This window comes from Orbicella faveolata, unplaced genomic scaffold, assembly GCF_042242905.1.
Source record: "Orbicella faveolata isolate gen_17 unplaced genomic scaffold, um_ofav_v1 contig_1, whole genome shotgun sequence".
Lineage (NCBI taxonomy): Eukaryota > Metazoa > Cnidaria > Anthozoa > Scleractinia > Merulinidae > Orbicella > Orbicella faveolata.
The window spans coordinates 37,233,617-37,303,762 of NW_028301536.1; the positions used below are offsets into that span (position 1 = coordinate 37,233,617).

Genomic DNA, 70,146 nt, shown 5'->3' on the forward strand with positions numbered 1-70,146 from the left:
TCAAACTGAACAGAAAACTAGCGACACTGCAAGAATCTCTCCTGTTTGAAGTCTGAGCACATATTCTCTTTTTTCAGAATACACTAGAAACACCAAAAGCGAGGTGAGAGACAGTGTAATACCTAACATAAAGCTGTCATCTTTATCTTTTTTTTTTTCATTTGAACTTTTCAACCCTAACTTTTCTACTTCTAAAGTACCTCACGGAAAAGAACAGCAGCGATCAGAATGAAGGTTTTACATTTTCAAGTACCTTGCCATCTGGGCTGGCCAGACGTTGACCCTTGGAGCAGTCAGGCGTTGCTCCTCTAGATGATCCCAAATGGAAAGACGGCGAAGGACTGCGACTGAGTCTCACAAGGGGACTGGGACCTCGCCGCTGATATCGACCGAAGCCTACGTCAGCATTGATGATCTCGTGAAGATGATTTGGTGTAGAACCAAGCGCTACAAAGAAATGAAAACGTCATTCAAAAGGAATTTAAATGTGATCCGTAATTATAAATGACAGGTTCCATTTCAGCTGAAACCGTGGACCTCGCTGGATCCCTCCAACAGAGAAAGACCTAACGCCGGGGGAATGCGCAAAATTTGTTACGATTAGCAATGAAAACTGGTCTATAGTTGGCCTGATTTGCATCATTATTACTAATATTTAGATCGATTAAAAAAACAGTACAATCAGCATGGCTTACAGACTTTTTTCATTTTCCCAAAAAAAAAACAAAAAAAAAAAAAAACACAGGAAACCACAAAGAAGTTTTTCGATTGCGAGGGCTGTTTCCGAATCGTTTTTCGCGCAATTCTTTAGCCAATCAGGAGCAAAACGCTCATTGATCTAAACGCCATGCGCCTGTTTCTCGCGTTTGGCACTGCCCCCTTTATTTCTTGGTTTTGGCTTTGGGACAAGAGTCGTTCGAGTAACTTTTAAATATTTTAAATGTTACTCCGAACGAAAATGTTCTACTTGTCGTAACCGATCTTAAACATCAAAGCTCAACACATCAATGGACGAATCTACTCAGAATTAATTACAAGGGTACTGCAGTATGAGCAAACGTTATCAGAAAAGACACGTACAGGGGATACGGGGAACTTTTGGACTGACCTCTAGGGAGTGGGGCTGGTTTGGCACTGGTAATCCTGGGATTAGCTCTTGGTGACTCCAGGGTGGGTGGGATGGGTGCTGTTTTAGGTCTTGAGTCGGCAACCTCGTAGAAAGTAGATCCATATCTGAGATTCGACATGAATGGAATAGATGATGAAAACAAGTTGGTGTGACCGGGTTGCATTCTTGGTGTTCTAGGTGATGAAAACGAAGAGAACTCGTCTAAAGTTTCACACCTGTGGACAGAAAGAAAAAGAAAGCCAAGAGAGATTCGGTAATCAGTCCTGAATGTAAGTAAGACTCAGCTAAGTGGAAATAAGTGAGGTTTAAAACTTTTCTTAACGGCTCTATCATTTGTCTTTGAACGTTAGATTAAGATTACTAGCTTGTTTTTACTTTGTCTTCTTTCTCCCTTTGTGTTGCAAATTGAATTGGGAAAGGAAGGGAAGATAAAGACAATGAATACTTTGAAATTGAATAACAGAAAATTAACAAATGGTTACCTAATTTCAAAGACAATGTAAAAAACAGAGTCTACCCTAGTCTTAAACACAACAGTATGCTTTCAAAAGAGCACTTCCCAAAGAATTTGATCATTAGCCCATATTTGCTCTCTGTCCAAAACGACCGGAAAAAAAGGAAAAAAAATGGACCGTGACCCACCACAGAATTTTTAAGATTAATTGGAACTGCTAACCTCTGTCGGGAACATCCCTGCTCAGGGGTGGATTTAGGGGAGGGAGGCGGGGAGCGGGGGACCACAGCCCCTCTTTGTTCTTGTGTTGTCAAAAAAAAAGACCAACCATCTTTAGAGCGGATATTGCATTCAGTTTTGGGGGTACGTGGTCTGCACTCTGCCACAGTTTCTTTGGTCCCCCTATCTGAATTTTCTGGATCCATCCCTGCAAAGACAGGGTTCGTACTCTTTAAAACTCTTCAATTCCATGACTTTCCATGACCTTTTCCATGACTTTTTCTTGCTTTCCACGACCTTTTTTCCACTTTCGAAAATTCTCAAAACTCTCCTTGTCAAAGGAGTCAAATTTGTATTTTTTGTAAATTATCTCTGGCATTTGCCAAAATGTGTTTAGTTCAAACTGCCCTGAGAGCATCGGTGTGGGAGGCTAATTGCTTGGTAGCTCGCCTTTATTTTATTCTGTGCAGTGATGAACATACCAGACTTAACTATTATTTTCCATGACTTGCATGACCAACTTTTAAATTCCACGACTTTCCAGGCCTGGAAAATGAAATTCTTGATTTCCATGACTCCCCAGGTTTTCAATGAAGAACAGGATTCTGTTTGGTGTACTTACCCTTCAACACCAATATCTGGCATGTGGTCTGATGACATGACTCTGTGCTCAAGATGTTCGTTATTTTTGCTCCTTCCTGATCTGCCATACTTTATGTAATCTTGTATGATGCCAGTTATTTCCTCATCATCTTCCAGGAATTGGGAGTAATGGGATGCAGTGTTGGTGGAATGAGAAGTTTTAGTGGAAAACGGAGTCTGTGATCTGAACCTCCTGTGGGAATTATGACCACTGGAAAGAAAATGACTGATATTAAAACATTATTTTCAGATCAAAGGATTTCTTTGAAGCTTCAGGGTACATTGTATTGGATTTTGCAAGAGCAAGAGTGATCTAAAAATAACTTGAGTGAGTATGACAAACTCTCTCACCCTTCATCCTCTCTTGGTAGCATACATTTTACTCTTAATCACCAGGGACTGGCTTTTGTTCAACAGTGTTATTCCAAATTTTCATATTACTGTGATTCTTAAATGGTAAGGATAAAATCTACATACATGTACAAGTCAAGTGGCCCATCAGGCCGGCACGTATCTCCAGTTTCTCTACCTCCTGGATGGGATGCTAGTCCATTGCAGGGTTACCCCCAAGCATTAACTTCACTGGTACCCATTTATACACCTGGGTGAAGAGAGGCTCTGTGAGAAAAAGTGTCTTGCCCAAGAACACAACACAATGTCCCTGGCTAGGGTTTGAACCTGGACCATTCAATCCAGAGGAGAGTGGCACTGTGCTTCAGATTCTTAAATGCCTTTAACTAAAACTCTCACCTAGATTTTTTAAGCTCCTCAAGGTAGTAATCAGGATCAGCTCCTGGCTGAACATGTTTATCAGCTGTCAGGTTTTCTGAGTCAAGGTAATGAAGAAATCTCAAAAATGTCTTGTCCCTCTTTTGAGGGTTTTCTCTCCCTGATGTTTCATTTGGATAGTTCGTTCCTTCCCAGGTTTCCTCATCCTACATAAAGCAATATAAAAACAAGTAATTAATTTTAATTTTGTCATTTAGCAAACACAGTCAAGGCTCTCATTAAGTATCGAGTCACCTGTAGCTTCACACCAGTAACAAACATGTTACCTTTTGAGTGAATTGCATCAACTACAGGCAATTTCACCCGTAAAATCAAGACCAATCAAGGACCCATCAAACATACTCAGCCATGGCAGGTGCTAAAGGTTTTGGCCCTTAATAATGACAGCCCTGACATCTTCCAAAACAGTTGTTTTAATAAGCTGAGGTCTTGCTGTACAAGCTTTTCCTCTAAAGTCATTAGTATTGGGCTAATGGCATTGAATATATCATATCAGGTTAAAGTTATTCTTCCCTCTAAACACTGAGTAGTTCATATTTCCTGGCCACTTGATCAAGTTGATATATTCAATAAATAGCGAACATTGTATACAGTGGAATCCTGATTTCTCAAACCTCTGAGTGAAAAGTAAATTGGTTTGAAAAATCCAGTAGTGTGGGAAATTGGGGGTGAAATTACAGTGTTCAACTGAAGAGAGTGAAATGACTTTTGGTTCCATATTGGGAGATTTGAAAAATTGAAGGCTTGAAAAATTGGAATTCCACTGTGCTTTGGACAGTTCCTTTTCATTAATTAAGTAACACAGAATACACAGAACAAAAGCACAATAATCGTACCTCTTTTCCAAACTCAAGCACTGAGTTGGTCAAATTCCCCAATGTTCTTAGCTTGAGGCCTGCCTCATAAACGTTTTCCTTGTTAATGTGGGTCTCTCCACTTCCATGGTGACAAAGATCCTCACTTGGGGTGAAAAGTATAATTGCACCTTTGCGAGTGACAAACGTCTTTGGGAGAGCAAGTTGTCCGTCTTCCACTGAAAAACTGCCAGCTGATTGGGCAGACTTGTTAAGAGAGGACGTCTGATTAAGTAACTGGGGTAACAGAGGTTCTATAGGGGACTGGAAAAGACAAAAAGAACCATAATTTAGCCTACTTGAATTGGTTAGTAACAGGCCAGTAACTTATCATTATCAGTGACTGACCTAGGCAAGGGGAGAGGGCTCCCTTATCACTATGGTCCCTCCCACTTTTTGAGTGAGACCAACTTGATTTTACCCCCTCCCCTGTCCTGTTGAGCGCTCTGAAGAATCAGGTCCAAAACAGGGGTGAGGGGTGAGAGGTGCGGGATAAGCCAGAATATCACTTTGATTAGCCCAGCCACCTGATCAGCATGACAACCACTCCGGTTAGCCTGAATAATGCTCACTTTATCTCGCACCTCACAGCCCTTACCAATATTTTAGACCTGCCATTCTAAAGAACTCAATTGTTAACTGTAAATCTACTGTTTTCCCTTTTAAATCATTAATTTTGCTGTAAAATGGTTTGACTGCTCATTTGAGATTAATGACGTTGCAACATAGTTAGCTGATTGCAAATCTGATACCTTGATGCTTACAACTTTAGAAAGCCTTTTCGCGATGCACTTTCCCGACACTTCATTAATTTTACGACAGAGAAAAACTAATTGCAGTCGCGTTTGTATTTATTATCCATTATATATGTCTGTACGTCAAGCTTGTTCAAACAGCATTAATTACATCAGACCTTGAAGCCATTAATTAAAAGGGCTATTGGAAAATTGACACGGGTAACAATGTTCCATCTTTGAACAAAGCTTGCCATCGCTTTATCCTAAATTTACTGTGGTTTCTTTCGGTTTTATCCTTTGTGCAAGGTTTCACGATAAACTGCTTGCATGTCGGTCCTGATAAGCTTCCATTAGATATTAATTTTGTTGCACGCAAAAGGTCGCATATAAGTAACTCTGACGATGCGGAGGGGATAGAATCGCAGCCCGAGAAGCGAAAAATAAGTTTATATCGGCAGCTAGAAAAAAATTCGAAAATCAGATTCTTTGAAGCGAGTTCTGTAAATCATGCAACATGCCTTTGTAAGATCTTGTAAGTCTTTTCTTCACTGGCCATTGTAATTTGTGCTGAACCACAAATGAATTCATGAAAAACAAAAGATGAATCAACCTTCCGAAAAATAGACCAGAGAGTCGTAACATTTCCAGGATGGATAGAATTATCGATAAACCAGGCAAGATCGACTTTTGTTAGTTCTTGTTTACAGCAACTCAAGACTGTTTGGAAAGTTCTAACAGCGCGCCGGTCAAAACATGTTGTCGTCATGCATGACCCGTGCCCAAAAGGAAAAGAGCAATTTGTGCCTCACCTTCTGATATGAGTACTCTTCACACTGTAAATCACCATCCCAACCAGCTTTTCCGCGAGCTAGCGGCGAAAACATCTAACACAGGGGAGTGAATTCTGATTTACGCGTCCTCAACACCATCGCCGCACCGCATCACGCCATCTTTGACTCTGGCTATCATATTCCCGAAACAAAGATCTTGGTCACCATGCCAACATGTTAATTTAAACAATAGCCGGTTATTACAAAATTTCATAGGAGTCCATTACCCTCCTCAATGCATCTCTAAAAGCCCTGAAAGCAGTAAGTTGGGCAATAGGCAAGCTTTCAGCTGAATGCACTGTCTAGCCAACATATTACGTGGCGTCAGACATGATGTTCGCGCCCCGAGCCGTATTGTCCCAGGAGTCAGTTAATAAGAAAATTCATATTTTTTTCAGTTCGACTTCAAAACAGTGAGCCTCTGCTCAACGAACCATGCCAAAAAAAACCACCTGTGGTGAAATTTGTTGATTACTTTCCTTTATTAAAAAATTTTCATCTTGGCAAAGCTTCCAAATTTTGAAATAAGAAGTTTTAAAAATATCTCTGTCGCAGACCATGAGGTACTAGTACTGAGAAGTAATGGCACGGATTATTTTGGAATATTCTTATGCATTTATTTTTTTTTTCCACTACAGTTGAGACCAACGCCCAAGGGAAAATCATTTCCGTACGTATTTGTTTTAAACTTTTACTATTTACTTACCAAATATTAAAACCGGGCTTCTTCGACTCGAGCCGCCAGCTTTATCAGTACCCGACACATATTCCAAAATGATCCTAACAAATTTTTGGACTTCCCGCCACATCCACTCCTGAGAGCATTGTCATACAAAACAATCTTGCAAAGTGACCTGCGAGTAAGCTTTCTTGGAGTCCAAGAGAGCTTGCTAGCAAACCTCAACATAACAAGTCTCTGACAAGAGAGGATAAAGGATAACAAATCCTCTAGGTCTTATTCATAAGTCAATCCTTCTCAAGTTATTCTTCGACATGGTACTCAATTCTCCCGTGGATAACGCTGGACTGTCCACGTGAGCAAAATCCGCGTTTGAGGACCAGTCGATTGCCTCATATGCTTATTATTAACTAACGAAAAATGGGGAGCTTTCTACTATTCAGCCTCTCTGCGTGACAACTTGTCTTCCCACAAGCGACCACTTCTCCAAAATAGTAAAATTTACTTGACAAATCATTCAGAGTTAGGACCTCTTGAAAGCGACTACCTCTCGCAGCCGATCACGACCACTGTCAGGGCTGATGGTTAGAAATTTTGTTTGTTTTTTTTTACCCTCCAGTAAGCGACCACTGCACATTATTCGTCCTTACTACAGCCGCTAATTGGGTAACAAGACTTCATACAAACTTTATAACACGATGTTTGTTCCTAGTTGAGAACATTTTAGTTCTTACTGTACGATGTAAAGATCGAATGAAGTCGTATTTAAAATTTTCCTTGCATTTGATTTTCGAGTTATCTCTGTAAATTTTCTCAAGATGTAAACCAGGTTCAAGTTCAGTTTCTCGGGAACCGAGCGCGTAAACAAAAATAGGCGTTCATTTTTTGCTAACAGATGCCCGATAACTCTGTTTAAAAAACAAGTTCGTTACAACAATATACATGTTTATTTTACTATACCTTAGTCTGCATGTAATAAAACCCTCTTAAGTATATATCGTATTTTATATTTTACTCATGTCGTTCCTCATTACTAACACTGCCACGTTTATAAATTAAGGAACGAAATAAAAAATCTATAATATGTAGAAATAAACAAAATATCTCTCATAAACTCTCAAACTTAACGTACCTTCAGATTCTAAAATAAAATAAATAAGTTAAAAAAATTATTTAAAAAAACACGTACAACTACATCAACTCTGGAATATATTTAATTTCCAATCATCACTCAATCATGTTTTGGCAAATACCGTTCAAAAGTATTGATTCAAAATTATTAGTTTTTCGTTATTTTATGGGGGAACCGTATTGTGTGACAGGCGGCAGAAACCTATTCAACCTTCCCGCGGCTAAAAAAGGGTCACTTAAGTCACTATTAAATATGTCTTTACACAAATGGTTAGAGGGTGGGTGGCAAAGGGCTAATGCGTGACAGCTGATGGGGGCAAAAATTAGTGTGTGACGCATGAAAAGTTACTTACGGAAAAAAACGCGATGCGAAAATTTCAGTATGAAAAGGACATTGTCAACAGAAGCTAAAAGTATACGGTCGTGAGTTTTATCAAAATTCGTACGTGAAACGTGATCACACCCCCAGCCCTCACCCTTTGCTACCCTCTAGTTAGAGAAGAAAAATGGAGTTATACTGATGTAATGGCGACAAAATAAGCAAACATACCAAAACACCTTTGACGAACTACAAATCTACATTGTCATATGTCTTTTGGCTATCATTAATCAATGTCAAGAGCTTTTGATCTTAACTAGTATGTCTTCGTAAAAGGGTGCAAAGACCGCCATATTGTGGCTGACCACACGTGAAAACCTGCCAGTAATTTCGGAAAGTTCTGTGTTCACACTAGCTAGTCCTTGAGGGATGGTGACGGTTTGTGTAGACTGTCCAGCTTCTCTACTACTCTTTTGAAGCAGCCGACTCTTTATGCTGTTTAACATGAAGTCGTACACGCGAGTCGCTGTCAGAGGAATAATATGTAAACGTATTAGAATCAGAACAATGCGTACCATTAATTCCTACACCCTGCAGCCTATTACGGTCTAACGTCGCTCTTTTCTGTCTATGTTGTGTGGCTAACTGATATTTAGGAGACTAAAACAGCCCTTTATAGTGAACCCAAGAAAAATTGAGAAAAAGTCCCCTCATTTTCTCTAGGTGAAACTTATCCTCCAAAGGGGGAGGGGGTGGGTACTCCCATATCTGGGCTATATAGGTATATGCGGCCTCAAAGGGTATGGTTTTTTTAGCCGTTTTGATAGACGCTTTATCAACTTCGCGTTCTGACTGGTTCGGGGTTTTTATGATCTCGCCAAAATTCCAGGCAGGACTGGGGGCATTCCATATCACTAATCAACCTCAATTACCATAACATCATACGCTCGAATAAAACCCAACTCCACTCACTGATCAAGTTTAACACAGTGTTCTCTGGAGATGCCATTCCTTCAGTTTGTCCTTTAAGCAGGTCCCGTTGTTGTGAAGTCAACTCACTCAATCCCCTGGCTTCTAACAACTTTTCAGTTTCTCGCACAATCTGTTCATAAACTCCAGGCAGAGCAGAAGGGAAGTCACTGCAAAGCAAATACAGTGTGTCGTCTGATCAATGTTAATCAATACTGCAAAAATATGATTTTCGTTCCTCATGAAAAACTTTACAGGATTTCTTAGGACCTTTGCAAATGATCTTTACAGAACTGCTAGAGTTCCTAAAAGATAAGGATCTTATCAAGGACCCCTAAAAAATCTCTAAAAGATCCTACAAAGATCTTGCACATATCTTTGCAACAATCCTTCAGGATCCTCCAGATGTCAGAAGGAAACTGTGCCTTTTAAACTTTTTGAGTATCAAGGAAGAAAGCAAATCAACCTAACCAGCATAAAGAAAGACTTATACCCTGGTTTTGAAAGGCATGACTTCTGGATCAATTTCCCTCTATGACCTTCAAATATACCATGAAAACCTTTAGAGCCTCCAGCCCTACCTACCCTTGTTTCTGACTTTTTTTTTTTGGACAAGTCAACTTGGCTATGCCCACATTGTGAGGAGGAGACAGTGTGGCTGAGGGGTCAACGCGTTGGACTCACAATCCAGTGGTCCCGGATTTGAGAACCGCTCTAACCACCCACTAACCACCCACTGGATTTGTTTCACTGTAGCCCCAAATTCAAATCCTCACCCTTGCTTGTAAATTAAGGCAACTGGTTTGCATTTGGCCAGTTAAGATTCTTAACAATGTCATGTTCAATTTGGATTATTTGTTTCTTTTGTTTGCTTGGCCCTACTAGCCGTTGTGCTGTAAACACTGCCAATGGTAAATAAAGGCTATTATTATTATTCCTACAGCATTTCTTATTCTCTCAGATGTCAATCTAATTTCAAGCTATAGCTATGAAGCATCTCTCCTACTTCTTAATTTGCCGCTTACCCTTCAGGTACACCATCCAAAAGAATATACAGCACCTCCTTGAGAGTAGCCAGATAAGCTGCATCTGAAGCCAGCTGCTGACCCACGGTATTAAGGGTCACCAACAGAACAGAAGCAATAAGAGTGGTGCGGCGAACACTCCATCTCATCTCAGCCAATCGAGATTCATCCATAATCAACGTCTGCAAGCACAATGTTTAAGTTTTACCAGGAAATCTTAGAATTCAGACTCATCAATGAACGTCCATCAGTTTTAATGAAATCATACCTAATTCTCACCATTTTCTGCTTATACTCAATTTAGCACAATAGCAAAGACTAAATTAACAGAGAATGAAAACTGGAAAAATACCCATTTTAAAAAAGGAACCTCTGTGAACATTGCAGTGTCACTTTTCTTTTTCCAACAGGGTTTCAAAGATCATTTTTTCAATTTTGACGGCTCCTTATTTGGCTGATAATCAATTTCATTTTTCTTATCAATCAAAAAACATTGAAAAAATCAGTACTCAGCAAAATAATAATTGAGAAGAATGTAATTAATTATTATCTTGAGATTTAGAGTTTGTAAAATTTTGAAGAATCATCTGTACTGTTTCAGGATATTAGTAATGTAAATTGTTGATTTTGATCTGAAGAACTTGGAAGACCTTGATTTGTTAATTAAAAGTCATCACTTTAGACAATCTCATGTGAGACCTTAATTCCCCTGAGCTTTGCATACAGATCTACCCAAGTTCCCAAGTCTTGCCTAAGAACACATCACAATGACCCTGGCTAGGGCTTGAACCTGGACTGCATGATCCAGAGACCAGTAGGCTAACCATTACACCACTGTACTGTGTACCTAATATTAATAGAGACCAGCATCCATTTTTTTAGAAATATTTATTGTACCTCAGGATAAGGCCAGCCTGGCTCTCCAAAGATTATTCCCAAATATCCATGTACTAAGACATCTGTCAGACTTGCATCTTGTAGTTTCTGTTTGAAATCTGTTGTGTCTGATGACTCAGTAGAAACTTGAGCAGCAGACCTGGAGCCTACTCCTGTTGCTACTTCTGCTCCTCGTTTTAGCCACACTTTAGTTGACATGAGACCAGCTAAATGTGTCATACAAGAATTTGTCAGATGTCAAATTGTAGCATAAAAAAATGATATTCTACGCAAGGTTAGGGTATTTTGAACTTCTTGGACAGAGAATAGGTGTCCTTTAGTACCCAAGAGTGGTAAAGTTCCATTTAACTGGTCACCACTGTCCTTTCATCACAGTGGGATGATGTTAAAGCATATAACATACTGGTGTTCTCATCCATCCTAAGGAGGTACAATAGGGGTGGTGGTGGATAATGGTAAATGCCACACTTTGTGAGACAGCTGGACAAGTGTTCTTCTATGTGACCCCAAGACATTTTGACTTTTTAAATAGCAAGACCGAGACTTCAAAGTGTTTTAAATGTGGGCAAAACATTTAGACTATAAATTATTCAGTTATCATTTATAAAAAACAAACAAACAAAGCAAGAATTCTAGACAACTAAATTGTGAAAAAGTGAGACTGCGAGATGCATATAACAGCTAAAAAAAACAAGACCAGCAAATTCGACAAAACTTTGCAAAGCACAGGGTTTTAGAAGGACCATTTGCCACCCCTTACAAGTGATTTATGTGCTGTGTTGAATGGTTTCATTAACGCACTATGTATAGACATGCATCAAGTAAACAGCAAAAACACACATGAAATCAGACTCACAACAAGGGAATTTGGCAGGGACTAGCTGTTATTGTTTTTTTGTGTATTCATTCACATACAACTATTCAGAATGTTCAATGTTCAAAATGAAGAATATTAGTACCTGGATTAGTTTCAAGATAATCTTTGAACTTCTTTCTTTCAAATTCCACTGATTGCTGCACAAGATGAGGCTTGATGGTCTGCAACTGAAAGTTTGCCATGTCAACCTTCATTGCATCCATCAAGCTAAACACCTCCCTGAAAGAAATAAAATCAATATTAATATGGAACAATCCTAAACCGGTAAATATCTTAGTTATTTTTTCCTCTCTCTCAAATCACTTAATTGTTGACCTTTTCCACAGAAAAACTGCATGCACGTTACTGTGACCGTGGTCAGTGATAGGAAATCCCAGACTCTGCTAAGGACTAATCAGATTACAGGATTTGTTACTATGCTACTGTGTTATAAATAGTTCCACTTTTTGCTTATTTCTCCCCAGTGCCTCTTTCCTCAAAGCTTGAAAGCTGCACTGATGCAAGATCCAAACACATCTAAGTTGAACTACTAATAAAAGTTATATCTTCCACACCATTATTTTGATCTGATGTCTAAATTAGGTGATTAAGAACATCTCAGTTTTTTTTTTTTTTCACCTTTTAAAAAATATTTAGTCTGTCACAAATCAAATCAAAAACTGTGATCTAGATTGTAAGGCACTACATCATTAGTAAATTTTTGGGCCATTCCTGACAACACACACTTTTCAAACTTCTTATTGCTTACTTGAAAAGTTCCACTATGTCCTGATTCTCGAGGATTTTCTTGACTTGTTCATCTCTTGCTGGAGCACACATCTTACTAAGGATACCTACAACAGATGCTGCAAGCTTTGATATGTCCAGAATGCCATGATTAGCCTGCTGTGTGATGAGATCCAGGTCGAGAACTTCATTTATGTGAGCTCTTAGTGAGTTGTGATATGGAAGTAGTAATGATAGCATGTTCTGTGGAAATAAGAAAATATAGATTGAAACAATGTAATAAGGCAAACCAGCTCTAGAAAGTACTAACAATTCTGGGGAGATTAAGAGGTTAAACCTGTCAATGAACAGTAAAAGAATTGCAATAGCCAGCATGTATGTGGCATGGTGGCTTGACAATTAGTGAGTCTGTTTTCTAGTGTTCAGCATCTTCTTGTTCTCTGCACAACTTTCACAGTGTCTCTCTCCTGTGCCAAGGAGTAAGGCACATGTGTGAGGTTAACTCGTAAAATGCTGCTGGGAAACTTGTGATGGATTAACAACACATCTTGAAGAACAAGAATGAGTTTGTGGAACAACTGATTGGTGAAACCCTTTACTGTACACAAGACCCAGCAACAGAACAAACAACTGTCGTACACTCAGGGATGGTGGAGCGTATTTTGAATTGGGAGGACTTACAAGCGAGTGCCAGAGGTGCTTACTTGTAGGGGGTCTGGAGATATTTGCAAAATTATTGTTATGTATTTTTTGCCCCCTCCACCATCCCTGACACTATGCAGTTTTCAGATCCAAGAGCTTTGTCATTGACATTGATCAAACAGACATGTACCTCTTTAACTTCTTGTATTAAAGATAATGCCTGACTAAAGACTGGATGATCTTGATTGAGTTCTTCACGAAGTTTATCCCAAAATGCCTTGTGAACCACATCCCTGACTTGTTTTTCCAGCCTAAAATAAATGGACAAAATTAGAGACATGTTGGAGAGAGAATTTATTTTCCCTTTAAACCCCCTCTAAGTTGGTTATTAATTAGCCATATCACCAAGACGAGAGTTGAAAATACGACACATAGCGAAGTATTTTTGATGAACTTCAAGGTGTTTGGAAATGTGGTCAAACACTGTCTTGAGTGTTTGATATGTCATCTCAATCGAAACTAAACCTAAGGAGAAAATGGAGAATTAAAATCATAAAAATCTATGCTAACTAAGATCAGATATCCAAACACCGCCACAGTCTTGATTTCCTATGTTTAAACTTGATGAATTATTAATGAGTTTGAGAAGTACATATCAAGCTCTTGATATCTCAAAGTCAGATGTTGCTTTTTAAGTCCAAGATTAGATATAAGGGTACATAGTTTAGTTAGTTTAATAAGCAAAATAAATCAGCTCGTCAAAGATTCAAGGGTACTGCTGGCATGAGTAATTTTTATAAATTCTTTGAATAAGTATTGGTAGTTATGAACAATGAAATAATTAAGCTCAATTTTATAAATTTTTCAAGCCATCTTTGATTTACCTAGCACTTAAACAATTATTGTTGGAACATCTATAGATGCGAAGTACAAAACTGGAATTCATGAGCAAAATTTGCATGCCACAACAAAATAATTATGCAGGATGTGACAATGCAGAAAGTAAAAACCCATAAAAATGATTCATTTTCTAACTTCTTTTATCTACTGAAGGTACAAATAACAAGGAAACAAAGTGCTTTTCACGCTATAATTTTCCATATTACTGTTGATGACGTGACTTTATTTTCACCTGACTGACATATGTGTCAAGTACTGTTTTCAGAATATTTAATAAGATATCTTTTTGTTTTGTCTTGTTTGTCATAACAGGCCAAAATCGAATTCTGTAATATAACTACCATCCCTGTCTACCGATTGATGGAGTTAAAAAGACTAAAAGATTGGCAAACATTTACGGAATCCTTGCTAACATTAGTAAGCCTTTAAAAGGTTTACATTACATAGATGTAAATTACAGTGCAAGGTCTCCCTAAAATTGGTAAAAATGTAGCCAAATTTAATCCTAAGTAGTAAAGCTTTTCCTCTTAAACATAACATCATAGACATATCATTTTGCCATACAAGTTAGTAATTTTACAACTTATAACGATGTAACGCAATTCTCCGAGTTTCCAAGGTTTTGTTCAAAACCACAAAACGGCCCGTAAATGCAAATGAAATTGAGCTGTTATTTCGCAAAGCAAGAGAGAAAAGATAAGCTAATAAAGATGGTGAGAGAGAAAGATATGGAAAATGAATAAATATTACAATTCACATGCTATGGTTATCAATAACGGATAAAAAATAAAAGGTCTTACGAGTTTTGGGGAAGTTCTGACTGAATTTTGAAGGAATCGTCCATCAATAGTTCGTGCGCGAGCGCCATGCGAGAGACAATATTTGCTGTCTTCTGTTGGGCGTTTTCGGCACCTTCAGGAGGGGCTTCACCGTCTTCAAGTCCGTCCATAATTTCAGTGAACCAAGATCTGGCCCGTTCACTACAATTTTCCAACAAACACACAGTCTCTTCTCAGCTGAATTTCGACAATGTCACAACAATTGGTCCGACGATAAACAAAGATTACAAGCATGCGCTGTATTATTCTTATTCCCACTCCTCTGGAGTCCGCCACGGGGAATCGAGGATAGAGGACCACCCCATCCCGATAGGTAAGTTCCCAAAACAGGATTAATACACAGGAAGGAAATATACTCCCAAAACCACAAAACTTGGTTAAAATCAGGAATCCTTGGTCTGGCAAGACATTCTTGGGATTATAAGGTTAACAATTATTCCACGAGCGCGCGTTGGATATGAGATGGTAGATAGCCAACGGGGCACGTAGCGCCGATTTGGCTACAATCATCTCGACATCTAATGAGATATATTTATCAAACAAGCGTAAGTGGAATAGTTGTTTTATTAAAAACGCCCCCAAAATATAGAAAACTAGACTTAAGGTGGGGGTCTAACTGAATTTAAGTGAAATTTTAGGAAGTTTAAAGAGGGATTAAAAGGAAAAAACAAAAGATTATGGAACACCACCAGACAGTTGAACCCCCCCGAAACGGCACCCCAGGTTGGCGGACAACTGTTTGGTGTACGTCTACCAATTTTGAACTTCAAATTTTAATTTTCAAGCAACACTAAATTTTCAAAATTTCCTATTTCTTGAAATTTTACTAATCCTTTCAGAAAAACTATTTATCTCCAAATATACCTAAAAATCACCAAAAAATTTATAAAACAGCCCAAAACATAGATATGTGGGATGAGCAGAGAGATTCTTGACTACTTGAAACGTGAACGAGATATTTGCATTAAAACCATAATACCCAGCCAAAATACGGCCTTCATGTAGACCCCGCCTTGAGAAAGAGATTTTAAGGTCATTCAAGCTGTAGCTACTGTCAAGCTAATGGTTGTGAAGAAAATCACAAGTTTAACCCGTCTGTCAAGATTAGAAATGAAAACAGCAATTTCATAGCATTATAAGACGAAAATAAGCTTAGCGCCAAAACGAGGTGTGCGTCTACCAATTTTTAACTTCAAATTCTAATTTTAAAACAACACCAAATCTTCAAAATATCCTATTTCCATAAATTTTACTAATCCTTTGAGAAAAACTATTTATCTCCAAATATAGCTAAAAATCACCAAAAAATTTACAAAACAGCCCAAAACATAGATATGTGGGATAAGCAGAGAGATTCTTGACTGCTTGAAACGTGAACGAGATATTTGCATTAAAACCATGATACCCAGCCAAAATACGGTCTTCATGTAGACCCCCGCTTTAAATAAAAATAAAAACGCCAAAAAAATCACTTGTTTGCTTACCATATTTGTGGAGCATGGTATATGTATAATGGCTCATAACCCACGATGGCTAAGCCAACGAAAGCTCTCGGATTGCATTATCCAATGATCCAGTTTTTAGTAATAGATATTATTTTTTTAAAGAAAGGCCAAACGAGCCTTCTTCAGGTACAATATGGGAATTTTATATCGGAAAGGGTGTTTTTGCAGTAATGATTGCAATGTGAATTAATTGTGTAAAACGCATCATAGACGTATATTTTCAGTTACCTTTGTCAGCATTGCACATCATTACCCTTTTGGTTTCAGAGCAAATTTATCAGTTTCGACGTGGAAGGGAGATCTTTAATTCTTTTTCAGTCAATAAATAAAATGACAATTTTCAGTATTTAGAGAGAAGAAAGTCACACCAGCTTTAACTGTTTCTCGTGCCGATCTTCTACCCAGGACGAACTGGAATTTGGAAATGTTGCTTTTTCAGCTGAGAGGGGAATACCGAGGTACCTGGAAAAAATCCCTCAGACCAATGCGAACTTACATCAAACTCAACCCCCGGGCCGGGGGCATAGCTGACGGTGCTGTTTTGCCGAATGATTGCATAATAACAAAAGACGCCGAGCCTCTTATAAGGTCTTGTTTATCCGTTGGGCCCTTGATTGACCTGTGTTATCTGTATTATCAACAGTATAAACCATATTACTGAATACAAAGTTCAGTGAGATGCAAAATAGCCTAGGATATATATGTCCTGTTATGGAGACGTCCGAGATGACAGCTGTCTTTCGAAACAAAACACACTTCTCAATCGTTGCAACATCGCGAAGGACGGTCGCCAGCGATCACAAAAAACAACTAACAAACCTTTTCCTTTCAAACCCTTTTAATCATAAGTATACTCTAAAAAAATACAAAGGAGCTAAAATCTAATGACGCTGAGCTCGGAGAACGCGGAAATAACATAAATTAGGTATAAAAGACATTTTTAGACTAGCGAAAGCCAGAGATGTTTGGGGCCATTGGGGGTGGGTAGTGGGTTGTGTCCCTCGGATGTTGATCACATGACTGAACTTTGATTGGCTGAGTCAGGTACTTGGTCTCGTGATTCTCACACATCCTTTCTTTATACAAAATTTGCATAAAGTCCTTTCTTCCTCCTCTCTGTTGCAGAACTCTTACGTTGACGGGCCTTGAACTACGGAAACATGTCGCTCACGGTAGTAGCTCTGGTGCTCTTCGTTGCTACAGGTAGGTTAGCTTTATAACTGGGATTTAGAAATGTTGCAATACGGTTTTTACGTAGAAACAAATGCATGCATGCATTTGCCAAGACATCTAAAGCATGTGTCACTCGGCAAGGTTCAATTCAAAATGAAAAGAATAGTTGCTTTCCATATCTGAAGCATCACAAAATCTAACGGTACTTAGCCAAATAACTTTAAAGTAAATTAAAGCCAAACCGAATTACTGATTTGGGCGACGAAAGGTTAAACTTATGCTGCTGTTTTATGTAAGTTTTGGATATCAACTTTTTGAATTGGCCTCAGCAATACAGGAACTGCATGTGGGAAGCCGCCATGACATGACAGAATGATTTCTTATTAAACTTTATTATTCTTAAGTTACAAAGTACACATTTCGCAGAAAGTAGATGGATAAGTTGACCTGCGTATCTGAAAACCTTTATCTTACTACACTGGAGATACTTTCTGTTTTTCTTCGAAGTACGTTGTGTTAGTTTGTTTGATAACTCCTGTTCCTAACAGGATCTCGAGTTAGTTTCCTATTGAGGGCCTTCACTTTCAAACTTTTAAAGACTTGAATGATATTTTGTAGATGTATTGCTATATTCTAATAAGTGGTATTTAAGAAATCTGTCAGGACACTTGTCAGTAAGTGGAATGTGTAGTTTGAGCAGAAGGCAGATGCATATGTTATAAAAATTCTTGTCATCAAAAACTTGGTGACCGCTTTTTTTACTTCCTCTTTGCCTTTGTAAGCTCTACATGCTTAATAACAGAGCGGGGAAAAAAGCTGTGTCCATTTAGAAAGTCGGGTCTGATAGCCCAAGACTAGTGAATTGTCTAGTTGGGCTTGCTTTGAGGCCTTTTTTGAAGCCTACCCGGGTTAACTTTCTACTTGTTTCCAGACCCTTAATATGTAAGGTCCACTTATTAAGTGGACCCGCATTGTAGGGTTACCCTACCAGTGAAATTTTGCTTGTAAACGCAGACTATCTTTTGCCCTCCAGCTAGTGTTAACCCGCTTGCTAATGTAACCCTCCCTCCTTGGAAACAGGCCCTAAGATGGAAAATTAATAGTTGGGAGCTACCAAACCTGTACAAAGTGGAAACCTGGAGTTTTCTAAAACAAAATGAATTCACTAAAAAGATATAATTTCACCAAATCAAAGAAAATTAACTGCTAAACCATGCTAATTTGCTGTGAGAATGCAATGGCCTGCTGGTAGATGCTTTACAGGTCAGAGATAAGTGCCCACAAATTCACGTGAAAAATGTGTTAACAGAAAATGTGTCACCAGAAAATGCGAGTTCGTGTATGCAATGGAAATCAAAAACACACTCTACAGCAGGGCTGATCAGTATGTATTAGGTGGCTTATTGTTTTATTTTATAAATCTTGGTCGCAGAGATTTTCTTTCTTCTTCCTCTGAAACGAAAAAGCTGTCACATTACAAGTCTGAGAATTCTCTGAAAAATATGTTTGAATTATTTTGCAGTCAGTGGAACCCCCACAGGACAGGCAAAGTGTTCTTGGGGTCCATCTTACTGGTGTCAGAACTACAAGCAAGCTTTGGAGTGTAATGCATTGGAACATTGTCGTGCCAACGTTTGGGCTGTGAAAGATGAGGTGATCAAACATATTTTTAGTGATATTTCTTTTATATTCTTTTTGTGTGGTGAAGTGCCCCGAGTACCAGAGGTTTTTTCTCGCACACAGCAGACAGAAATACTTCGCTTCACTTCAGCGACCGAAGGCCACCTGTGTGAGCAGCGAAGCCGCAAGAAAGTCTCTGGTACAGAGTGGTTTCATTCTCCATTCTCGTTGAACTTTGATCAATTTTATCGGATTACATTTAAACCAATCACAGCGAGCATCTCCCACTGTGATCACATGGACAGGCACTTGTAGACATGACATGCCCACGGATGACATGACAGATCTGGTCTGATTTGAATTACGTGGCTTCCATGGGAATAAAAACTACTCCGTGAAAAAGGTTCCTAATTCAAAGTTTTCACTGTCGTGGCGTTTATTTGACATTTATGTTGTGTGTAATGGTGGATATTACAGCCTTGTATCGGAAATGTTCAAAAACTGAAAATTTTCGAAAGAATCTCGACACTTTTCACTTTCAAGAATGACAATCTGTCCGTCAGGCACGTATTTTTTGTAAGAAGTGCTACCAACAGATCGAAAAATTTGAAGCGACTGTCAAAGAAGTTGCAAATTTAAACTGAGAGCACTACAAAAAGAATCTTGCTTGTTGGAAAGGAGAAGCTACATACGGTGAAAATATGCATTCAAAAGGCAGTTCCAGCGCACCTGGGACACATTGTGTAGTTCAACACAGAGTCCAGGAATTAGTTGAAATGACAACGATTTCCTGAATCCCGTTGGCAAACCACCAAAGCATCCTTGCTGCAAGTAAAATTCGCAATTTCATCCCTTTGCTTGCCGCTTAAGTTGTCGTCACCGTTAAACCTTTTGACAACTTTTGCTATGGTTTTGTCCAGATCTTGATCTTTCACTAACCTTTCAGCATGTGAACAAACATCACCTCAAAATCTGCCATCTCAATCGTCACATCACGTGACAAGCACATTATTCGCAACATTTCACAGGCTTATGTTCTCTATTCTTAGAAACCAATTCCCGTGTCTGCTAGATTAGAAAACCTTTTGGAGGTTGTTAGGGGCCAATCAACTTTCTATTCCAGATTCTGGACTAGATAGATTTAAACTGGCTTGTCGTTGGCTCGGCACTATCATATAAATCGTGCTCTGCTCCAGAGGTTTCTTGCGCGGGTCACAATATAGAGACATGAGCGGCACAGGAAACAGCGCAAGAAAAACCTCTGGCACCCAGGGTAGTGGTGAAGCAGTGCAAATTTAAACTGCAGTACTTGCTTGTAATTCTATCATGATCAATTTTACTGACCCAGGTCTTAGAACTAAAACAAAATTGCTGGGCAATCTGTATGAATTATTTAAAACAGAAACATTTTTGTGTGTTGAAAAAACTATTTAAGGCACTGTGAATAAACACTGGAAATGTTCTGTAATTTGATGTGTTTTTTTGTTGTTATTGTAGGAGGCTTGTAATATCTGTCAACAAGTTGTACCAATGATCAGAGACTTCTTGGCCAAAAACACAACCCAGGTAAGTTATGTTCAGTTGCTAATTGTTTATGTTTATTCATTCTGTTTCCATTCCACCCTGTCTTTGGCTAACACTCTCTCAGTGTACCAGTCATTCTGTCCTGCCATCTCTCTGCTTTTACTGTCCTTCTCCAGGTTTTTTTTAGGTTTTTCTATTGCTCCTTCACTCTGGTCTGTACCCTAGCACCACCATGCTCTACCACACACCTGTTCTACCTCCCCTAATTCTAATCTTTTCAAACCTTACTGTATTCATTTGTAAAACTATGCATTGCAATGCATTCAGACATGAACCTGATCTTCCTTCCATGGTATCATGCTGTGTTGATAAATTTTCAGGCAGAAGTTGTGACCTTGGCAGAGCAAGCTTGTGAAGATATTGCTGGACCATTAGCACCAATGGTAAGAGTTTTGAATAGTAATGATCATTTAATTATTATGGAACCTATCATAGACAGAGTAGACTAACAATGTTAGAGTTACTTCAGGCTCCTCTTACCTTACCACTCTCTTCAAACTTCTCTTATTCAATGCTCCTTCAAACATGGACTATGACCCAGTGAAACTAGAAATTCGATAACTGTACTGTGTACAAAAGAAGAATAATGTTGTATACAGCGGGGCAAATGATAAAAGTGGAGAGCAAATGGAAGACAAGAAACTCGCTGAATTTTCACAGTCTGGCACTCCATGAAACAGATAAGATATTGTCATAAGAATTTTTTGATGGTTGATTAGTGTACTCACAAAAAGGGCTCATCATAATTGTTGAAAGACTTCAGTTTTCACACATTTTGCCGCTGACCCCATCCCTGTGCAATGTTGACAATACACAATAGACACATGAATGCACTTTGCCTTTTTCCAACATTGATAGTGGGGAAAGAGGTTTTGACAAGTTTTTACATGTTGGTACATGGGGGAAATTTGAAACATCTGACACTTCTGCACTTGTTTCAACTTAATATGACCAAGTTTGCAGGGCTGTCATTAAGGGCTGTTACCCATAACACCTCTTACGGCTGAGTATGCTTGATTTTCGTACATGCTGTGGGCAAAATCACCAGTTGTTAATAGAATTCACCCACAAAGTAGAATGATTGCTACAGGCGTGAAGGACAAGGCTACATGTGACTTAGAACTAAATGACAGCCCTGGCTTGTACTTGTAGGTTTAAAATAGTTACCTGATGAGTGTTCAATACGAGAATTGACCTAATTGAATTGAATTGAATGCAATCAATGCTGCAGTTCACCTTACCAATTGGTGTTTGATATTGTTCTGTAGTGCAAGTCTGTGATTGATAAGTATGAACCAGTGATTTGGGACAGTGTTTTGGAATTGATGGTAAGCATTAATTAAAAGTTACTGTTTTATTCTGTGTGTTTCTGTGATTGTCTTTAGCACATTAGTGGACTAAAAAAGTTAGAAAGTAAAGATTAACAGGAAGTAATGCTAAATTCTGTGATTACTGTAAACCCTCGAATTAGCACCTCCCCTCAAACAAGCGCCTCCTTCGAATAAGCCCCCTTCTTATCGGCCAAAATTTTTTATTTAATAAGGCCTCTCCTCAAATAAGTACCGCCCCTCGAATAAGTGCTGCCCCTCGAATAAGCATCCCCCTCCTGGTCAATGATCAGTCCAAATTATTGATATGGATGAGGCTGAGGACAAGATCTAAATTGGTATTTTAATTTGGGATCATGTGCACTGAATGGGTTAAAAATGTACGTGCAGTATAAGATTGTACATTGTTGCAGTTTGTGAACACGTTGAGTTTGGAAAAATAATTACAAGTACCAACTGTGCTACGATTAACCCATTGACTCCTGCATGAAATTTCCCTCGACCCAAACCCTAACTTCCCTGGCATTTTTGTGAAATATTTCAGAGCGGGCAAAAGCACAAAAATAAACCATATGCACAGTAACCACAGACACAAGATCAGGTTTCTTCAAGACATCGTTTATTGAAAGTTGAATAAATGAAGGGCCAAAATAATAAAAAGTATCAACAAAAAGAACACAACTTGATCTGTAAAACTGATAAGAAAACAATAAATTACTTTTTTTTTTTTCTCTGCCACACAACAAAAGCCGAGGAAATTGATTACGCAAAAATTAATTTTTGACTTCAGAGGACAAAACGAAACTAAATACAACAGAATTTCTACTCTTTTACTATAATGGATAACATTTGATAAAACACCAGAAAATAATGGCAAAAGACACATGTAAAAACCAATTTAAAAACAAGAAATCAGATAATTTCTTCACCACGAGACAAAATAATACAGCGCAGCGAAAGAAAGATGAAAGTTGTACATCAAAAAGACAAGAAAAACAAGCCAATGATTTTGAGATAAATCGCATTTCAAATGTGTTAATTTAGCTCCCACGTAGTTCTTTTCTCAGGGGTTCTATAGCAGCTGAATAAGACTCAAAAAAATATATTTAAACGAAGTGAATAAACTAAACAAACAAACCACGAGGGTCGTCATAAATGAAATATGCAGAAATCCAGCGTGCAAAAAATACTGTTCACTTTTAAAACCTAAAATTCGCAAATAAAGGCAACTAAATGAAAGACACGTGACAGGAAGTTCAATAACAATAAATTTTAATTGAAGATGAGGCAAAAAATACTTATCTAAAAGTATAAGAATGTTCAAAATTTTGCAGACGTGCTTCACTGCATGACTGCACGTTCAAATAAATTCTTCACGCTAAGGCGAAAGCTTGAGATTTTGCCCACGACTTTTGCAGTTATTTTATTGGCCGTGGCTTTACCAATTGTTCTAAAAATTGAATTCCACTATGAAATAATACTGTACATTACAATATTTGTTTTCCTAAGTCCAGGAAGCTGCTTTAAATCCGTGATCTGTATTCAAAACTCACTTGAAAGCGTACCAATCGTCACTAGAAAGGTTTGAGGACTCTGAACACCTTGATCTTCCATTCTGAGGCCACCTAAACATAAATTTTTTTCCTTTCCATTTTAAGTGCCAAAGAAGTAATTTCACTGTTTTAGGAATGAAAACAAGACCCTGGAAGTTTGTAGATTTGGCCCGCAACGCGCCATGATTACTTGCACTTTTCGAGCGTGTGATTTTAGATGAAAAACCGTCTTTCTAGGACCCCTAAAGTCCTCTAAAAATATGCTCAGTAAGTCTTTTCTCATTGGTTTATTTGTCCTTAACAACAATAGAACAATAGGAGAACCAAAACATCTTCAGGGAGGGTAGGAAAGGCAATTGTCCTCACATTCTTTTTCACGTCTGGTTATGGCCGGCACAGGAAATAAGGGCTGGGTTTTCGCATGGCCGGTTACGGCTGGCACAGGAGTCAATGGGTTAAAACTTGACGATCAGCTTTGAATGCTGCACTGTATAGAGCTTTTGTTGTCATTTATGTGTAAATGTTGTATTGCAAAGAAAACTATCATGTATCTCGCTACAAGTTGGGAAAAATTAAATAATTGCCTCCCCTCGTTCAAACGCCTCCCTTCATATAAGTGCCCCTCATCTTCTCCTAAATTTGAAATAAGCGCCCCAGGCGCTAATTAAAGGATTTTCATTATGTCAGATAACTATTGTCCATGCTATCAAGTAATGGTAAAAAATGTCAGGAGATCATCAGTGAAATGTGGGCACTTGTACAGGATACAAAATTAATAAAAATACTGTATATCAAGTCGCCATTTTGCAACCAGTTATGAAAAGTTAGTCGCAAGTTCAAACATTTTTGCTGCAGATAAACATATTAAGTTAATTATTAAAAATCACATTCATGTTAAAAGCATAAGTTTACAAATGATTCACAGGGCTCTGATATTATTATTTCAACAGCTTTATGTCACTTCAAACAGATCAAGAATGTGCATGTATAAGCTTACAGTGTGCGTGTACTCTTGAACATGAAATATTTTTCACTGTTTACTTGATTTACAAACGTTCAATCCCGTACAAAACTAAATTAAGTTTGGGATCAAATTGAAGACATCCAGCTTCAAGAACTGATGCAATCTTGGGATATCTCTGAATTCTTTACCTAAACCAATGTACACTCTATCTTTGCAGGCATTCTGTTATAAATAAGCTCTATCTATACATGTAGCTTCAAATCTGGGGTAGCATAATCAACTAAAACAGTTGAGGTACATCGTTATCAAATCTGTAAATCTTTGCAACAACAAACATGCTTGACATGGGCGTCTTTTGGGACCTGCCAGATAAATGGTGTGACCTCTTGCTCTAAAACCTTAGCTGACTTAGCTGGAACACTGGTTTAGGCCCAATGAGAACACGGCTTAAGAAAAAGGATATTGATTTCATTTTCATATTTTCTGGAGAACACTTCTTTAATTTCATTATTTTAATCCATGTCACCATATTTCCACTTATCATTTGATGTAACTTGTGAAGCTTTATCTTTTTTTTTTTTCCTTTTCAGGCTGATCCCAAGCAAGTGTGTACCGCACTGGGTCTTTGTGATTCCAAGAAGAGCAAGAAAGTTGATGCCAAGCTTGTCACAAGAGCTTTACCTTTGAAAAATCACTTGAAAACGATCCTGGCACCAGTTCTTGTTGCTGCAAAACCCAAAGCCACTGTCATCAAATCCAAGCCTTTTAAGACTTCTGCTGAATGTATATTGTGTGAATTTGTTATGAAAGAACTTGACAGTATACTACAGGAGAATGCCACCCAGGTATGGAAACATGTAGTTTTCATGTCAAAGAAGTTTTCTTTTCAGAAATGGCAATTATTGACAGCTGCTATTAAAAAACACTTGAAGATACCAGCATTATAGTGGCTGGCCAAATAAGAAAAAAATAAGAACATACAAAAGAACATTACCCTAAAATATTATCCCAGGGGGTTAGAAAGAATTTGCATGTAAAGACCGAACATAAGAGGTTAATAACTTGTTTATTATATGGCTTTTTGCTCTGTCTTTGCAGACCCATAATAGACCCATGGGCATTGTGGAAGAATAATGCCCTACAATTAGCCAATCAGCATCTATGATTTCATGTATGCATGTAATAAATGTGGTTTATGATTTCAACATGGTGGACCTCAAGGGTGGAATCTGCATGTATCTATTCCTGGAAATCCTAGGTCCAAAGTGTGGAGATGTTTTGGTTTCTCAATACAAGAGAATGAATTCACCATTTCTACCAATTGTCCAATTGCTCCATTCATTAGTAACTCAGACTGAAACTTGAAAATGCACGAGATATAATAATTTACTATTTTACATATCATCAGTGAATTGTTGAATACATTGACCATTTTACCAATAAATGATATATTTTAGAAATTGCACAGAATCATGCAGATGATAAACCATTTGTTCAGCTGATACGAGTCTTAATTTGATGTAAAAGCACATCCACTGTTGTGTATTGGACAATCCTCCAGTAAAGTTATTTTGTTACTTGGTTACCCTCTCTTTTAATAATACCTAAATGTTGTACATGTATGTCTTAGACCAGAAGATATATTGATTTTTCTGGGAGATAAGAGTGACCACTCTTGCTTACAGCGTACTTTTTGACGTGGCACATGCCTTGTCCCACACAGAATATTGCCCTTCCTGCCTAGTAATGTCTGACATTTTGTCAAGCAGCACAATGAAATTAGTTCATCCAGGGAAATCTGATTAGCTTGTCTGTTGATGAATAAATGGAAAGTAAAATTAAGGATTTAACAGAGGTGACAATAAAGATGTAACAATCTACCCTTTGCTGAGATCATTCATCCAAACAGCCATCATGGTATTGATCACTTGATGAATTATTATGTTAAGAGTTAAAGGAATTGTTGTCCAAACACTCTACAACTGAAGGGTGAAGATGTACATGTTATTTATAATGTTTGCATTATTTTTCTAAATAGCAAGAAATTGAAGAAGCTTTGGATGAAGTGTGCAGTTTGCTTCCTGACACAGTCAAGACAGAGGTGAGGAATAATTGTCAATTCCCATTACACTAATCGCCTTGATCAGCCGTCAGTCTATTTAGTGCCTGTTCAATCATGCCATTCTGGAAGGAACTTTGTCTGTGATGAGAATTATAATGTTTTTCAAGGTAGAACAAGAAAAAATATGTCTGGTCATCAATGTTGATTAGATCAAGGTTGTCAAAAAGGGTTTTGTTGTTGTTGTTGTTGTTTTGGGCAGTGTGGTGGCCTCATGGTTAGTGTCCTCGCCCATGGATCAAGCAGTCTGGGTTTGAACCCTGGCCAAGGACCCATTGTTGTGTTCTTGGGCAAGACACTTACAATGTAACTGTCACAGTGTCTGTCTCCACCCAGGTGTATAAACAGATACCAGCAATTTGAAAGCTGTGGGTCACCCTAAAATGAAATATTATCCCATCCAGGAGGGAGTAGAGATACATGTACTCCTAGTCACTTTGTGCTGTGTAGAAACTGACAATAAACACCAGCCTAGTGGACCACCTGCCAGAAAGCTTTATTGTTGGAGGAAGCAGCTGATCTTGCTATCTTTTTCTAAAGAATACAAGAATATCCTGGTAGAGTAGCTAGCTGAAATCATGAAGAAATAGTTCTTTTCACAGGCAGCCAGCTACTTACGTCAACCTGGCAGGTGGAATATCCTGTTTGGCCCTCTTTAAGTTTTCTCATCACAGTTTTCTGCCTTGTAATGTGAAGTTGTGTGAAACCTATTTTAATTCACTTGTTTTAATAGTGTGAGCAGTTTGTTGACCAGTATGCACCTGCCATCATTGCTATTCTTGCTCAAGAACTTGATCCATCAGTGGTCTGTACCACCCTTGGACTTTGTGACAGTAACAAGCACAGCAAAGGTACTGAAACTATGCATAGTAAGCAGAAAGATAGTTTGCTTTGAACGGTGATTGTGAAATCATGTTTAAAGTGGTGTTAAGAAGATAATGATGATAACATATTCTGTGACAAAACTCTTGTAACTTCAAGGTGCAAAGAAAGTTTTGTTCTGCTTGTAGATTTTCCAGTCGGGCCTTTGCTCTCCCAGTGGGCAAGTGAAGTTTTTTGGGGAACTTTTTTCAGGGAAAATCAGAGAAAAGATTTATTGTAAGAGATAGACTTATAAAATTAATTTAATTTAAATTAGTACATCATAGCGGAGCTCCGGCGGCCCGCCAAGCAGAGCCCCATACCCATATAGGAAAGCAAAGGAAACCCATAAATGGATTTTCTCATGGTTAGCATGGCTAGCAGTATTGCTCCTGGGCGTGTATGCACGAGGACAACAACGACAGAGTCATGCAAGATGCAGCCATACTCCAGCTAATAGGTTGACAGTGACATGCAGCCTTCTTTCATAGCATACTTCTTTGATATTGGACATCCATGTTATGGTCAATTGACATCTGTCAAAACAAGGGATCTGCTGACCAGGATCATGTGACCATATCTCAGGCTCAAGTTCAGAGCTCTTTGAGGTCACATGTTTTTTTTAAAGTTGACCGCTGATCAAGAGCTAGTTTTTGGTTGAATTGTGGGCTGATGTCAGTTTAACTTGTTGTAAATAGTTGTTTGGAAGCTGGCTAAATCTAACCCAGAATTAAAAGTTAACTAAAGTACAATTTTTTCTTGTATAGAAATGTTTTTTACTGCTTTTGCTTTGTGTAAATTGGGATTATTCAAACTCAAAACAGAAGGCCAAACAATATACAGAAAATTTCACCACAAAGTTACAAAACTCAATCAAAATTCTCGCTTATCCTCGGTTAGCTTTATCGAGCCGGCCCAGGAGCCCCGCTTTTAGGTTTGGCTAAATTTATATATTACTAGCAAGGAATCTTTTGGTTCTAGTGAGAATGACTGTTGGGCTAGTATAACATAGTTTCACCTTGATCAAATGTTAAGCTTGAAAACTGGTTTTCTTAAAACCCTGCATCTGCTTGTAAGAACATATCTCCATTTCATAACAAGAACGTCAAGAAGATTTGGTCACCATTTTTTAGCCATCAGGCTTTCTGTGGTTCTTTTCATGGGAATGACATAATTTGTTTTGACTGTGAAGCATAAATCACAAAGCTTAAAGGGACATGATCACCCTTTGAGACTACATTCTGGACTTACATATGCAACTATGCAATTCTATTCTTCAGACCCTTTTTTACTGATAAGAAACAAAAAAGTTCAAGCAAATATTATTTGAGCCATCATGTGGAATGTTGTAAAGGGTATTATGATGACATTCTCTAAAAATATTTTGTTCCTGTTATATTGAGTCTGAAGCTTGGCAAAATTCATGGCTGCATTTAATCGCAAGAATACAATGTAAAAGGATGTTAATTTATTTGTCTTGAAATCATGGTCATGGTCAAGGGGGTTTCATTAAGGACCAAGCACTGTGAAAATTGACTGCCTGTGAGGACATTTCTGCCTGGCTGGTTTGACCATCTAGCAGAACGTTTTTCTCATAAAGAAGGACAGTTTTGGAAAATAGTTTTGCCAGCCTTGAAAACCAGTTGCCCTCCTGATGGCCATGGACTCTAGATCTTAATCAATTCCAAAGCAGTTTTAATTAGTATCTCATACTAAGGTTTGCCCCTGGAAAGCCCTTGCTGAAATCATGCTGAAGAAGTGAAATGCAAAGTCACCATGACCAATACACAGGGGCACCCAACGACCATTTTATCTCAAATGCTTTTAAATGCTGTTTTAGGCTATCTGGAGTACTTTTAAAGCTCTGTAGGTTAATTTTAGGTTGTGCTAAAAAAAATTTATCTGTTCGGTTATTCTAGGGGAACTTGGGTATTCTCGAATTTATTAGGGCTTTTTTGTCCATTCCCCGAAAACCTTAGGTCTTATCCCCTTTCCGAAAATAATAACTAACCTTTTTTCAGTGCCCAAAACGACATTTTTTACTATCCGAAAACAACAGACATTAAATTTCTCATATCACGAAAGTTCAAGGGGACAATCCTCTCAAGAAAATCAGAGGGGATTAAAGGCCTTCCGAACAGATAATTTACCGAGATGATCCGTTGGGCGCCCCTGAATACATAGTTATCAAGCCATTTGCTATTTTTGGCCACTTGGAGAAACACCAACATTGAAACGTCTGTTGACACTTTCAAGATTGAGGTTGAAAGGTTACATCTCCATCACTCATGACGAGTGTTGTCCCTGTCAATTTATTTTTATTTTTTATTGCTTTGTAGTCATGGAAAAGACAGTGACTTTTGTTCCAGGAAGCAATGAAACATGTGAAATCTGTGAAGCAGTTATGACTTACGTGCAGAAGTTGCTTGCTGACAACGCCACCAAGGTACCTTGTTAAATTACATTAATTGCAGATTCTCAACTACGTACATTGTCTTTGTTCTTGAAAGAGATGTCTGTCAAGTAGTTGGAAACTGATACCATGTAGTTATGACAATCAGTAATATGTTAGGGTTCGCTTTCCCATTTACCTTCATGTAATTGATTATTATTAGTTACCAAGAAGTGCAGGAGAGAAAGCAGTACTTCTTAAATTTTACTATCAAATGGAATGTTCTTTCCTGTTCAACTTTTCAATATTTTGTTGCTGTGCTTGGTGTCTTTGATTGGCAGTTCTTCTATGCTTTGATAAACTCGAATCAATCTTTGCTTTTTTTTAATCAACCTTTATTGATGTTGTGTTAAATGTATGTTTTTCAGCAAGAGATTCTTAGTCTTCTTAAAGAAGGGTGCAGCTTGCTGCCATCTCAGCTCTCTACCGAGGCAAGTTAACATTAATATTGTATAAAGACAGGAAAAGGGATGTGTCTAATAGGTGGGAGCCAGGTAAAATACCCGCTGTCAACACTATTTTCCTGGGTGAAAAACAATTTACAATCTTAAAAGTATTAATAGCGGAGCTCCTTCATGCGAGTGGAACCCTATACCTTAAAAAATTTGGTAACCCATCAATCTCAAAATTGTTTGTTGTCACGTGACTGTCAGTACATAGTCTGTACGTGCACCAAGCCCCGTACCTTGAAAAATAAGAGTAGCACCATTACCATAGGTACATCATTGATATTGGACATCCATGTTATGATTGACAGCTGTCAAAACAAGGTGTCCGCTGACTAGTATCACGTGACCATATCGCTGGCTCAGGTCAAGAGCTCATAGAGGTTGCATGTTTTTGTAAATTGACCGCTGACCAGACATTGGGTTTTCGATTGGATTGTGGGCTCAAGCCAGGTTTTTACTCTGAGGGAGAGTGAGGAAGTACATGCAGTGGCAAAATCTCGGTGCAAATTAAACCCTGATGTGTTGTTGACTTTTCTTCCGACATATTCCTTGCACAATCGTATCTTGGAAAGTCCTTGACATGTTGCATACATAATTTCTACTTTGGAACACTCATTACAAGCCTGCTAATAACAGTCAGTCATTGGACAATTGTCTGGTAAATTTAAGGTTTTGACAGGTAAAAGCTTAGCCTGGTCGGACACTCTGACCGGGCATTTCTGCTAAAATGAAAAATATTTTAACTGGAAATCGGCGGCCGAATATGGGACAAGTTATTTTGTTATACTGCCACACAATACTACGCAAAAAAGCTTTGTTATCGGTTTTGTTTTTATTCCAGTTCTAAGAATTTTATCACGTGCAGTGCGTCATCTCAAATGTTATAATTATGTCGAATTGTAAACACATCACATTAGCGCCACTATCCCTACATGTTAATTTACACATTTTGCGGTGGCGTTGTGAAAGATTGTGAAGCCCCATTTAGTCTGAATTACATTCATCTGAAAAACTACTAAAAACTGAGGTCTTATGTAATTACTCGTTGTTTGTTGCCACCAAGTGTTGTGGAATTAATTTTCAGTCGTAATACATTGACCTGATTAAAATATTATGGAAATTGAATACACAGCCCAAATACTCACGTTTCGTTTAACTGAATGCAATCGCTTTCAAAAACTCTAAAACCTCTAAAACCAAATATTTTTCTAGTCTGTCTGATCAAAAATCAGTTTAATTTTTACCTCTTTATAGATTTTTTTACGTCTGTCAATGTGGTTGAAATATAGTTTTCGTACCACAGAAATGTTTTTGTGAAAAGCGTGAAGGTAGAGATTAGTCATGCCTTATGGTAACGACCAACTCCAATTCCACATTTTAAATAATTACGCAAATTTTTTATTCAATTGACCCCAAGAACTTTCAGAGGAAACTTGCTTTCAGAAAAAGTCAAAGAATTCATTTCAATTTTCAAGTCTCTGAATGTTATTGTGGGGTTTTATACTGACAAGCTGTCCACGCGTTTTCCTGAGACGTCCTGGGAAACTTGTTACGTTGGAAACGCTTGTGTGACTAGGGGTATAAACGTTTGAAAATTTGTCAATTTTCAACAGGTAAAATAATACCAGAAGTAATGTAAAGTTCCCCTTGTTGGTGATAGTAGCGATTTTACACTCAGTTGACTTTTAAGCTATTCGAATTTACAACCAATATTTTGGCGAAGAGTCTACTCAACAAATAGATTCCATGTTGCCGTGTGTCTGTTCAGTAATGTCTCTTTTTAATTTCTGACGACAAACAATTTTTTTTTGTCCGACCAGACTGGCTTTTTGTCAGGTCAAAACTTGTCCTTGTCCTGACAAATGACCTGCCTATAGACAAAAATTATTTGCAGGCTTGCATTAGGTATGGTTTGTTAAACTGTAACTCAAAAAAATAGTGAAACTACACGCTGAACAATCACTTGCTCACAATTGATCATTTTTTGAGTTTTTGATGCAGGGGAAAAAAACCCTCCTTTCATTTATGGTTACATGTAATTATTGTAATCCGGAGCTCCACTTTCAGGCTTGGCTAAATCTATATATTAGCCACAACTTGAGCCCTTAGATGTTTCTGGTGAAATGTTATTCAATTTTTTTGGCCGTTTATACTTCAACTGTTGTCTTACCTGAAGTGTTGACTTGCTTAAGGCTCGCTGGTCAGTGGTTTTTCTACCTCGTGTATGTGGAATAGTGTATCCCAAATTGTGTATTTTGCTGGAGTAAATCAACCATAGTGATATGTGAGCTGAAATGTTGAGGAAAAGGGAAAAGTAAAGGTGATTCTGAGATGCTTGGTTTTAAGAAATTTCCTCAATCTGTTGAAAATGGTTCACCAAGCTCTTACAGACTGAGAGAGAACTTTAAAGAAGCTTGACTAGTGCTACAACAGAATCGGCATGAGACATTGAGAACATCCACATCTGCATCTACATCCCCCGGGGAGGAACATGCCAGCGGCAGGTTCATATGGGCCTTCAACCCAAAATGTCCACCCATTAAGTGCACATTTCTGCCTGTAGAAACTTAAGCAAGCTCCCAGGAAGATTTGTCATGAGTTATGAGAAATGACATTTCCAGCAAGAAATACCAAGAAATCTTTCCAAGAGGAGTTAGCTACAGGCTCTGATAATTCTGAGTGCACAACATTTGCATAAAATGTTAATTGAAGATTTCCAGCATATCATTATTCAAATCACATAGTTAGTCACTATGAAAGCTGAGCAGAAGAAATAACTTGAGTATTCAATAATGTTTGCATCGTGTAAACACTCTTATGGTGTAACCAAGATAATTGCCGCACCAATCCTAGCCCTAATGCCAGTGATTTGAACAGAGGAATTGATAAGCAGTCCTTCCAAGGTTGTGTTTGTGTAAGTCATAGGATATTTTCTTCTAGTGTTGTAATGGTTCTTGAAGTCACTGAGAACCCTGTTAATCAGGACTTGTGCCACTCCCTAAGAGGATTATGTATATTTTTCCCCTGTAGTGTAATGCCATTGTCTCTGAGTATGGTCCGGCCATTCTGGATCTGATTGCTACATCTGATCCTCATACCCTGTGTGAGGCAAGTACCATCATTCTCCTCTCAATTGTGGACACATGACAAACATTCATGCTCTAATCGGGTGGAAACATGACATAATTCGTAGCCAAACACATTTGAAGTGAGTACTTGAACTTCAAACTTCAAACTGTAAACGCTTCTCTGCACCCAATTATAGCATGTCTTTTTGTCACATGTCCACGCTTAGATGAAAACAACTTAAGGTAATCAAATGAATGTTTTCTTGTTAGATTGTTCGTATGGGGGGAAGTGGGTAAGCTAAAATGATTTTCGTTTATCCTGTCACCCACACTAGTAGTTTCATACAGTTACTATGGAAACATTTCCTTGCCAGCACCTATGAGCCTTTTTGGCATACCCTGAATTCCTTATGATAGAGAGGGGTTTTATGTTTTAGCAAAGAGTTTAGGGTTGCACAGTTAATCCATTTTCGCAAACTTTGGGTGTGCTCGGCAATTTTGAGTTTTGCTAATGTGAATTCACATTTCCTTATCAGCAAATTGGTCTGTGCACATCTGCTTTGAAAAAGGAGGAGTTCTGTTTCCTCGGTGCCTCATACTGGTGTGCTAACAAACGGAATGCAATCAATTGCAACGTAAGTGCAGCATGGATAACAATTTGTACGCCTTCCTAGTAGTTTAAAAAAAATTGCAATGGCCATTTTAGCGCAGTTATGCTGCACCTGCCCTTGACTTTCAAAAATTGTAAGACTTCCATTATCTCTCAATGTGATAGTTAAGGAACTGTTTTATTTTTTTGGAAAAGATCCTTAGGGTTTTCAAAGAGATTTCTGTGTTAAACAGGATAAATATTTAATGGCTCCTCAAGATTTCTATTTCAATGAAAGTAAAAAAAAAATGTCTTTTAACTGTTTGAATTATTGGTATGAATATGTCAACAGTTCCAATCATGCAGAAGCTTTTATGGCCATGAACTTTAATTTATTGATTGTCAAAATGTAAATTCTCTTCGCTCTCGCTGTCATTTAGCTACATTTGTGTTTCTGTCGAGCCATAGAAGGACGGGATTTCAGTGCGCTTTAGTACGGGGTGTTTTGTAAATTTTATTTTCTCGTTTAATCTCTGCAGGCCTTAAAACACTGCACTGACCATGTGTGGAACTGAGTTTTCAACGTGCACGGAAGAGCCTTTTGCTTATCTATTTTGTACCAATGAGTAATATAACTTGCTGGTAATCAAGTATTCGTTAGTGGTAGTCGCCGGCATACACACCTGCGTGATTTGCTATGACGTCTGTTGGCGAAAAGCTTGTCACCCGCGTCTTGTACCGATTTTTTTCTTAAGTTGAATTTATTATGGTAGCACAAACGTGTCGCTGTACAAAGCTATTGACGTTGGTTTTATTCGTCTCCTTGGAGTAGGTCATTTGAAAACAGCACTTGATACTGCTATAGGTGCGTGCTGATTATAGCTCACATATATCGGTTATACTTAATGACACAGAGGTGTTTTTAAACTTAGATTTCGCTTTATTTTTCTTAGGTTTACAAAACATTCTCCTTATATTCACAAGTATCACTTGTATTTAGTTTTTGTTGTAGTTTGAGCACGTCCAGAAACAAGGCGATGTAAAGTAACTGCATGTCAATTGAAACGGCTGCTTATGTACCTGGAATAAAATAATAGTTCAATTGTTAATTGTGAAATTTGTTGTCATACTCTTTGATTCTGTACTTTACTTGTGCGTGAGTGCAGAGGGGAGGGGGGTGGGGTTCTCCGCACGGATAGACTAGCCTGCAGTGCAGGCGTTTTCCGTGTGTTCACGAGATATCGGTATTAGCTCGTAATCCAGTAGATTCGCCGCCATGGTTCCTTGGGAAACGTTGGCGGGGAGGGGTTAGACTTTTGTACGTTGTGCTTTTATTTCCCCATTAAAATGCTCCACCTTAATGCTCCATTTTTCCCACTAAAATGCTCGGTTTCCCCTCCAAAAATGTTCGGTTAATGCTCATACATCACTGCACGGACGCGATCGAAAGGATCACAGTCTTGCAAAGGTGACTACAGTCGAAGCTTTCCGTGCGACCACTCTCCTAAGCGACCAGCTCTAGTTAAGATCACATGTGTGAAACCCTGTTTGGACCGTGGTAACTGTGACTTGAACCTCTCTTAAGCGACCGCGGCCTCTTTTGGGATTACCCAGCTGGACTATTCCTTTGTTTTTAAGCTCTTGTAAGCGGCCGATCAGAGTCTTTTACAAATATTTAACACTTAAAAGAAACTGCACTCTGCGCTAATGCCTATTTTGGTCTAAAAAATTGAACGTAAAGGTTGATAGGACACTCATTCAGACCTCCCTACTCGCTGCATTAGGGTGGCATTTGAATTTCTTTTCAATTTTTTAATTTTCTGGTAAAAAAATGTTGATTTCTATTTTCTGAGGAAAAAATTAATTTTCAGGGAAAATCGCACTAAAATGCTCGAACAATGCTTAATACTTTTGCCTCGCTAAAATGCTTGAAAAAATACTAACATGATGTACAAAAGCCTAGAAAGGGTGGAAAAACGTTTATTTTTCCTTCCCCTGTCCCCACCACTTACTCCTCTTCAACCTTACTCCTTCTAGAGTACTGAATCTAGGATGCTTTTTCGTCTCTCCCCAAGCCTCATCCGAGTTAGAATCGCTTGGTCAAAATGCGCTCGCTCGTTTCTCGCTCGCCAAAATAGACATGTGGGATGTTATCGAAGAGAAATTTCGGCATTCTTTTATAGCACTGTATTTTTTTCCTTTATTCCAAACAGTTATCTTCACTTACATTCTACATTGGACAGTGCGAGTATAAGTTTTGCTCTGATTTTGGTCTGCACTTTCTCTATCTCGAGCCCTGTAACCGGCAGTCCCGTTAGTCCTAAACCAAACTTACGTCCACAGAGCGACTCTGTCTCTACTTCTGTTGATATAGTCTATGTGGCGCTTATTTCCTCTTGCCCCCTGAGCTCCAACGGACCTGTTTTATTCCATCAAACCCTGTTTTATTCAGATTTAAAAGGTATGGAAAATCAGTTTGAAATGGGTCAAAAAATCCGAGGAGATCTTAGGATAAGGTACAATAAAACATCGCCGCCAGAAACGAGCGTGGCGCGCGGGAATAAAGCATATGGACCATCTAGAACGATCTAGAGGACGATCTAGAACACCGTAACTTGTCGGCGACAAATATATTGTAAACAAGAAGGGGTACGAGGTGAGGGATATGAGAAACGCCACGGAAATTTGGGAACTGTACTCTTCGCAAGCCTCCTTTCTCTCATTTCCAATTCATCTGGCTCAAAAGAATGATCTCGCTTACCTTAGGCGATAAAGTTATACAGGGGCTAGAAGAAGCATGCAATTTTTTTGACGGCAGTTGCCTGCTGTAATCCGCGATCGTGCGCATTTTCCTTACCCCCTACAGTAGAAGGGCTCTGTTGATTCCAAGCCTCCCCCCCCCCCCCCCCCCACACCGTGTATTTTTCGGTCATTTGCAACTCTTCCTGCCTCATGCCGCAGGGTAGAGCTATAACATGTCAGCCAGGGGTGTGACATTATCAAAGGCAATTTTATCTTTCAGTTTTTAAAATACGTACGTCTGTCGTTGTTTATCTTTAAATTTCCTGATTGTCTTCAATACAAAACGTATGAAAACGGAGTTTATAAAGTTGTTGGGATTCTGCACTTTTTGAGCGAACCCGAGCTCTATTCTCACCCCCATGTACGCGAAATTTTGGCTGCTTGGCTGCTGTTGTTATGATTCAATTACAGGAGCCCCTGTTCAATGTAATGATAACTAGAGATCAGATTCTGCAAATACACTTGCGGATTTGCAAAGCTATCACTGGTTCTCAAACATGTGGTAACGAATAAAAGAAATTCCCTGACGGAAAGGAATGCCAGTTGTTGCATTATTTGTTAAGTTTTGATACGTTTCTGAGATTCATTGCTTCTCGAAAAACCATGGTTACAGGCAGTAATAAAGATGCATTTATTTGTGAACCGAATCAGCAGTTACCCGCCGAACTATTCAACTTTTATCATCAATTAGAGAAATAGAATTTTGATCTTGTCCCATTGGTCGGGCATTTACAGTCTTTTCGAAACTCCACTGTGGGTGTTTGCAAAAAATACTGAATTCTAGCTCATTGTAGGACATTTGCAACTTTGATTCAGAAAAGATACAAATGCCCGACAAACACCACATCCAGGAAATAGCATAAAATAATTCCCAAGACCAGAAGAACGAGAAATCGAGGTGCAGATTAACCAGGACGAGAGAAAATATATCTTTTAAATGTTCAGGTCAATTGGAGATTGGCCACTTAGGCAAACGATTTCGCGCTAAGGCCACCCACCCTACCGAATGGCCGTTAATCGGCCTGAGACGAGCGAGACCGCCTCCCGACCTGGGAAAATTTATCATTTATTTATCATATCCGGCTTGACGCTAGAAACCGGCGTTAGAACAAGACAGTGTGGATGATTAGACACTCGCTTCAAACAGTCAGGGAAATGTATGCAGCCGTCTCCCTCGCCGACAACGGAATATAGAAAACTGAGATTTGAAATTTCCGCACTGAGAATTGGTGAACGGAGAGAATTGGAGAAACGCGTCGCCTTTTTTACCCGCCTCTTTTCGCGTAGCTTGTATGCAGCCGCCTCGCACTCCTCAAGAGAAATCGAAGATGTACTCTGCCTAATATTATTCTGACGACATATGCGCTTTTCCTAGTTCGTCTACATCTCTCAAATCAGTAAATTGCCGGTTTTCCCATTATCTTACGTGTACAGCCAGACTATGTTTTTAAGAGTTCCAATTTCATGAAAATTCCTCCGGCCATGCAGATACTGCCAATCACCCCTGGAGAGTCTGCAATATAGCATATTCCATGAATATTGTTTAATTACAAGAAGTATTCAAAGCATTTGATAAGTCTTTTTGTAATAGTTCAGAATTTTATTGTCAAAACCTTGAGAAAAGATGTTTTCTGAAGAAACTTCCTTGCTAGTAATCCGAGGATTGTATTTCAGTTTCTAGGTGATGCAGTTTAATATCCGGCAAAGTTATGAGTTGTTGGATGGCACCCTCACTCGCGATTACCCACGGCGGCAGTAAAATGTTTCAAAGTTTCAGTATTTAAGCTCTTAATAACTAAAAACAAGCAAACCCCTCGCAATGATTAATTGTTGCTGCTTTTTACAATTCGTCGTTTTTTTTCGGGGCATACTATATTTGAGTTTTGACCTTTTTCCCTTGAGTTTTGCACTTAAACTGTTTCAGTTTCGCGCTTCACTTTCGTCAAATGTCTCAATCTATTGCGCCAAAACAAGAAAAAAGCCTGAGGCTCAAAAAACGTCAATAAAAAAGAAATTCATTGTTTTTTTGTAACAGTTGTCCTTATTGATATTTTTTACACAAATACGGCAGGATAAGACTTAGAGTTGTAACAGTAATTACAAATATTTTTTGAAATTAGAATCAAGTAAACTGTTGCATTGAAATAAAACAAATAAGTTATCATTGTTTTTGTCAGTCCTGCTGACTCGACTGATTTTGTACCCATGCAGAAATCAAGTTATGTCACGGAAGAAAAAGCTTGTCACGGCATCGAATTCATTAGTATAATTAATGTCGAATGCATAATCACGCCACCCAAGTCACGCACATTCCTGTACTTACACCTGTATCATATTAAAGAATCTGGTATAATGGTATTGCGAGTATTGGTCTTATATTCGTATTAAATCCGTTTAGCAACAAGGTATCATTAAACGGTTGCTTTTGTTTCCAAAACAAAATACCACACACACACACACTGAAAATATCGTTTTGAATTTAGCGAAACGAGTTTCTTTCTGAAACAGCTTGTCTCAAGAAACCTTTAAGTATTCGTTGTTAAACACTTGTTTGTTGTTAGGGTTGTTTTTCTTTTCTTTTTGTCCGTGAAAGCTGAGAAAAAGTCACGAAATTTGAGTTGCCTTATTTTAGCCAACTGCAATATTCGTACCCCCCTCTAGGGCCAAATTGCAACTCGTCAGGAAAGTTATAAGAAGATAAATGTTGATCAAAATAATAAATAGTGGTTTTTCAAATCATTCTAAGATTTTTGAATTTATGGAGGAAAAGCTAATTTTACTCGTTAAAGAAGATTGCAATCTATATTGTAAAAGAAGTTGTTGTTAGTTTTTATCACTATAATTCCCAAATTTATAGCAAAACATTACAGATTGTTGAGAACCTCTCCATAGTGGTCAGCTCAGGGTTTTAGTGAGCTGTATCTCGTGTTTGAAGTAAAAGTTCAGGCTCGGGTGCGATGAATGTATTTGGGTTATACTCACAAAAATGGAGGGTTTTATTGGCATATGGGGCCATTTCAGCGCGTGAAAGTTTTACCTGCGTTCAGAACGAGTAAATCTGCGGATTGAAGCGCTTATCTTGGGGTCGAAAACATTGTTATACCTGCCGTAGAACGGCTTTTACGGCTTGAAGCGGGAAGGACAGCGGTTGCGGTGCATTCAAGATTTTTTCTGGCTTTTCTTGTGGAAGTTTGAATATATATCAAGGAAGTGATTAATTTATTGGTGCACAGACGTTTATTTGTATCTTTTTGCGGCGAGCCATATGCGGCGATTTACCTTACATGCAGTTTTGCTTTTATTTATGATGGACTGAGGTAATCGATTCATGACAATGGCCGTGGTTCACTGGTCGCACATACTCTGGTCAGAAGTTTGAGGAATTTTGGCTGTCATTGGCTTGAACTTTTGTTGGACTGGAAGTGCCTTGTGTTTGGAAAATAACTTGGGGAATTTCTTTTACGGGAAGCGTGGAAAAGTAGACATTTGTTAGCGTATTTTGGATCCGTTGTATGGATCGGCCAGATTCCGTGATTGGTTCACGCGCGTAAGAGTCGAAATTTAAAACTCCCTCCTTTTTGCTCGCTGCACAACTTTTGTACTGTAGTAGTCGCACAGTTTAATCGAGGAATACAATGTTTCAACCTTCGCACTTTCAAAAAATGGCCAAGCATTTGGGCATAGACTCTCTTTCCTATGAGAAGGAATACAATGGATTTATGGCCAAGTTGAAGAACTTCCACGAGTCTAAGGGGTAAGATGTGCAGAAGTTTAAAGGTTTCTCGCTTCGGAAGTTTCTGTGTTGTTGCTGTAAAGCAGGAAATTAATTCTGTCTTATGCTTTGTCGTCTAGGACGCCGTTTAGACGATTACCGTGGCTGGGTGGGCAGTATTTAGACTTGTATCTTCTGTACCGTAAAGTAACTTCAGCCGGTGGCTGGGTGAAGGTAGGTCGGTGAAATTCCCGCGTTTTCTTCAAACTTTATAATGGCCTTGTTCGATTTTTCTCGGCCAAAGAACGGTTGAGATGTGAGTTAATCAATGTCTATCCATTTGCTAGGTTACAGAAGAGAAGAGGTGGCGAGATATCGCTGAAGTTTTCAATTTACCGCCAACCTGTACGAATGCAGCTTTCGCTTTGCGACAGCACTACTCTCGGTAAGTGAAATAAAAAAACTTCAATTTGCGTCGGGCGTTTTGTCTATTTAGGACATTAACTTTACAATTAGTAAACACTCACACAGAAATACAAACGAGACGTTATGTCTGCATAAAAGTAATGCTACGTTTGGCCCAACAAAAATGACGTTTCTTGTCGGGTCATATCTGAGCAACATGATTCTTGTATAGTCGCGTTACAAGTGAATTGATGATGAGCTCATGAATGCACTGAGGAACTTCCGTTAGCCCTAAAAACGTATTTACCCTCAAATTTACTTCGTGTTAATCTAAACTGAACTCTGTTTGTTGATCATTGTTGAAATTTTGAACGCTGTTCGGAGTTATAAAGATGAACAGCTTGTTAGTTCCTTATTCCAGGGGATGTCCTGATCTGCTGTCAATGACATTGTTTCACTTTACTCGACAAATGGTTTCCCAAATTCCCGTAATCTTACACATAAATTGTTCAGGGATTATTTTTACGGGATAATTTCCGGTTCTCTCGACCTAAAATCTGTCAATTTCTTCGAAACTATCTGTGTATTTTTTAAAAAATTGGTAAAAAAAAAATAAAACAAAAGATTTTGCTACTTCTTTGTGTGTGGCTATGTTTATTGTGACCCGTCATATCGAATTTCTGTGGTTGTCATATTCAATCCGTCGAGTAAATTGTAAGAGTTTTTGTTGTTCCCGATCACAGTTTTACCTTAAGCAACGGAAATATACCTTTGAACGTTGAAGAAGGGCTGGCAAGATGCGTTTGTAGTGTATATTTCATTATGCAAATGAAAACGTGTTTCTGTGGAACAACAATTGTCTTTTGGCATAAGTCGAACATCGAGAGTTAATACTCTGTACGTTAGTACAATGTACAATTACTAAGACACATTTGTTTTATGTTATAGTTGGTTGCTCAGAAAATAAGTTATTGAGTGAAATTTTAAAATGTGTCTCTCCTTCATATAGCATGTTACTGGATAATAGAAAGCTTGTGAGCATAATCAATAGTATGTGATAGGCGAGACACATAATTTTGCGCTATTAGCACTTCTTTACAAAGGGGATTTTTTTTTGTACCTTGTGAAAGGGAATAGGGGCAGAGAGAGGTGTTTGATCTAAAACTTTCTTGAATTATGGCCTTAAAGGGAAGTAGCTTCAGTCAGTGTGTTTTGCAATTTACTCATATTTTTTGTATGATTAGTGATTAGTTCTTCTTAATCCTATATTTCAATCTTTACTCTTAAAATGACAGATCTCTTGTTATCATTCAGATTAAAACTCATTTAATATATCATTTTACTTTATTTTGAGCATAAATTAGACTTGAACCAGTTTTCTCTCGTATTAATTTTGTTTTGCTGTGTGCAAAGGAAGCCTGATTTAGAGAAAACAAGTTTTGAAAAACAGTTAAAGAAATAACATATTGCTCATTTGAGAAACTGTTTACTTAATGATTTCAGAACAATGTCATTTGATATGAAGGCATTTAGTATTGACTGTTTTTAGACCCGAACAAATGGCCATGGTGTGTTTTGAAACCCTTTGTGCGTTGTTTTATCATTTTTTGGCAGTTGCTTAGTAGCTAAGTCCTGGCTATAATTATCTGGAGAGATTAGTCTCATTTTATTGACGCATTCTTCCTGTGGATCTACATGTACCTATTTCTAAGGACAACACTCTCTAGCATTTCTGACAACTGTTGCTTTTTCTAAGGGCTTTTTTTTCCAGTCACCGTAACCCATAGTTTGTAAAGTAATCTATTCAACAGGGTAGTAATTTCAGGAAATAGTCCAACCAATTTCACTCTTTCTTGCATTGTTCCCATCTTTTTCTGGTTGTATATGCAACAGTTTATTTGTGGTCTCTTGATATATAAAGGAAATTAGGGGGTCTTAATTCAGTGTTGAGTATGCCTATTTCTGAGAGGGGGTTTGGAAACTCATCTTTGAAGGGATTTGCATCTCTTAGTCTAATTTGATAGCCACCATACGTCACCTACAAGGCTGTGCTATAAAAACACCCAGGTGCCACAGGAGACTAACTTTTACCTTTGGGCCACTGGAAAAACATGCTTTGTTCATGTAAGCCTAAGTGCTGGGTACCGAGGATTTCATGGTTAGGTGGGCTTCTTAGAGTTTTTCTTAGATCACAGCCTTGACTTAGCATTTCTAAATATAGATCAACCACACTTACCAATATATTGGTATGGTGATCAAGGAACAGTTAAGATACTCCACATTGCATTCACCAACACAAGTCAAGACTGGGCATGTATTTGTATACATGCATTTCTATATTCATGTTTAAGATATAGTCAGTTTTTGTTTTACCAGCTTTGGGATAGTGGACTTATAGAGATAATTATTAGTAAATCATTAGTGAATGGCCATTGTTTCATACTTGATCCCTGTCCTTTTAGTCATTAACTTACAAGAAATGTCAAAATTAGCTTAAGACTTGCATGACATTCTTGTTAAAGCATGATTGGTAATGTAAAGTGATTCCCTCTGCAAATCACATTTGTACATACATATAAACAAACCCTAACACTATTTTGAATATTAGGCAATAATTTCAGCAAATGTCAGTAGTAATATAAAAATGTTTCTCATTCTTCCTATCTTGAAAGTTATTCTCGGCAATGAAATAGACAAGTGCCGTTGTAAACTTGAGGCTGGTGGGTAATTTCTCCTTCCATACAAGTTAACCCTTTCTTCATGGGATTTCAAAAGCATACTGATTTGAACAAACTTGAAAATAACATCACAGAAAGTGTGGCTTTCCTGTCACGACTACCACTTACATGCATTTGTGCCCTTTATTCTTGTTTACTTTTGTAAGTTAAACTTCACACTTGTTAGGGATATAAATACAGGTATTGACTGCTTAAAATCACCTTAGAGTCTAAATACAGTCTACTGACTAGTTGACTCATAAGTTTGTCTGGGGATTCTTGCATTCTTCAAACATTGCTTTCAGATTTACTCTTGACCACCAAAATCCTTGAGAGAATTTCTGGCACTTTCTCAAACCATCCCAACATTTCTAGCCAAGCTCATCTCAAGAGGAGTACTCTTGAACATTTGCCATTTTTGTGCGCATCAAGTTGCAGCACTGACATACAAAAAATTACCTTCTTATTTTAGGTTGTCTGGAAAACCTGTGTAGTGAATAGTGAATAGTCGTGAATACCGAACAGCAAATAGTCCCGAATAGCGAATAGTACTAACAGTCTCGAATAGTGCAAATAGTGGCGCACAGTCTCGAATAGTGGCAAGTAGTGGCAAATTAGTGGGGAATCGTAGCAAATAGGGTACCCAGTATCTCGCAGTCAACCTCGCAGCAACTTAGGACAGGATTTTCCCACTAAAAAGCACAGATGCTTATCAGGACAAAAGGTGTTTCTAAACGTTATTTCTTCTGTTTTAACCACTCCAAAAGCATAAATACGTCTTTATTAGGTTGTCCTTGTGTTTTCTGTTTTCTTAATGTCGGCGATGGACAGCCTGAGCCTGAGTCCGGAGAAGAAAAGGCTATAAATTCACTGAAATTCTGTTGCTTATTTGGATAATTAATTAACACAGGATATTAGACCTAAAGCGGTGACTATTGATGACTATTTGTCACCATTCGCCACTTTTCGCAACTGTTTGCCACTATTCGCGAATATTCGCTATTCGCTATTCGGGTTTCCTAGACACCCCTTATTTTAATACATTTTTCATTTACATTTTTGTGATGTAATGTGAGCAAAAGTTTACTTTTTAATGATCAGGTACTTGGAAAGCTTTGAGAGAATTAACTTCTTTGGAGAAGATGCAGAAGATGTACTTTCAGCTGGAAGACCTCATACACCAGTTGGAGGAGGCACATTCCCCACACATGTACCCTCTGTGACAGCATCAGGTGTGTAGACAACGTGGAAACATACTCTCTACTTTGACACAGGAGATACTGTGTTTACAAATGCTCTGATTAGCTTGATTTCATGTATCTTTTATTACAGTTAACTTTTATTTCAAAGCTGTTATGGCCGGGACTTTTGTTATGGTGTACCCCACTTTTGCATGTACTTGACCTAAAACGATGTTCTTGGATGAAGGCTGTACTCTACTGTATTCATGTACATCATATCTGTTTCAGTGACAAATGTGATGCTTCTGCTAGTAAGATGCTTCAGTTTTTGCGTTAATGAAAACATGTTTGTTTGATTTTCCAGATTATATTTCTGTCATTTCCACAAGCAAAGGTATTGTTTTCAACCATGTTTCTTTGTACACTACCACAGCTGTTGTTTAGTTTTGATTTGATTGATGTGTCCTTGTTAACTTGTAACTTGTTCAGTTATCATTAACAGTTTCCTTCATATCAGTTGACAGACACTTTCAGTACTTTGAATGTATGTTGTCAGTAGCTTTTCATATTATGTATTTCTTTTCACTCTACAGATCCCACAAGAAACTTTGATAAGCTTGTCCTTTCTCTTCAATGTGGCATGCCTAATGAAGTGGATTTTGCCATTAACATTTGTATGCTTTTGTCAAATGTTAGCAATTCTGTTTTTAACCTAAGCAAGGTAGGTTTTATTTCAGTAGGGTTTCTATTTTAGAGTAGTAATTCAACAGCTAATCCCAAATTGTGAAACTGTGGGTTGTCTTTTGGTCTGCACAAAAGTAAAACTATGTTAGATTGAAAGTGTTTGTTCTCAGTCTGTATCCCTTCACGCTGTGTCTGCTGGATGCCAAAAGCACAATTTTTTTTTTGTAGCACTGCTGTACAAATTCTATCAGTAGTTACTAGTCTCAAAATTGGCAATCTAATTTTATTAAGCTCATCCATTTGAAACAAGGTCACTTGTCAGAATTCTGGTAAGGGCCAATGGAAGGGTTCGAATTGACTGACAACAAATTGTTTCAAAACTATTACTAACGTACAAATTCATAGAAACACATTTACAGAATGACTGTTGTTCTGCTTCTATGTAAAAATAGCATTGAAAATTTATTGATGCAAGATCTGTAGGTATTAATTAAAACTTCACTGAAGAGATAAAAACCTGTTGTACATACGTGCTTTTTAGGTAGAGTTACTCACAATGAACAGAAAACCTGGTCCACAGTATCAATAAACAGAGAACTTGTTGAATAAGGTTTCTCAGTTGGTACTTTATTTTTTTAGGCCCCTGCAGTGGTAGATACTTTGCTGGCACATGTTGGTGTATTTTCTGAAGGTATGTTAGTATAATGTGGAAAATTATGAGTATTGGGGTCTAAATTTTGTTTTGGTTTCTAAGTTTTCAGACCAGGTAGATTTTTATTTTCATTTGTGTTGTCTTGATTATCATATTCTTTGATAGAAAAAAAAATCACAACTAACAGCATTCAGAATAATTCCGGAGGTTCAAAATAAATACAGAATCCAGATTAATATTCATATGATGCGCTATGATATGGTTATAAAACATACTATTCGTGCCTTTTCAGGCTAATAATCATATAATGCGGTGTTTCCAGTTTATTAAACTGGAAACCGTGCCTCTTAGGAATAATAAACGTGACATTGTACAAATAATATCCGTATGTGGCTGTATTTTCAGGATATTAATCATAAATGTATCAAATTTTATCGACGAAGAATTTACAATCTTCATGCCGCCATTACGGTAAAAAATGTAACAGGCTAGAACTTCTAAACTGATGGCATTTACGGCCAAAAAGTTATCTTTGTTTATTGACTTGGCCTAAAACCATCGATAAATCTTATCAGTGAGCTATATTTTCCCTAGACGACTGATGTTTTCTATAAAACAGTCATAGCCACAAAGGACATGCAATCGATGCGAAGCCATGTCACCGATTGACCCGCTGGGTATTTTGGTATTCTTCGAGCAATGTTTACAGTTTTAAACTAGCTCTTTTACTGTCAGAAAGTATTCCATAGTCTCCTGAAAAAGAAAAGTAAAAGGAACAGTCGATGAATTAGAATAAAATATTCGGTGGCCGTGGGTTATTTGAAAGCGAAAACAACAACAGTCAATGGTTAAGTTCTTTACCGCAGGACATGACCCGTCGTTCGTGTTTCTTCTAGAAGTTATAACTTGGAACAGACTTTTCTTATTTGCACAGGTAAAATACATTTCATGTCCTACCGAAACTTAAAGTGAACAACAACAGTTGATTTCATGCTTTTTAGGGGTTTATTGCCTGTTGTTGTTGGGTTCGCTTCGCCATGGCCACCGAATATTTTATTTTAACTAAGCGACTGTACCTTTAATTTTTCATTTTAGGGAGGCTATGAAATACTTTCTGACTGTAAAAAGCTGGTAAGAAACCATAAACATTGCTCAAAGAAATACCAAAATATGCAGCGGGTTGATCAGTGACTGGGCATCGCATTGATCTTGTATCCTTCGTGGCTATAACTGTTTTATAGAAAACATCAATCGTTTAGGAAAAATGTAGCTTGCTGATTACATTTATCGATGGTTTTAGGCCAAGTCAATAAATGAAGATAACTTTTTGGCCGTAAATGCCATCAGTTTAGAAGTTCTAGCCCATTACATTTTTTAATGTAATGTCGGCATGAAGATTGTAAATTCTTTGTCGGTAAAATTTGCCACATGTACAATTAATATCCTGAAAATATAGCCACATACAGATATTATTCATACAATGTCACGTTTATTATTCGTAAGAGGTGCGGTTTAATAAACTGAAAACACCGCATTATATGATTATTAACCTGAAAAGGCACGAATAGTACGTATAATAACTGTATCATAGCGCATCATACAAATATCAATCTGGATTCTGGATTTACTTTGAACCTCTGGAATTATTCTGAATGCTTTTAGCTCCTTTTTGGATTTAGACTAAGAGTTTTCCATAAGAAAAAAAACATTTTTGCCCTGCATTAATAGCAGAATTTATTTCTGCTTTGATCTGATTGGCAGTGACATGAGCAGCAAAAATTTGTTTGGATTTTAATTCTAAGGGCTCATGGTTCACCCTTCAGTGTGCATGGTTTACCTTATGCGATGTATTTCATTGTTTTGTTCATTCTGTTAGAAGAATATTATTGGTTTCTTTTTACTATTTACCTTTCAGATTCTTATGGCCTTGGAGAATTATATGAAGAGTGGTATGCTAAACAGCACTTGGAGAGAGATTTTGTTAAGGTAAGCAAGGATAGGATAGAATCCACTAGCATGACTGAAAAATCCCTGGACTATTGGACACAGCATTCTTTGCGTGCTGTGTTTATTCCTGATAATTAATATTCTTCAACTGACATTGTCATATTTGTTTCAATTAATTAACTAAAAGGCATTGTTCTCTGCAGTTCTGGAAGGAAGGTTTAACAGTAAAAGGGGTCCGGGACATTCTCTGCAGTGGCAATGGTATGGCATTTTATAAGATGAATGTTCACTTCAAGGAGTAGTAATAAGTTAGAAGTTATTTTTGAACTCCAAGAACCAATAATAACTTGTTTTCTATTTTATGTACAAATTGGAAATCTGGTAATTATTATCAGCATAAACAAGTGGCTAGCTTCTGGAAATGGTTGCTCAGATAAGTAGAACACCCTTAGAGTATGCATTGTTTTGTTATACATCAGTGCCATGAAAGTATAAAACAAAAATATCGAATCAATTTTTATTACTATTACATTTGCTAATATTTTTCCCAACTGATTAATACTTAACAGTTAGCATAGTTGCAATGATGTTTTTCAGATGATGAAACTGCAGATCAGGATTCTCTTTTCCATCCTGCAAGAAGAAAAATTGGAGCTAAAGATGTTGAGTGCCAAAGAATTGCACAGGTTTTGTTATTATAACACCTAACCCACTTTTGTTAATGGCAACTTAACTTTACTGAAAATAATTTATATTGGGAACCTGTTTCCTTTTTGTTGTTCATGTTACCATTTACTATAGAAAAGAATCTCTGCCCTTTGTTGTGGTGTTTTTATGTAACATAAATTCATACAAATCATTTCTGTGGCTTTTGGAGGCTTCATAGCCTCATGGTTAGTGTGCTAGACTCTGGATCAAGTGGTCTGTGTTTTTGAGCCCTGGCTGGGGACATCGTGGTATGTTCTTGGGAAAGACGCTTTACTCTCAAAGTACCACTCTCCACCCAGGTGTACAAGGGGGTACCCACAAATTTAATGCTGGGGGGTAACCCTGTCATGGACTAGCATCCTATCCAGGGGTAGTAGAAATACTCCTCTTACTTCATGTTGCTGAAACCCGAGACAAGTGCAGGCCCGATGGGCCACTTGGCTTGAATGCAGAGGTTAATTACCTTTACTGTGTTTGCTATTTAGTAGACCTATGCATTAACATCACCAAGAGATTTTGATTAATTTCTCCACTCTAGCCCATCTGTTTCCTCTCATGTAATAGGTGAGAACAGTGGAGAAAGAAAAACTAGTGGTGCCATTTTGAGTGCTAGTGTTGTTAATGATAAGCACTCCTCTCTTCATCACTACATTACTATAGATACACAACAACTCAGTAGGGGTAACTGGGTCTTGATTGTCTAGTAGAGTGTTGCAATTCTCTCCTTAATGGGAATATGAGAAACAAAAAAAAGGATTTTACAAAGTTACTCAATGTGAAATGTACTCCAACTCTTGTTAAACACAGATAATGTGCTTATGGTTTGCAGTTCTCACTATATAATGCTTAGGCATGGCCCAGAGGTGGCAATAATTGTTGTTATCATCAACTTCACTGATCCTCCTACCCTGGTTTTAACAGACTAAATTATCTTTTCTCTCATCCATGCAGTATTTCAACTTACAGTTATGTACTCTATTTCCAGGTTGGCATGATATTTTACAACTTCTCCTTTGATGACACCAATGCTACTGTGCTTGCAAGCCATCCCCTGTGCTTGAAGTAAGTAACAATAACTTTTTCCACCAGAGTCAGGCCTTCTCTTCTGCAAATAAAGTATATTTTGTATGTGTAGGTAATTTACTTAGATTGTGCAATTGCTGATAAATGCTGTCTGCTTTTTGTTATTTCCAGATTCCTTGTGCTGAGTATTTGCAGTGACCATGGATTTCTCCAAAGAATGTCTTGGGAAACCCTTTCAAATTTAGCAGAAAAGGTGTTTATAAACCAAAACATTTGAAAATTCAAATCCAACATGACATTAAATTCTCTTACTTCTTTCTTATTAAGAATGAATGCTTATCAAATCTAATAAAGTATTTTTACTGTAATTTCATAAAACAGATGTTAATGGACCCCATTGAGTCCACAACTACCCAGATGTTTTTTCAGATGCTACATTGCTTCTTGGATCACAAAGATCGTTATCATGCCATCAATGGTAAGCCTTTGATTTCAGTTAAGAAATTTAGGAGTTGGTAAAATGAGTGCTGTAATAATTTAAGGTCGAAGGAAGCAGAGCCTCACTTCTTTAACTTCTGAAATGTAAGTCTGAGATAGTGAAAAAATGAGTTTGAATTGCATGAAGATGTATGTTTTTCTTGTGAACGGTTTAGGTTTTGACACAGAAACAAATGGAACTTGGAAATGATCAGATGCTCTCATATTAGTCTCTTTTTCAGTCAAGCTCTAAGATGCTATGTTTTCTGTGCTTTTATTAGCTATGGATGTCTTAGGAAAGTTGTGCACTCTGGAAGGAAATGATGAAGTCATTGAAACCGGCTTGGAACCTGAAGCATACCAGTCACTCATTCGAGTTTTGATTGTCAGTGATGTTCAGGTAATTAGAGAACCAAACAGGTTATATGCATAAAGCCATCTGGGCACCTGTAATTTAGGGGTGAAAGGAACTTTTATCATACATGTAAGTGTACTGTTGTTGTATTGTAACGTAAATTTTTCTTGTCAAAGCACAGTTGATGTGAATAGACATGTGAGATCTTGTGCTTTGTTTTAGTTGGTGCTGTCTTCGCTGGAATCGTTGTATAATCTATCGGGAGTAGGCCAAGTAACCTCGGACCACATTGCAGAAGTTCACCACAGCATTGGTATGTAAGCCTTGTGTTGATTAAACAGTGATTCCACAGTGCAGACACGTTTTACAATTCAAACGTGTAGGCAGGGAGAGGAATGCAGGGAGAGGAATGCAGGGAGTTCAACCACTTCAATTTGCCATTACTGTTTGATAAGGTCTAAATAAATCTTATCAGAAGGGTTTTCTTATTTGTAGACATTCTGGTGTGTCTGGTGACAATGGATGCTGAGTCGTTTGGTCCAGAAGCCTTATCTGAGGTGCAGATCTTGGAGAAAAGGATACCAACTGCTATTTCAGCAACACCAAAACCGCCGTCAGCTTCATCACCAGGTTATGTGATGTTTTGTTTTCTGTGTGATTAAATTGTCATCTAATTGTCAAAGGAGATTATTCTCATGTTTCTTTGCAAGCTTTTAGTTTAAAGTGTTGATGTTTTTATTACAGTCGCTCCACAACAACCCAAAGAACCAGTTCAACCACATCAAGTCTCCCCTGCCAGTCCATCACCTACTCCAGCACTGAGTCCTTCCCCCAATCCAGTTCCAGTCAAGACAACAGGAAGTGAAATCGACCCAGAGACATTCACATACAACTGGTAAGTGTACTGGCTCATCTGCTGTATTCATGCAAAGATTAGTGATCTGGTGCAGCTGTATTGGGGGAGAAAATGGCTGTGAATGAGATCACCCTCCCACAATGCCCTCCCTTCCATCCCTTTTGTACTGAAAGGTGCTTTTGGTTGGATCCTGGATGTTAATTAAATTTCAGTTTAGAGTCCCTGCGATAAGTTAAGAAGATAAAATTTAGCCACCAAGTGGCTAGTGCATCAAGTTGGAGGATTAATTATTCAGGAGAACTCTGTATCCTGAGAAGGCCTGAAATGTTCCTGCCCATAGATGTGATTGTTTGAAGTGACTATGCTCATAAGCTATTTAACATTGTTTGGTCTTACTGAACAAGCATGTAAATGCAATTGTTTTGACTTTGAATAGTTTTCCAAACAAATAGGCTGTTGCTAATAACCAACTTTTTTGCAGGCTGCAAGGCACTTATGAGCCTTCTCCTGGAAGTTCTGTATCTCGTATTGACATATATGCTGACTACCTGTCGTCTTGTAGTCGACTAGCAAGAGTGGGAATCCTTAATGCAACAGCATTCAATCGCATCATCAAGTAAGTACTAATTTGTGTTATGCCTGAGGTCTAAAAGAGAAAGACATGTGGACATTTGAAGGGAATTGTCATAGCAAGGCCAAATACAAAAGCCAGACAAGACATAACTGAAAATGCCTCCATCAAACTGTTTCCTTACAGATTAGCTTTTCCTGATGGCCAGCTTCGAAGGGTACAATCTGGGGTTAATGTACAGTATGTCCTGGCTGGATTAAAAAGGAGGTCTAACCCTCTCCCGGTTAAAAGCCGCACAGATTCACCAGCATCTCAGCAGTCTAGTACTGCCAGCTCCCACCCATCAGCTCAGCAGGCAGTGCAGAGGATGTCCCCTGGCCAACAGAGTATCGGTAGAACACCTACCCCTCCTGTCCAGACTCAAGGTAGTCCAGCCTGGAATCCTGCCAAACAACAAAACATCGTGGTGTCTCAGCAAGCACACACTCCATCCAAGCCCAGACAGGTTTCTAGTGGTAGTCATCAGCAGATGCCAGGAATGGGTCGGATGCCAAGAAGAGCAAGCATCCCAAGCCAAGGAGCAATTCAGGCAACTCCAGATCAGGTGAGTGACCGTACCATGTACTTATTTAAGATGATGAAAGTCACTTTAACCCTAAAAACTGTGTAGCAGTTCTTGTGGCAGTCAGCAGTGGTTTGGTATTCAAACGTCTCACTGTACTGACCCATTCACCATATTTTCTTTCAAAAAGGTGACTGTTTGACATCAGCTCAACAGTTGAAATGTTGTGTTTATCTAACATTGACATTTTGGAGGGTACCATGAGCATGTAGCTAAGGGCCATCAGCTTTTGTCTTTTTAAGGATGTTGCTAGTAACCACTGTAAAAATCGTAGAGATTTGTATGGTTGACTGGTTTTCTTGTTTTCCTACATTTGAACAGGGAGTTAGACAGTTTCCTGCTGTAGTCATGAAACAGCAAGACCTCCAAGCACCTGTTGATCACAGACAAATGATGAGTGGGCAAATGCAGAAGAACATCGGTCCAGCAGATAAGGGACAATCTCTGGAGCGATTAGCAGCCATGCGCAGAGCAAGTGTTGAGGGAATGGGCGCATTGCAACGCCAAAATGTACAAAGCTTCCAACATCACCAAAACCAAGGACAGGTCATGCAAAGAGTGTCATTATCTCCTCAGAGTACGGGCCCACAGAGAGTGGAGCATCCACAGCAAACAGGCCACCGCATGCCACCAGTGGTACCAGCATCTCCAGGTCAGAGAGGAACTCCTGGAATCCCTCAACATGCCCCTGTTTGTTTGCCAGGAAATGTTCGCTCTCCACAGAGCCCACAAACAAGAACATCACTTCCACCTCCACGTCCTATGCAGCCAAACATGCCTCGACCAGCTCAGACACCACCTTCAACAGGTCCCATGCAGAGACCTCTTTCACCTGCTGAATCGTCATCATATCGGCCGACAGCTGCTTACCGGCAGTCAACTCCTCCTTTTCCTCAGCAGCAGAACTTGCGGCCTTTGCCACCTGCATATAGTGGGCGGCATACGTCTCTTTCATCTTACCCACCCCTTGCTCCCAAGCCTGCACCTGGAATGAATGTGCAGTTTTCTCAGGAAAGCCAAGCAAGGAAGCAAGTTCCTTCAAACACTGCTATTGCTGGGAGTTATCCTGTTGCCCAACAGGTACCAAGATCTTCACTTCATCGTGGGGAAGCCACAAGGCAGAACTTCCAGCCACATGTACCAATTCCCAACACACCACCTTCGCCACTCCTTGCCCCCTCAATGGGGAGTAGACAGCCATTTGCTAGTTCTCAGCAAGATTTGCCAGGAAATATCAGGCCAGGACTGGGCCAGGATAGCAGACAAGTCAACAGGGAACCTCTTCCTGGGTAATATTTTATTTTGTATTTTTGTTTCGCTTTTTTGTCATGCTTTGAAACCAAAGGAAAGCAAAACCAGAGATGCCGAGATGCATATCCTCATATAATATATCAAACATGAGGGACTGTGTACATTTCCAAACACCGAGAGGAGAGCTAAAAATGCTCCGCTGCGCGTCGTATTTTTACCCATCTCCAAAATATTTTTAAATGTAGCGAAACACTTTTCGAGTGTTTGATATATCTTCTCAATCGAATTAAGGAGAAAACGAAGAAATAAAATTTGTAGAAATCTATTCTATTGAAGATAAAATATCCATAAAAATGTGATGGTTGATTGATGGGTGGGGAAATCAGTTCATGACTATAAATTACTACTTTTTTGGAGAACTTAAGACAACAGCACGTATTTTCCCAGAGGAATATTCAAGTTTGAAGGTTGTACAGGGATTGTCTGACTGGGAATGGACAGTTTGAGGACTGTAAACACGTATTGTCTTTGTCGTTAACTCTATTCGGTTTACTTGCCATAAGTTTTCACTGCGAACTTATTTTCACGGCATTTTTTTAATGTTGCGCGTCATTCGATTTTCACGTCATGAAAATGTTCTTAAATGAGACAGACTAAGTAGGGTTTACATGTTTTGTTATTTGTGACAGGAGTAGACAGGAAGGTGTTGTCCTAATAGCACAGGAAGAGAGAGCCGCGGACGTTGTTTCAACGGGCCTTGTAGACGGTGCAGAGGAACAAAAAATTGTAGTCATAGAAAATAAACATAGGACAGAAAGCACTACAAAAGGAGATGTAACTTACAACTCCACATCTACTCAGCATCCTAGGCTAGGTCAGGATAATGTAACAAACCAACAAATAAGTGTATCGGAAGGCAAATCATTGGTTGGTAGCACGTTAGTTGACAGTAGAGGTGAAATGTGCTCACCAAACATTGGCGAACATTCTGAGCAGCCAATGGGAAGGCTACCAATGAATGAGGTGGAAAGAAACTCTTTGCAGATTGTACCTAAGACTACGTTACACCCCTCCAGTAATGGCACGTTGAAAAGAGACTTGAATGAACAGATGACACACGGGAGTAATATTTCTGCGTCAAGTGAGGGAAACCTTAATGGTCAACGAGACAGTGTTAATGAAGGATGCGGGCCGGCCAAGAGAGCAAGAATGTCTTCATTGGAAAATGAACTGGATAATTCGTCATCAATTCCCTCAAGGACTGGAAGTCCAACCCCTCTTGTCAATGGTGACATCAAGGGAGATACAAGAAGTAAACTCATGGATAAACTTTTGGACAAAGATTTGCATTTGCCTTTAAATGGCGTTTGCGGAATCGATGCATCTGAACTGGACCTTCTTGCTTCTGATGGAGAGAGACTCAGCAGTAGTAAGGCATCATCACCGGATCTGTTTGGAAGTGAAACGAACTCAGATTTTGGGAAATATCTCGAGGAAAGTGACACAGATACAGGCCTGTTTAGTGACGTTTTGCAAGGAGATCTGAGGATCGATCCAATGGAAAATGGTACCGAGGGAACTCATCCAATGCCATCTAATATGCCCGCGTTTCCTGGCGGATCTTCTCACTGTGAAGGTGTGAATACATCAAACGAAAAAGGAATTCCTTCTGGAGTTGCTGAGCAACAAGGCAAAATTCCCATTCCTCCTGCAGCTAGACCGGACCCTATACCTGATCAGTACAGTGCTATGGCTGGTAGACAGCCAGTCGCTGTAAATACAGCTTGGAATTCTACGAACAATGTAACTCAAGTGTCAAAAGCTGGCTTTGGTCAACGTTTTGGACCTGAGGTTCAACAAAAGATGGCTTTCTATCCACAACAAGGGAATCTACCACCAACTGTTGGGAATAGGTCACAGATGCACAATGTTAGCATGGAAAAGCAGAGATTGGTTGATCCTCAAGCTTCGTCCGTTGTTATACAACAACCAGCAATTCCACCACATCAAAATATTCAGCCCGGCCCACAGCAAATGATTCCCGCTCATGACTCTTCATCTGCAATACATCCAACTGCAGTACCTAAAAATATATTGCCGAGACCTCCAGGTCCAGAGTTTGTTAATAGTATGTCATCAGTCAGTCAAGGAACAGGTATTCCACAATCTCTTCCAGTGTCATCACCTTTTCTTGGAGGGCAGCAAATGCCCATAGTTCAAACTTCATTACCAAGAGTGAGTGTTGGAGCGCAACCTGGCTGGGTTCAGAGTGGAGTTCAGCAGCAACAGGTGGCCAGAACTCAGCCCGCACCACAAAAGATTGCTCCTGCTGGGTTTCAATCAGGCATGAGACACAATTTACCACCAGGATCTCAAGCTGGGTCACCAGGCTCTCAAAACGTGAGTTTACCCTCTGGTTGGCAGCAGTCGCAGCTGCAACAACCACAACAGAAATCTGTGAATGCTTTTCCAGACGTAAGAACTCAAAGTGTAGCTACTCCAGGTTCAACCATGTATGAGCCTTCCTCTTCACCTCAGATTAGGCAACCACCTGTGACGACACAGTATCCACATCCAGCTCTTGCTCCAGGTGGAAAGAATGTGGTCCAAAGCCCAGCAGTGTCTATTCCTGTGAATTCAAATGGCTCACAGGAATTTCCATCCACCTTGCCTGCACAGGGCAGTCATTTGGTGGACTCGACAGTACCTCAGCTCGCATCATTTAAGCCTTACAGGTGCCGTTGGACAACTTGCTACAGGTACAATCTAATGTTCTTGATTGACTCGACTAAATTGTATCGTAATTGACTCAACTAAATTGTATCGACATTGTAAATGGAAGGTCGTCAGAAAAAAAAAATTCTGCAAACAGTGGTTGGAGTAGGATTAAGATATTTTAAAATTAGAGTCCTTTAAAAATATGGAACAGGCACAAAGTATTTGGGTTACTCAATCCACAGATACAGAAAAGGGATGCAGTGTTGCTACTATAGGTACATGACAAGGGTACCATACACCTCGATTAATATGTATGAGCCCGTTGTGAGAGGGAAGTATCTATGTCAAGAACAATGACAAGCTCAACTCTAGACTCGTGTGTCCTGATACAGAAACCATTGCAGGTCATAGGACATGGCCTTTCGTATTCTTCAACTCGTAAAATCTAGACCCTTTTATACTTTGCCTCCGGCCTGAAAAAGGCGAAACTCTCCTGGGCAAGGTTAACTCACAAGGAGCTAGCATCCCATCCAATGAGAGTAGCAGGAGAGCAGTTTGTCTCACTTGGCCTTGGAGTAAAATATTTGTCAATAGTAAAGTAAATTAACTTTGGAGATAATTATTGACTGTAAGTTTTGTTATTTGTTATGTCCAGCTCGTTTGACACCAGTAAAGGTTTATTCGCGCACGTGGTGAATGAACATGTGCCTCGTGATAGCCTGGTCATGTCTTGTATGTGGGAAGGCTGTGCGCCTGTACGCCGTTCACGATCTTCTCTTCTCTTTCATCTTCAGGTGAGCTGCTTAACAAGGTTTTCCTTTATTACAAACATCAATTGAGTGTCAAGCAAGGTCGTTTATAATCCAAAACGTCGTGTGTTAGTAAAGCGAGAGTATTAAAATTTACTCGCCTTTTACTTAGTTTTGCATTCCGGCCACTTCTGAAGTTTCGTCGTGACTTAAAATATGCTCCTCAAAACCCGCGAAATTCCTATTTCCTACCTCATGACAGTTAATGGCTAACAGTTTCTGAACGCAAATCTAGGTTGTTACAATGGTCAAAAGCTACATGTAATGTTTTTTCTGTCTTTAATCCCAGCAAAAACACAGTGAGCCTTCGCCAGTTCCCAGTCCTCTTCCACCACAGCAAGCTCAACACCAGTCTCCCCCTGTCCAACCTTCTCCTCCTCCTCCTCCTCCTCCTCCTACGGCCCAGCCTCCTCCACCGCCCACTCCTTCGGCTCAGTCAACGTCATTTGTCCCAGCATATCACTTCTTAGCTCGTATGTTACAGTCATTACAGGTAAGTTAACAGTCCGTGTTTTTTGTTCGGTATTGTTCATAGACCGCCATTAGTAAAGTGGCAAGTGTTAACTAATTCTCAATACGGTTTTATGTTTAGCGTGCAGTCGCATGGCTACAGGGATCAACAGGCTTGGTCGAGATTACTAAAGAACAAAAAGATGCGAAAATTCTGAACAGAGAGAGCATTTAAAAAGTAATGAAACCTGAAAACTGTTAAGAAAAATAATACAGCAACAAAGGCAACAGAGAAAGACAGGCGTTTTGTCTAAACCCGTTGCATGTTGTGTTGACGATGACTGTCTTCGTAACTGTATAATAAATCATTAAGTTCTGTTTAAGTGGTGTTAGTTTTGTCCTTGTTGTAAGCAAGTATGTCTGTTTACCAGGGTGAAGAGGAATCACCGCTGACAAAGTCAGTACGATTAACTGCGGCGCTTGTTCTTAGAAACGTGGCCCAATATTCAGCCTTGGCTAGAAGGTGAGTGACAGTGAAAGCCAATTTCTCCCGAAAACATCACGAGAAAGATCAGCAGACAGGTTATTATGAGATAAAGAACCCGTATCATAAACACACGAACAGTTCAGTAGCAACAACCAATTTATTTCTAAACAACAAAGAATCATTAATTGAAATATAAATTGTGCGTTTATCTCTCGGATCTTAGACATTGTAGCGCGCTGTGGACTCGATTTCCGCCGTTCTTCGTGTCCGGTCTCTTTCCGGGGAGTAGCGCGGGCTCCTTTCCCGAACAGCGGTTGGTAATCGAGCCTAATCATGCTGGGGCCCCATTTAATTGTAAACCAGTTTCATAGTTTCGTGGTATTTCTTTCGACAACTGTTAAACAGTTAATTTTTGTTGTAGGCCTGTTTTTTTTCGCTGGATCAAAGAGATTTAAGTGCTGTTTTTGTTTGACTTGCAGCTTGTTGAGGCGTCATGAGGGGCACCTGTCACTTGTGGCCATGTCCAATTCAGAAGCTGCTAATGCTGTGGCGGCTTGTCTGTCGGAACTCTCTCCACACAGAAAGCCTTCATCTGACGACTCGGACACCTTGATCTGGGCATTAAACAGATGATAGCTGGCTTCCAATGTGTCTGTGCCTTTTTGGATCAGAAATGTGACATTTTAAACAAGAATTAGTATAGAATATAACAAGAAAATGGATCGCATTAGTTACCCAAGCGCGAGCCTTCAAGTTTAATGTTCGATCTTTTGCCAGTGATACGGAAAATAATTCGGTAAACGTTCTAGCCTAAAATGAGAGACTTGCTTGTAGTCTCGTTTTGTTGAAACTTGGATAGTAGTTTCTTCGGTTTTCAAAATCCTATCTTGTAATGTTTACAAGTCACGTGGGAGAGAGATGCGTCGTCACGCAATGTTGTTTGCATAGGTCACGTTAGAAACATTGCGTTACGAGTTGCAAACAGAGTATAACGTTATCAAAGACGTGGAATATTTCTTCCCAAGTTACTGTATAATAAGGACAATGAATTGAAACAGAATATTCTCCGTTTATTTAGAGTAGCAGGTTATACATGATTAAGTAATATAATTATTTGTACAGTTGCCATGTGGTATAAATTCCTCCACTGTTTGACCTTTACATTCTTGATTTGACAATTAGCTTTTCGCCGGATTGTAATCTAATGAAGAAAAATAATTATTGACCAGTCTCATAGAAGTTTATTGCTGTTCCTTTGGCGTGTTGGTTTGTGGTATGAAATGGTGCATTAGAAAAATGTATCTTCATCCACTGCGATGACTTATCACTTTTTAACATTAACAAATCTTTTTCTACGGTACATTGTATCTTGTTGGTAATGTTAAGACTTGGAGCAAGATGCCGTTTGCTCGTACTTTCATCACTTTTTCTCATTCATGTTTGTATATAATCATTTTGCCTTATTTATACGTGATAATATATTGTACATAGAGTACAAATATGCTTCTTTGGAACTAAAAACACTCCACTAGTCGCTGGATTTCCTGTAGCTTAAAATATTTAAAGAAATCGAAATCCTACTTGGTGTCAATTTTTTACCTCGTTCATCGCTTTGAAATGGAAAAACTATCGCTACTTCTTTACTCAATAAACTTTTTTGTACCGTCACGTTTTGTGGTGTTTCCTGTTGTTTTCTGACAAGAGTTAATGAGAAAAATCATTTTCTCTTGTTTCTGACGAGAAGGACAAATTACTGTCTTCAAAATGGGGAGTTCGACATTTGAAGAAGACGAGACAAAATGATCTCGTACACACCAAAACACGGCTTACCCTGCGAGCAGTGTCACTTAAGGGTCACGAGGAGGGCTACTGTTTTCTGTTGTTTTGGGAGAATGGAATAGTAATTCTGCTCGTAGAGTGAAAACGCTTTGGATGTGATTCTGTCAGACTTGAGAAGTGTTATTGTTGACTGTGTAGGCCATCTCTACAGAACTCCAAAGAGGCTCTGGATGGGGTTGCTCAGTTACTCTCAGTGGTGAGTTAAACGTTCGGGATTTTCTCAGCCATCTGTCAAAATTTCAGCCCATTCCTAAGCTATCAGTAGAGATTTCAGCCCATTTCTCAAATATCAGCAACTTTTGCAAATCTCAGATCTTACTATCAGTTTAAAACGCTTCTTTCTCGGCTGACAGTCAAAATTTAGACGAAGGGTTGGACCCGAACCAGACCATCAAAGGAGAAGCCGACGAGATGCAATAGTGTGACAATAGTATGCACTGGTATTACAAACATTTATATCACAAATTCAGATCGAGTTCTTTCGAAATTCCTGTTGTGCAAAAAAAGAAACGACTGCTTGGAAAAAGTGCTAACTAGAAAAAAAGACGGGGAACCGCCATCTCTACAGAAACCCGACTATAAATTTGTCACAAGTCTTGCCCTTCAAGTCATTTTTTTTTTATTGTATTAATATTAGTATTAGTACAGTTTTTAGCAGTGTCCCCTAATTAGTATGGTGTATTATTTCCAGGCTATAAGGTTTTTTTTGACACTTTAATAAAGTTCTCACTCACTCACTCACTCACTCACTCAATATTGATATCGTTTTCTGCGGGTTTCTGACTGACTTTTTAGAAAAAGCGTTTAAGGTGGCCAAACACAGTTTTCAAGTGCCTATACCTAATCCACCATTACTTTTAGGACCTTTTAGACTATTTATGCTTTGGCGGCCGTTTTTTGAGAGTCAAGGTTAACCACATGAGGGTTTATTCTCGCATTTTGGCTGAGGTGTGTGCTGTTGCCATGGCAACGGGGCTGGTTAAGAACAAGGCTTAATAAATGGTTTTTGTTTATTTAAAAAAAGTCTAGTCATTAGATTTTTTTCATAATTTGCCCACTACGAATTGACATTAAATCCCTTCCGTCAACACTGTTCTAATAAAATTTTGACATAGACGATTTTCGTAATTCGTCGTAAATCGTTTTCACTGCATGTTCTGTATTTTTAAAAATTCCCTATGTCAAAATTCAGATTTTTTGTGATAGATCATTCACGTGGTTTCTGAACTATTTTTTTGCCCAATTTCTTGAAATTCTAACGACTGGATCGTTAGAAATCGGCAAGTTTCTGCAAAAGCAATCGGTCTCGATTTTGGAGCAACTGCGCATGCGCTGCATTTAACTGGGTTCTTTCGGTAACAGAGAAAAAGTTGAGAATTGATGGGTTCTTTGCATCGTTACCTTTTCTAACATATCTTTGTAATAAAAGACTAAAGCCATCAATACACTGCGTTCAATAATAGAAAAAATAGCATAGATAGTGCGGATGTTGAGTAAATAAAATGATCGCTGTATTGACGGCATGTTTGTTTTTGTAATCCTTGTGCGCGCGCTGAATTGCATCAGCAAAAGCGCGCGCGAAAACTGTGTTCGGCCACCTTAACAGAGTAGAGTAAGCCCTCAATCCCGGATTATTTGGAACTCTTCTTTACCGGTCCCCTTGCTCATTTGCCTTCTCCTTGGGGTAATTATCAATTTGCCCTCTTTGTTTACTTATAAGCCTTTCCCATGGGCCCCCAAACCACCACCACTTCCAATCAACCGCCATGATTTAAAGGTGTCATTAATCTTGGACTTTGCTGATGTGTTTTGAAGTTTTGAACAACCGGGCCGGAGTATGAAAGCTATGAAATCTCTCTCTCTCTCTTCTTGTCAGATCTATCATGTAACCTGGTGGGAATGAATGATTCAAGAAAAGATGAAATAGGAGACGCTGATCTGGAGCATGAAGCTCGTTTTCCTTTGCGACAAAGATCACGTTTAGTTTTTGCTGCGTGGCGGACGTAAAACGGAAGAGGAGGCGAGTAATTATGGGGGATTGGAGAGAGACAGGGCCAGTGTGAGAGCCCGCGATATTCATATCGGCCAGTGGTAAAACAAACAAAAACAAAATGGCGGCCGGTTTTAGCGGAGCTCTCCAGTTGACAGATTTAGACGATTTTATCACTCCTTCACAAGTTAGTACCATGTTTAAAGATCAAAACATATGTTATTTAAACTAACTGAAACATTGATTTAATGACAGGAATGTATCAAGCCAGTGAAGGTGGAGAAAAAGCCAGGCCAGGTTAGTCAATCATTCATGGTCATCATTTAGTGATAAGTAAGCTGGCATATATAGTTGTTGCTTTTTATTGAAAATTTTATTCTTGTTTGCTTTAATCCCGAGCAGTTAGCAAAAATTAAGATTGAAGATGATGGAAGTTATGTTCAGCTGTCTGAGGTAAACATGAACGCCATGATACACAATGATGATACAGATTACACCAGATTAGATGGCAGGTTTTGATATCAAAGAACACTGATTAAAGGATTTTAAAAATAAAGTGGTCCCTGCAAATCATAACCTCACATAATCCTTTGTGTAATGGAAACGTCATAAGCTTGATATTCTTTCAATGCAAGGTCTCCAGAGTCTCATATTCACTTCTTGGAAAGGAACATACAAAAATTTATTTGAAGTCATAATTGAAGGGTTTCGTGCAAAAAGAGTGTACCGGTATGTGACATTTGGGGCCGATTTTTACTTTTTGCGGGATTGAGCTAATTTTTGGCAGACTGAGTTGTTTTGACATGAAAAGCATGATTGCATAATTGTTTTTGTTGATTTGCACTTTGTTTTCGAGAAATAACGTATGCAAAAAAACTCAGTTTTCTGCGCAGCATCTTTTGGAGCGAATCCTTCCAAGGTGGATTTTGACGCAGTGCGAACTTAAACGGTTACTTTTAGCAGCTTCGACAACACGGTTTTTTTTAAATAGATGTTTTGATTTTTGAAAGAAGTAGAGAAATAGACCAGAAAAAAAAAATTGGCCGACCTCATATCGAATCAGTGTCATGACAAAACAAACTCGCATCCAGCCAGTTCAGCGCCTTATTCGCTTGTGCTAACGAAGCAGCGGTAAAAGAATTGCATAATTATATGAATAATAAAACTAGCGGCAAATACCACGCTTCGGTGACTTCATCGTTTAGCAAAACAAAGGTTTCTTTTGTTTTTCGCTCAACAAAAGATCTCCAAAAGATACCCTTGGGAAACTGAGCTTTTTTGGCATACGTTTTTTCTCAACAATGAAGCACAAATCAACAAAAATAATTATGCAACGATGCTTTTCATGTCAAAACAAGTCAGTCTGCCAAAAACTTAAGCTTGATCCTGCAAAAAATAAAAATCATCCCAAAATGTCACATACGCCCTTTTTGCACGAAACCCTTCAATTGTGGTGGAAAATGAAGTCGACAATGACCTTTATTTGATGCATGTGCCCCACTGAAGAGAATTACAGAGAAAGTCTGCTGTACACAGACGATGACTTGGTTTAAACTTTCAATATAGGTATCTCAATTTTATGCACTATTTTTAAGCTTGGTTACCCATTAAGACACCCTCAAAAAATGGTTTACAGTTTATAAGTGGTCAGCGACTAATTTTTTTTTTATGTACTAGCTTCTTTTTTTTTCTTTATCAAGGTGTATTATTTCTATTGTTATTAAAATACCTGTTATAATATTCTTCAAGGGTGGAGAGAGGACCAAACTTCAAAGAGCACAGATAACACTAAATGACTGCCTGGCTTGTAGGTATGGAATATCCATTGAACATTTTTGGCAGAAGACTTGCTGCGACTACATAACTTCTCCTTACCAAATGTCTTATAGCATGTTCTTGAAGGAACTGCATATTTCTTCATTTTTTCTTGTTAAGAATAAACTATAAATAAGGATATGATGATCTCAACTTTATTTCTAGTGGTTGTATAACATCGGCAGAAAGTGTCCTGATAACACAACAGAGTCAAGACGAGTTGTACAAGATTATAGAAAACAACCACAAACTTGCCAAGGTATAGGCTACTTCTTTGTGTACAGCTTTTAAGACTCTGGCTATCAATCTGGTTCATCCAAGGCTCATTGAGCTTCAACGCCACCCAACATACCAAGAGTCACATTCAACTGTTGATTTCCAATTACGAGGGTAACAGAGTTTAATTAACATGTGTGTTGCATGGTGAGGACAAAAATTACTGTATAACACACGTAAAGTATCTAAGAGACAAATGTGGTACTTGAGTTTTTGATTAAATCTATTTTTAACAGTATAGACCAGTATATGTGATGCAAATTTTGTTAAAGGTTTTACATGAAACATAGCCTGTGAACAGGCTCCCAGTTGGGTTTAGTGCAAGCTAGCTGAGTGTGGTTTAGGGCAAGCGGGGTGAGACGAGAGCAGTCTGGTGATGGGGGAGAGCACGTCCCACTCGCTTCACTCACAGATTCACGTTCCCACTTGCTTCGCTCATGGACTCCCACTCGCTTTGCTCGCCAATTTTTTTTTCCGCCCTTACTTACTGGGAAACCTTAAAGTTACTGGGAGCCTGTTTGCAGGTTACATGAAACAGGACCTTGAGCCCTTGTTTGCTACTCTCTCGATGTTAGTGATAGTTTTTTTTACTAATCCTCATTTCATTTTCTAGGAAGGAAAATCTTATGGGCAGAAAGTGATTGTAGTCTCAGTTTCCCCACAGTCACGAGCTTCAGTTGCAGCAAAGTTCAGATTAGATGTTACAGAAGTGAGTCAGTAGTTGTGGCTGAAAAATTTGCTAGAAATTTCTCGGAGCTTAAGTAAGAAGCTTTAGCATAGCTAATTATGGCTTCACCACATGAGAGAGTGATAGATCCAAACCTTGGTTTGATTTCTTTTGCATTTTTGTTTTCAGACTGCCAAAAAGTTGACAACATTTTTTAAAGATTTAGGTAAGAAAATAACAAAATGCTTCATGTGGATGTAATCATAATCATATTGATTTGAGTGTATTAATTGACCTGTCATTGGCTAAAGACAGTTTCCAAATTTCCTCCTCCTTGCAGTAAATATGTGTAATTGAGATAAACATTTGGAGAAATATTAATTTCTTCTTCAGTATGTTATTGTCTAGATATTTTGCATAGTGATTTCTTATTAGACAAGCATAAATATAAGTACACAATTTTCATTTTAAAAAGGTAAATTATTAAAAGAAAATCTGGACTTGTAAAATTGGTTCTACACACTAAGTAATATTTATTGAAAGGAAGAATCTACACCAGCATTTTAACTGAATAGTAAAAACAAACGTTCTTTTGATCTGAAATTTCAGGAGTTCACCATGTTTTTGACACTACCTTTTCTAGAGATTTTAGTCTTGTAGAGAGGTAGGTACATGTTGGCATATAATTCCTGTGCTGGTCAAAATTTTCCAAGCATTTGCGGTGTGTGTTTTACTTCAGACTGGATTCTGTAGCTTAATTTCTGGAGTTATAAACCAGTTTACGTATTGACTGGTATGAATTAAGTATTGATCTATTTCTCTGCCAAGTGCTTGTTACTTAGTTACAGTACAGTGAATTTGGTGCTTGAAAAAGTGAAATCTCATTCCTCAAGTCTTCACTTCTTACTGCGCAAGCTTGAAAAAATTAGTGACTCGCAAGAGTTCTGTTACAGGCTTGATTTTGATCAGTTTCAAAACAACAAAAGTCAGAGAGGAAGTAAAACACCAGTGACTCAATTGAGCCATGTGTTTGTCAGCAAAAGCATACAGAATTTAACCAAAACTCTGATACTTTTGGACTTTCAATCAGAAAGGGAAATGAAGACTCTGGGTATAAGGGTGGAAAAGTGTCTCTTTGCTGTATTAACCATGTTACTGCAGTGGTGAAACCAGTTTTGTTTTTCTTTGGTAGTCAGAGAGAGTTTGTTCGGAGATTGAAGAGTCAACAATCAGGGGAGAAGGAAGTCATCCCTATGTTGGCATCTGCTTGTCCAGGTGAGAATTCTGTTGGTGTGTGAGATAGTGTTGAAAAGTATCACATTAGACCTGGCCACTGACGAGTAGAGCTTTTCATCAGCTATATCACTGTTCATTGGAAAGCACAGCTGGTTTTAAAACTTACTAAAGTTCCTCAAGGATAAAGATCTTTTGAGGATTTTTAAAAGGTCTTTGAAAGATCTTGCAAAGATCCTTAAATTGTAAAGATCTTTGCAAGTTTTCAAAGATCTTGGCATGGACTTGGTCAAGCAAAATTGTTGAAGATCCTTGAAGATCACTGAGGATCTTGCTTGTCAAGACCTTTCAAGATCCTCATAAGAATTGGCATGGATCTTTGATTAAGATCCTCGTGAAGATCCTCAAAGATTGTCGAGGATCCTTGAAGATTTCCTCCAGGGGTATCCACTAAAAAGTGATTTATCTGCTGGATAGTGATATCCAGTACCTGGGGTTACTCCCATATAAAAGAGTCATGGGGTGCTTGTCATTTGTGTCGTGACACCTCTTATGAGTTAAAATTGAAAATGACCACCACTAGAGTTATCGCAGTCCCTTTTGGGGGTATAATGAGCCAGAAAATGAAACACGATCTATTTGCTGGTCAACTGAGTTTTATTTGTCTCATTGATGACTCATCAATAAAATAATTTAGCACTATTTTAAAGAAATTGTCATATTGTCAGTTAATGTTTTGTTTTAGAATCAGTACCTCTTAGGGGTGAAAATGAATTGGGGCCACGTCCACAAAACAGGATTTTGGTACCCTTTAGGAGATCTTTAGAAAATTACCAATGGGCACCTGTATTTTTTTCAGTTTATGATTCCCGCGCCCCCTTCCCCCTATTTACAGTGATCCAGTGTTTGAACAACCTCAGCTGAGGATCATTTTTTATTTTTTTTTTTTTCATTTTTTGTTTGTTGCCTTGCTAGGTTGGGTATGTTATGCTGAAAAGACTCATGGTAGCTACATTTTACCTTACATCAGGTAAAGATGCCCTATTATCACTCTTACTTACTTGCACAAGGAATTCAGTGGGCCAAACGGTCTTGCCAGTTGTTTCAATCTGGCAGGTCTGGGTTGCTAATAACAAAGGTATTAGCATTGAAAGAAACTGTTGGACTGTGTCGGCAGGCAAGAGAAACTCTTTGCTGTTTATCAACCAGAAGTTGATAAAGGTAACTTGTCTGTTGTAGCAGTTTGTAAGCTGACAAAGCATTCACGCAGTATCACACCAGCTTCACCTGCTATTCACAGACCTTCAAACCTTTTCCCCTACCCTTTCCTGACAAAAAATCAGATCTTTCTACCATAGTTCAATTTTTTCCCCTCATTTGGTAACGGATCCATGGCTTTGGTGTTGTTTCATGAGTGAGTGTTGTCTTGTGTGTTTCAATGGAGTTTGTCAGTTATCTGATCAGTATTTTGTTTTTCATTTAAGCACAACAAAATCTCCCCAGCAAATCATGGGCTCTTTAGTGAAGAACTACTTTGGGGCATCACTAGGGAAAAGGTAAAATCAGTAATGTCAATTATTTTACACATATTGAACTCAACGTAAGTTTAAAATTTTCCACGTTTTCTTTCATTGTTATAATCTCCCCCATGACTATGTGAAATAACTGTGGTATTATCTCAACAGACCAGATGATATTTACCATGTGACGATTATGCCATGTTACGATAAGAAGCTTGAAGCCTCCAGAGAGGACTTCTATAACGACATATATCGCACAAGAGATGTGGACTGTGTTATATCTACAAGTATGCCCTTTTGTTCTATCTCTCATATGATTTATTTTGTGAAAAGTAAACAGTTACAGTATGTAGCAGGTTCCTCGAACAAAATAATTACTAAACTTTTTCCTTATTGCTGACGTTGTGGCTGCGGAGTATAACTCTTGCGTATAATTGACGCGGTGATAATCGGATATTTTGAAAGGAATTCCTCTAATACATGTGTATGCTAGAAACTTGTTTATGGGCAAATTCTTTTTTGATTAGTCGTTGCAACCGACGTTTTCGCAGCATAACGCCCTAAACGACTCGGGACGCCAGATTGACTTTAACAGCCGGCGTTGTTTTTAGATTTAAAATCAAGGAGTAGCAAACCACAAATGTTAACCCCTACAAGGCAAGACAATCCCCCCCCCCCATCACTTTTATGGGAAGTCCCACGTAAAAGTGATGGGCGGGGGGGGGGGGATTGTCACAGGGTAAGAGGGCTCAATACAGCATAAGAAGGGGTAATTCAGGGTCTGTAGGAGAGGTCACAGCAGCAGTAACGACAAGTACGCTGTAACAAGACACCAGAGGGAGTCACGGCATGTCAGGAGATTTGGAGCGGTTTTTGTATAAGTGTGGTCAAATCAAAACCAAAGTAATCACCCTAGCCAATCACAAAAGACACAGACAATCCAGTGAACCAATCAAAACTCATAGCAGATGCATGTGGCTGACGCAAAGCGCGGGAAAACGTGTGTAATTGAGTCACGATTTTTGGTTTTACTTCTGATTGGATGACAAAGTGGCACGAGTTTTTTTAGCCAATCGCTTGGCGAAGTGATACAAAACGAAAGCAAACGTGAATTTCTTTTGAAACTTAAATGAAAACCATTCAGTGTACAGGCAGGCAATTAAATTGGTCGCCAAGTTCTGGTGGTTCGAAAGCCAGTGTGATGCTTGTCTGTGATTTATACTTTTGACCAATCAAAACTGAGTATTTTGTAGCGTGTAGTTAACTGTTTCATGACTATTTGTTGATTTGATGTGGGAAAACGTCTTCAGGCCTTAATAAAAAGTCAAGCCTTTATAAGAACTGTACAGCAAATAGAAGAAGAGTTTTATTTCAAAGTCGAGCTATGTCGGAGTACATTGTTTCAAAACTAAAACATATGTATAAATCGCAATGTTTTCATCTGTGGATATCTTTTGCTACTATCACCATTCGCCTTGCTTCTTTCTTTGTTTCTTTTTCGGTTTCCGTTGCCATGGTTTCGGCTGAGCTGCTCGTTGGCGCTCAAGTTCAAGTTGGTGGAACCACTCACGGTTAATGTCGCGCTGTAATCTGAAAAACAGAAAAGTAACAGCAAAAATTGTTAAAAGAACAGCTACTAGTACAAAGGCGTTGGCACTTTTTGTGTTGTTTAGGTAGTGTATTGAAAATTTCCTTGAAAACTCATTTCTCCATGAATCTTTCTACCACTGACTAAGAAATGATACGGGTCTATTTTTGGTCCCATTTTTGGTGCAGTTAATACTTAATCGCACCTTTCTAGCACGCCTGGGCGGCATATCAGACGAGTTTGGAGGAGCAAGTGGTTCGTCTTTTGGCAAGACGCAGTCCGGCCAAAAGACAAATAGCAAAAGCATTCGAGCCTGATGTGCCGCCGAAACGTACGGTATTTACCGCACTCAAATTTGACCATAACTCGGGTCATATCAGACCAGTGACTTGATATCGGAGGATATCGGGACAACAGACAAGTCTTGTCATGGCGAATTTGGTCACGGTGATGAATCTTAGAGTTTGATGGCCTTAGAATTGGGAGGCGATTGCGATTCAAACCCGCATTCTAGACAAGATTAATTCAAACACGTTTCATGTCAGCGCGGTTTTGTCACTAAGCGCTTCTCTTGGTGTTTCAGTAGCCCCTGATTGTGTGCCCAAGCAAGCGTACGAAACAATGCCTACTGATATGTCAGGGAATCTTCAGCTACTCAATCATCTCCTAAAAATGCCGGCTTAACCGTTTAATTAAGCTTTTTGTCACTGCCATTACAGTTGGGATATTCTAACCTCGTAAGTCTTATTGTTTCACTGGTGTATTGAAAAGTAAGGTACAAAGCGATGGCGCAGTAATCAAGCATCCATGGAATGATCATCAAGTCAAATGTGTTCTGCCATGTCCAGTTTGTCCAGTAATCTAAAGG

At 38.7% G+C, this 70,146-nt stretch overlaps 5 protein-coding genes and 1 long non-coding RNA gene across 8 annotated transcripts in view; 4 read left to right on the top strand and 2 right to left on the bottom strand.

Moving 5' to 3' along the window:
• LOC149118960 (uncharacterized) overlaps positions 1-2,459 on the top strand; it is a 5,735-nt gene extending 3,276 nt beyond the window's left edge. Inside the window, exons 2-3 of the long non-coding RNA XR_016202448.1 lie at positions 1,307-1,398; positions 2,386-2,459. This is a non-coding gene — a long non-coding RNA (uncharacterized LOC149118960). The remainder of the gene's footprint in view (positions 1-1,306; positions 1,399-2,385) is intronic.
• Positions 1-5,802, bottom strand: part of LOC110044993 (uncharacterized) — a 14,202-nt gene extending 8,400 nt beyond the window's left edge. For both annotated transcript variants that reach the window (XM_089274944.1, XM_089274940.1), the window contains exons 1-6: positions 5,634-5,802; positions 4,070-4,351; positions 3,195-3,379; positions 2,425-2,655; positions 1,109-1,344; positions 254-447 (exon numbers count right to left, since the gene is read on the bottom strand). In XM_089274944.1, the coding sequence (XP_089131070.1) occupies positions 254-447; positions 1,109-1,344; positions 2,425-2,655; positions 3,195-3,379; positions 4,070-4,351; positions 5,634-5,708 (1,203 nt within the window). In that variant the 5' untranslated portion in view covers positions 5,709-5,802. The remainder of the gene's footprint in view (positions 1-253; positions 448-1,108; positions 1,345-2,424; positions 2,656-3,194; positions 3,380-4,069; positions 4,352-5,633) is intronic.
• Positions 5,803-7,261: 1,459 nt separating this feature from the next.
• On the bottom strand, positions 7,262-14,900 carry LOC110044992 (T-complex protein 11-like protein 1). Its single transcript, XM_089274950.1, has 8 exons — positions 14,620-14,900; positions 13,110-13,230; positions 12,300-12,520; positions 11,634-11,770; positions 10,675-10,880; positions 9,778-9,959; positions 8,756-8,922; positions 7,262-8,309 (listed from the first exon to the last, which is right to left on the bottom strand). The coding sequence occupies exons 1-8, from the start codon at positions 14,766-14,768 to the stop codon at positions 8,080-8,082; spliced, it is 1,413 nt and encodes a 470-aa protein (XP_089131076.1). The 5' UTR covers positions 14,769-14,900; the 3' UTR covers positions 7,262-8,079.
• Positions 14,901-17,245: 2,345 nt separating this feature from the next.
• Positions 17,246-35,040, top strand: LOC110044982 (prosaposin-like). The gene is made up of 13 exons (XM_089274961.1): positions 17,246-17,366; positions 18,859-18,989; positions 20,454-20,522; positions 20,861-20,923; positions 21,809-21,868; positions 24,976-25,230; positions 26,424-26,486; positions 27,238-27,355; positions 29,705-29,811; positions 30,186-30,248; positions 33,297-33,374; positions 33,871-33,969; positions 34,463-35,040. The coding sequence occupies exons 1-13, from the start codon at positions 17,324-17,326 to the stop codon at positions 34,496-34,498; spliced, it is 1,185 nt and encodes a 394-aa protein (XP_089131087.1). The 5' UTR covers positions 17,246-17,323; the 3' UTR covers positions 34,499-35,040.
• Positions 35,041-39,641: 4,601 nt separating this feature from the next.
• Positions 39,642-60,018, top strand: LOC110045017 (uncharacterized). 2 transcript variants are annotated; one of them, XM_020750603.2, is made up of 25 exons: positions 39,642-40,479; positions 40,578-40,671; positions 40,785-40,882; positions 44,661-44,791; positions 45,105-45,134; positions 45,334-45,461; positions 46,064-46,115; positions 47,992-48,062; positions 48,227-48,284; positions 48,621-48,709; positions 49,717-49,793; positions 49,926-50,007; positions 50,136-50,232; positions 50,513-50,631; positions 50,809-50,899; positions 51,082-51,216; positions 51,331-51,481; positions 51,924-52,058; positions 52,200-52,617; positions 52,957-53,924; positions 54,576-56,645; positions 57,260-57,398; positions 57,703-57,906; positions 58,295-58,386; positions 58,830-60,018. In XM_020750603.2, the coding sequence occupies exons 1-25, from the start codon at positions 40,361-40,363 to the stop codon at positions 58,981-58,983; spliced, it is 5,802 nt and encodes a 1,933-aa protein (XP_020606262.2). In that variant the 5' UTR covers positions 39,642-40,360; the 3' UTR covers positions 58,984-60,018. The 2 variants fall into 2 exon arrangements, with proteins under 2 accessions (XP_020606262.2, XP_089131094.1); XM_089274968.1 differs by having other exon boundaries at positions 54,579-56,645.
• Positions 60,019-62,247: 2,229 nt separating this feature from the next.
• Positions 62,248-70,146, top strand: part of LOC110045045 (putative cytosolic Fe-S cluster assembly factor v1g210509) — a 15,233-nt gene continuing 7,334 nt past the window's right edge. Inside the window, exons 1-12 of the mRNA XM_020750638.2 lie at positions 62,248-62,366; positions 62,435-62,476; positions 62,582-62,632; positions 63,929-63,990; positions 64,160-64,253; positions 64,884-64,979; positions 65,127-65,163; positions 65,547-65,601; positions 66,130-66,212; positions 67,146-67,200; positions 67,655-67,726; positions 67,856-67,977. Coding sequence (XP_020606297.2) covers positions 62,301-62,366; positions 62,435-62,476; positions 62,582-62,632; positions 63,929-63,990; positions 64,160-64,253; positions 64,884-64,979; positions 65,127-65,163; positions 65,547-65,601; positions 66,130-66,212; positions 67,146-67,200; positions 67,655-67,726; positions 67,856-67,977 — 835 coding nt within the window. The 5' untranslated portion in view covers positions 62,248-62,300. The remainder of the gene's footprint in view (positions 62,367-62,434; positions 62,477-62,581; positions 62,633-63,928; positions 63,991-64,159; positions 64,254-64,883; positions 64,980-65,126; positions 65,164-65,546; positions 65,602-66,129; positions 66,213-67,145; positions 67,201-67,654; positions 67,727-67,855; positions 67,978-70,146) is intronic.

What these genes read in the sequence shown, in the direction of transcription:
- LOC110044992 (XM_089274950.1), bottom strand. Translation starts at nt 14,768, where the DNA reads ATGGACGGACTTGAAGACGGTGAAGCCCCTCCTGAAGGTGCCGAAAAC. An exon ending in TTATCTTGAAACTAATCCAG is followed by an intron (nt 10,881 to 11,633) that starts GTACTAATATTC and finishes TGACACATTTAG; the next exon opens with CTGGTCTCATGTCAACTAAA. An exon ending in CACTGTGTTAAACTTGATCA is followed by an intron (nt 8,310 to 8,755) that starts GTGAGTGGAGTT and finishes TTCCTCTGACAG; the next exon opens with CGACTCGCGTGTACGACTTC.
- LOC110045017 (XM_020750603.2), top strand. Translation starts at nt 40,361, where the DNA reads ATGTTTCAACCTTCGCACTTTCAAAAAATGGCCAAGCATTTGGGCATA. An exon ending in GAGACATTCACATACAACTG is followed by an intron (nt 51,482 to 51,923) that starts GTAAGTGTACTG and finishes ACTTTTTTGCAG; the next exon opens with GCTGCAAGGCACTTATGAGC. An exon ending in GTATGTTACAGTCATTACAG is followed by an intron (nt 57,907 to 58,294) that starts GTAAGTTAACAG and finishes TCTGTTTACCAG; the next exon opens with GGTGAAGAGGAATCACCGCT.
- LOC110044982 (XM_089274961.1), top strand. Translation starts at nt 17,324, where the DNA reads ATGTCGCTCACGGTAGTAGCTCTGGTGCTCTTCGTTGCTACAG. An exon ending in CTGGACCATTAGCACCAATG is followed by an intron (nt 20,924 to 21,808) that starts GTAAGAGTTTTG and finishes ATTGTTCTGTAG; the next exon opens with TGCAAGTCTGTGATTGATAA. An exon ending in ATCCTCATACCCTGTGTGAG is followed by an intron (nt 33,375 to 33,870) that starts GCAAGTACCATC and finishes TTTCCTTATCAG; the next exon opens with CAAATTGGTCTGTGCACATC.